Source organism: Micromys minutus, assembly GCF_963924665.1.
Source record: "Micromys minutus genome assembly, chromosome: 2".
Classification (NCBI taxonomy): Eukaryota; Metazoa; Chordata; class Mammalia; order Rodentia; family Muridae; genus Micromys; species Micromys minutus.
In genome coordinates, this window is record NC_137971.1 from 54,785,175 (window position 1) to 54,855,026 (window position 69,852).

General features: G+C 50.2%; 4 protein-coding genes across 5 annotated transcripts; 2 read left to right on the plus strand and 2 right to left on the minus strand.

Moving 5' to 3' along the window:
* Window positions 1–10,376: 10,376 nt before the first annotated feature.
* Window positions 10,377–20,350, plus strand: CCND1 (cyclin D1). Its single transcript, XM_080911182.1, has 5 exons — window positions 10,377–10,614; window positions 11,998–12,213; window positions 12,653–12,812; window positions 15,983–16,131; window positions 17,586–20,350. The coding sequence occupies exons 1-5, from the start codon at window positions 10,417–10,419 to the stop codon at window positions 17,748–17,750; spliced, it is 888 nt and encodes a 295-aa protein (XP_080767308.1). The 5' UTR covers window positions 10,377–10,416; the 3' UTR covers window positions 17,751–20,350.
* A 7,153-nt stretch (window positions 20,351–27,503) lies between these two features.
* LOC308417984 (proteasome subunit beta type-2-like) lies at window positions 27,504–28,239 on the plus strand. The gene has a single exon (XM_080913324.1). It carries the CDS (start codon window positions 27,578–27,580, stop codon window positions 28,181–28,183), a length of 606 nt encoding a protein of 201 aa, XP_080769450.1. The 5' UTR covers window positions 27,504–27,577; the 3' UTR covers window positions 28,184–28,239.
* A 228-nt stretch (window positions 28,240–28,467) lies between these two features.
* On the minus strand, window positions 28,468–35,683 carry LTO1 (LTO1 maturation factor of ABCE1). Of its 2 annotated transcripts, none has more exons than XM_080911849.1 (5): window positions 35,553–35,683; window positions 34,332–34,437; window positions 33,211–33,281; window positions 31,508–31,622; window positions 28,468–31,238 (listed from the first exon to the last, which is right to left on the minus strand). In XM_080911849.1, the coding sequence occupies exons 1-5, from the start codon at window positions 35,642–35,644 to the stop codon at window positions 31,170–31,172; spliced, it is 453 nt and encodes a 150-aa protein (XP_080767975.1). In that variant the 5' UTR covers window positions 35,645–35,683; the 3' UTR covers window positions 28,468–31,169. The 2 variants fall into 2 exon arrangements, with proteins under 2 accessions (XP_080767975.1, XP_080767974.1); XM_080911848.1 differs by having other exon boundaries at window positions 31,508–31,625.
* A 16,575-nt stretch (window positions 35,684–52,258) lies between these two features.
* On the minus strand, window positions 52,259–55,589 carry FGF19 (fibroblast growth factor 19; the record flags this gene model as incomplete). Its single annotated transcript, XM_080911558.1, has 3 exons — window positions 52,259–52,558; window positions 55,046–55,149; window positions 55,337–55,589. 3 exons carry the CDS (start codon window positions 55,587–55,589, stop codon window positions 52,259–52,261), a joined length of 657 nt encoding a protein of 218 aa, XP_080767684.1.
* Window positions 55,590–69,852: the final 14,263 nt, after the last annotated feature.

Below are 69,852 nucleotides of genomic sequence, written 5' to 3' on the forward strand. Positions count from 1 at the left end.
CACCAAACACCCCACCTAGGATAACTTTACTCTTCAAATTCAAGACACCTTTGCTCCTATGCCCGACTCACTTTTCATGTCTTGCAAAGTCCCCTAAGTTGGCAAGACCTCAGAATAGGACATCAAAATTTTGGTGCTGTAGAGCTCAGACAACAGCAAATAATGGGGCCAGGCAAAAATAAAACCTAAGAGCCAGCAAGATGGCTCAGCAGGCAAATGTACTCGCTGCCAAGGCTGAAGACCTGAGTTTAATCCCTGGGATGCACATGGCGGGAGAGAAATGACTTCCATGAGTTTTCCTCTGGCCTCCATGCATAAGCCATGGCATGTATGAGACCACACACAAACGGAAAATATATAAATAAATATGCAATTTTAAAATGAGATTCTGGGCTGGAAAGATGGCTCAGTTATGAGTGCTTGCTGCTCTTAGAGAGGACCCAAGTTCTGTTCCCAGCTGACATACAAGAAAGCTCACACCTATTTGTTATCTCCAGCTCCTAGGGGATCCTGTGCCCTCTTCTAGCCTCTATGGGCAGCTACCCTCACATGCACATACCCACAAACACACACACAAACCCACAAACACATGCACATACCCACAAACACACACACACACAAACACACACACACATATGCATGAAAATAAATTCTCCTCTTAAAAAAAGAGAGACTCAAGGAGAGTGTGCATTTGCAACTCCAAGCTAAATAAATAAGCCCATGGATGTTCTTATAAAATGCCAAGTTTGACCAAGAAGGGCTACCCGAAGTCTTGGAAAGAGAGTTCACTGATTGCTTTGATGGTAGCTGGCAGAGATAAGGTTTACAAGGTTATTGCATTAACTGTGCCTGCTCCCTTTGTAGAAGAAAGCCACAAAATTGCCCCCCAATGAGAAGCCTTCTCCTGAACAACCCACAAACTCTCATTGGCCTTGATCAGAGCTCAGTGCCCTCTTTACAGAGCTGCATGGCTCTGCCAGCCCTGCAGAGTCCCTGTGGCCTGCCTCTAATTTTCCTTTAAATGCACCTCTGAGGAGGTCTGTGGACAGCAGGTCAGGGTTCCATGGTAAATAGACTGGGGCAACAAAACAGGCAAAAATAGTGGTGAGCCATTCCAATGCTGCGCAGGCATAAGATTTGTCCTGGTAGAGACCTTGAACCCTTTCCCTTTATAGTTAAAACACACACACACACACACAGGCATGCACACAGGCATGCAAGGGGGGGAGGAAGGGAGGGAGGGAGAGAGAACACAGCTAGCCCTCCTTTCCAAAGGGTACCCTCCCTATTGAGTCTGTCCTCCTCCCTTGGAGCTGGAATGGGGGTGACTAGGAGAGCACACAGCCCCTCTAAACAGCTGCTGCTCCTGCAGGCAGAGAGTGGTAGGGCAGTTTTCAACTTGAGTTGCTTGAAAAAGAGCTGCCAGGAGCCAGCCCCAAAGACCACAGTGCAATGCTGGGAGGAACTGAAGGGTGGAAAGTAAGCACAGGACAGGAGTTTAATGCAGGGGAGTAGCTGGCATGGGTAAAGATGGTTTAGGCCACATAAGAGTAGTGTTGTTGTGTCTTTGGGGGATCTTTGGGAGCCACAGCAGAATGTGGCATCGTGTTGCCAGGTACAAGAGACACCGGAGATAGATGGCAGCTACATGTCCCAGGGATGCTGATATCCTGAATGCTGTATGCCAGGAAGCAGGAGAGGACATCTTCAAAGAGTAGCATATCCTCTCAGCATTACCGTCCCCTTGAGGGAAGACCTGGCTCCTTAAGGTGGCAGTTAGCATCATGGCTGGGGTTTGATCCCAGGTGACATCTGTGTGCTGAAGAGTGGGCCTCAAATCTGCTCAGAAAGGCTCATGTGGAGCTAAACCCTCCCTTTCTGTTATCTGTTGCCTGACAAATTGTCCCAAAGTGTTAGGCTTTAAAACAGCCCCCAAGATCCTGTGCTCCAGCCCAGTCAGTGGAGATCAATACAGGAAGCCACAACAGTCAAAAGGCTGAGATCCTCTGACTGTGGGGTTCCTGGCCTCGGCACATCTACAACATAACACCCACACTAAAGGAAGAGGGGGCAGAAAGCCTAGTAACCAGAGGACACAATTCAGAGGACCAGGAAGTCTACTTCAAGCCAGTCTACCTATGCCAGGGAAGCTACACCCGTGAAATCCCAGAAATGTGGCTGCTTAAATAAGACCTGAACAATGACAACACTAGTTACCATGCCAACACAGATGGGGGAAACCTCATAGGAATGAACAGCCATAGGCAATTAACAACTGCTGAACGAGAGAGAATTAGTATTCCCCAGGGATGAACCTCTGATTAACTATCCAATAACAAGTGGTTAGAAATATAAATATACAAGCAACACTAAATAGACTCAACAGACATAATATCTTTTGCTGTGAAGCAACACCATGACCAAATACAAGGTTGGGAGGAAAGGGATCATCTGGTTTACATGTCCACATCCTGTCCATCACTGAAGGAAGGCAGGACAGGAACTCAAATGGGGCAAGAACCTGGAGGCAGGAACTGACACAGGGACCATGGAGGGGTGCTACTTACTGGCTTACTCCCCCACCTCTTGCTAAGTCGGCTTTCTTATAGAACCCAGGATGTCAGTCCAGGGGTGGCCCCACCCACAACGGGCTGGACCCTCCCACATAAGTCACTAATTAGGAAAATTCCCTGCAGAGATCCCTACAGTCCAATCTTATTGAAGAACTTTTTTGATTGAGGTTCCCTCCTCTCTAGTGACTCTAGCTTGTGTCAAGTTGACATTAAACTAGCCAGAAGTAAACACACACACACACACACACACACACACACACACACACACACACTTTTTAATTCATGAGTCTTCTAACTTAGCACCAACACCTGTTGGACCTTATTTATTCCTTGTTGCTGTCATGACTGACCCCAGCCCCTGCCTTTCAAACATGGGACAGTTCTGGGGTCTCTTTTGCAAATTTGGGCCTTGGCTTGATGCCAAGAACAACATGGCTTGCTAAGGCATTGAATCTGGTGCCCTGGTTTTACTGGAACTGTAGGCAACAAAAAAGCCTGGCGGGGGGGGGGGGCACAGAAAACAGGATCCTGACAGGTGGGATTGCCTGCATCCCAGCCAAACACCCGTAAGACTGACCCCCACCCCAGACACAGTCACATCAGGTCCCACCTGCCCCAGTCCCATAACCCTGCTGCTCTGCTGAGTCCTACACTAGACTGTTTCTGACTCTTCCTGCTGCCAGCTCCCAGCTCATAAACCATGAATCCAGGCTTAGGCTGTTAGCTCCACTGGTAGAGTGCTCTCCTAGCACACATATGGCCTTAGATTCTGTCCCCAGTACCAAGTGAGTGAGGCATGGTGGCTCACCCTGTGAGTCTAGCATCCAGAAAGTGGAGACAATAGAATAAGGACTTCCAGCATCAAGTAAGCAAGACCCTGTCTAAAAGAGAACGGGGAAGAGGAGGAAGAACTCTAGTGAAAGATGGAGGAAGCTACAGTGACTTTGAAGATGTGTTAGCTTTTCCTTGCTGTAAGGAAATACCTGAGGTAATTAGCTTATAAAGAACAGAGGTTATGTGAATTCAGTTTGGGAATTTTAGTCCAGAACAGGACTCCATTCTACTCTGAGTCTCTAGTGCTGATGATGAGAGCAAAATGCTGAGCAAACAGAACTAAACTGCCCTGAACACACAAGAAAACAAGAGGAAGTGTAGTCCCATCATCCTCTTTGAGGTCACCTTCTGTGTGACCTAAGGACTGCCAGCCTGGGCTACTGTGACTCTCTCAGAAAACAAAACTGAAGTAAATACATCAACTCTACTCTGCCCTTTAAGAGTTAAAGGGGGACTGGAGAGATGGCTCAGCAGTTAAGAGCATTGGTTATTCTTCCAGAAGAACCCAGGTTTAATGCCCAGCACCATAAGGCAGCTCACAACTGCCCATGGCTTCAGTTCTATAATTCCAGCAGATTTGGCATCTTCACACAGACGTGCAGGCAAGATACCAATGCACATAAAAAAATAACTAAATCATAAAACAAACAACAAAGAGTTAAAAGGACAGGAGAACAAGAGCAAGGGAAGCTTCATATGGCTAGTCTTCTTCTCCCCTCCCCAGTGTAAAAGTTTCTTCTGTGGTTTACATCTCATACACACTTGCTCAAAAGTCAGCAAAGGGAAGAGGCTTGATTCATCATGACGTCATTTTAAAATTTCTCTTTCTAAATATAAACCAAGATATTTAACTGATTCCACATACCACAGGCAGTACACTACAGCCTTCGAATTCAATGAATGAATGCACAGAAAAGCCCCAGCCACCCGCCAGCACAGCACCCTGATAAGTGTTCTGTGCACATTACCGTAATTATCCTGGGCATGGCCTGGCAGAAGAACCCATCACACCCCACAGCACAGATGGGGGCAGATTTGCCCACGGTCTGGCCAATGCCAGAGAGCACAGCACTGTGTGCTGCCTCCTGTAATTACAGGAACGTTTTCCAGCTTCCTGAGGAGAAGTGGCTTGCTTGAAAGTGACTTTTCTTTTTCCTTTCACAGATAGCGCAGGATGGCCTCAAACTTACCATCCTCCTGAGTCTGGACCGTAGCCTAGGATGACAGGTATGTGCTACCTTGTGTAGTTCTGGTAGTACATAGATTCTCTCTCGCTCTCTCTCTCTCTCTCTCTCTCTCTCTCTCTCTCTCTCTGTGTGTGTGTGTGTGTGTGTGTGTGTGTGTGTATGAGAGAGAGAGAGGATCTCACTACATAGCCCTGATTGGCTAAACTTGAACTTGGATCCTCCCGCTTCTGCCTTACAAGTGTTGGTATTTAAAGCAATGAGTTGGCCTATGAGCTTCTGTGGACTCTCCAATCTCCACTTTCCATCATCCCCTGCGAGTGCTGGAGTTACAGATGCCTGTGTCCAGCTCTATGTGGACTGTCAACCTGTTAACCCACACCCCGCTGCACTCCAGTTTCCTGCCCGGACAATCCCTGCAATGACAGTGTGCACCTGGTAAACTGGAAGGTGTGGGCCTTTTCCTCCATCTCACAGGAGAGGGTATGATTTCCTTAGCTAGGCAGGGCTGGAACTCATCTGATCTAGAGGTACATTGGGGATACACAGGAGCCATGGAGCCCCTAAGGTCCACCAGCAGCTTCTGCCCTGTCCCTGATGGCAAAGGGGCCATCTGTCAAAGCAGGGGGTGAAAGATGGCCCAGAAGAGGTCTCCTCGAATCTCTGCCGCCTACAGAACTCTGTCATGTTAAAAACAGATTCCAGGTAGGCCAGTTCTGGCTTCATTTCTTCTGCTGGAGAAAATGTCATGTTGTAAGCAGCTTAGGGGAGAAAGGGCTCCTTCGGGCTCGGACTTCCAAGTCCACGGTCCATTGTTACAGGAAAGGCAATGGCAGGAACTTGAAGCACCTGCAAAGAGCAGTGAGATATGAATGTAGGGGTGGGGGCTGGAGATGGCTCAGCAGTTATGAGCATTGACTACTCTTCCAGAGGGTCCGGGTTAAAACTGTCTGTAACTCCAGTTCCAGGGGATCTGACACCCTCCCACAGACATATTTCAAATAGACAAACATGTACGCAAAGACCAATGGACATGAAATAAAAATAAATAAATTATAATAAATAAATAGGTGCTCAGTTAGTTACCTTTTCTACTCTTACTCAGTACAGGACCCAAGCCTAGGGAATGTGCCACCCACTCCCACACTGGGTCTTCACACATCAGTTAAGACAGCCAAGATAACCACCCACAGCCATACCCATAGGGCTTCTTGAGACTCTCAAGCCAGGTGATTAGAAGTTTGTGTCAAGTTGACAATTGAAACTAACCATTACGGTGTTTAACTATTCCTGGATGGAATGTGGCAGAGACAGGCATCAGAACCGTCATCCCTCTGTGGATTCAATTTTTACCTCTAAATTGTATTTATTTGCTTGCTTGTTTGTTTATTTGTGCTTGTATCTATGTGTGTGTGAGTGCGGCTACCTTCAGAGTCCAGAAGAATGTGTAGGATCCCCTGGAGCTGGAGTTACAAGTTGTTGGGGTCGACCGGTGTGGGTTCTGGAAATCAAATCAGGTCCTCTGGGAAATCACCAAGCACTCTGACCTGTTAAACTACCTATCTAAATCCACCCTTACTCGAGTCTTTTAAATAGTTATATCGGGTTTATGGACACTTCCCTGTATACCAAGCTCCCTCCAGATGGGCTTCCTAACAACAGGCCCCTGGCCTGATCCACACTGATTTGAAATAATGATGAAATTCAACTTTCAGGAGCAAAGTAGTTCCCCTCTGGTTTCTACGCTGACAGTACCCAGTCCAGTTCCTTAGATGGTCAATCAGTTTACCTTACTACACATACCTGAGTGCTCCTTATAAACTTGGAAGGGCAGTTCCTACCCAGCGAGGCGGCGCGGACTCGGCGCCTCTACTGAGGTGCACATCCACAACTCACCTTTGGGAGCGTCCTCAGGCTCTCGCGAACCATGTCTGCGCGTCGCCTCCAAGCTTTACGGTAAGCCCGGCGCGCAGGTCGACCACGTGGCAGCGAAACACCGGCCGGCGGGAATGCGCGGAATGCGCCGTGCGGCCTCGCGCGCTCCCCTCGCCGTGACCCCGGAGTTCCGGGCGCGCATTTGTGGGACCGCAGAGGCTAGCAGGGGTCCGGCCGTGCGTCCAAGACACCAAGCACCACAGAGTAGGATCCCCACTGAGGGCCCAGCACGTGAGCCTGGACGACCTATTCCAGAACTTGGGGCTAAGTTTGCCCTTCCCGTTTGGGCCCCGCCACAGCCGGTGTCCCGAGATCTGGAACCCGTATAGTCCTCATTCGAAAGCCCCCACTGGTTTGGATTAAAAATGGAGACGCCTGGTTTTGCAGGAAGCTGGTCAGAGGGGCTCTGCTCCCTGACCGTCCCCCGGGATGCTGAGGGACTAATGCTAGAGGCTGGATGCCCCCCAGTTTCAGCAGCTGTGCCCTGGGATCGCATGAGGGTTCGCTCACCGCGACTGAGCCACGTGGTCCTGCCTGGTCACGGGTGGCTCACCCTGGCCCGAGTGCCGGGTTCCCACCATTAGTCTGGGAAGAGCCGAGGGCCAAAGCCAAAAAGTACACACATCCCAAAAGGACTCTAGGGTTCGGACTGCTCAGGGCACCTGTGATGCATTCAGAGAGCTGGAGACCGAGAAGACACCCTTTCCCATCTCTACGTCTCGGGGTCCCTGGAGCCAGATCTCATTCCACGGAGCGCTCCTATTCGCTCTGGGTGTTGGGAATGGGGGACTGAAACTTATTTGGAAACGCACGCTTGGGAAGATGGGATGCCGCTGTCCCAGTGTGCACAGGGGATGAACTGAGCATATACACACCAAACACACCTTAGCTTAAGGGTTCCTGGAATCGGTTCAGGGTAACCTAGGCGAAGCAGCCGCGTAACACGTGGGCTGCCATGCGCGCACCAAAACGCCTTCTGGGTGCGGAGAAGGAAGCTGTAGTGCCTCCGGAACTTTAGGGCCCGTATTCGGAAGCGTTTTCTCGGGCGACTTGAAGGCTAAATTAACAATGGCTAACTGGAACTGAAAGAGCCAAGTCCTTTCAAGCTGCCGCCAGGTATGCAGCTGCAGATGACCCCACGCAGGTGCGCCCGTTCCTCTCTGGGAGGGGCTACGGCCAGGGGTCCAGGATTGCTGCCCGGACTTGCACCCCCTAACCCGAGCACGGCGCTTAGCAGTAAGGGTTCCTCAATGAACGCGCTCCCTCCCGCCTCTCAATGAAGTTCCCACAGCCAGGGATAGTGGCAAACGCAAGACTAAAAGTCCGCTCTCTTGTTCTCTCTGGAACCTTGGCTCTAGTCAGGTGGGGGTAGGGATAGGGTTCGAGGAGGCAGGAAATCGGAAAGGGGATTAAAGTTACTTTGAGATTTTCTTTCCACATAACGTGGTTCCCTCTGGATTAGGCAAGTGGCCTTTTGTCTCCAAAAGGTCACTGACAAATAAGCACAGAACACTCTAAGTGAGCCCAGAGCTGGCAGTTCCTGCCACGAGTATTTTTTTAAAAGCCAATGTAAAGTTAAAATTGCAAAAGGACGTGTTTGCGTTTTCAGTTAGTATTTCGCTGGAAAATAAAAATCTAGGCGCTTTCTCTGAGATTTGTAAAGCAGTTGTCCAGGAAAGAACTCTGAACTGCAGCCCACCTCCAGGGCTCGGGATTTGGACTATCGGGGTTCCCCGGATGGGGGATGGGAGCTCCCCGCCAAGTCCCAAATTCCTGCGCCTCCCCCACGGGTTCCTGGACGTCTCTGCACGCCCGCCAACCGGACTTGCACTTTTGCTCCTGTCCCTGAACGCAGAGCTCAACGAAGTTCCTCGTGGAGATCTGCCCGGTCCGCCTAGTAACAGCGCTGAGTCCGGATTGGCTCATGCTAATTTCAGTTTCCTGGTCTTTCCCGCGGTGGTGGTGGTGGGGGGGGTGGCTGCGGGTCGCGAGCTCGTGCTGCAGGGTGGGCGAGCCCCTTTATGCCCCACTGCCCTTGGTGGCGCACCCTGGCTAGGCTAGCCTGCTCAGCTCGCAGGCACTCAGCCGCGGGTGATAGCGCGCAGCCCCATAAATCATGCTTACTGCCGCCCGGTAGGGATTTTATGAATGAAAAGGCAGCCGGGCCGCCCTCGTGCTTAGGCTAAGGCTCCCAGGCTTGGCGGGGCCTGTGGCCAGAGTAAGCGTGGGCGCTCTGCCCGGGCCACCCACCACCTTCGGAGCTACAGTGGAATCGCTGTCCCGAAGGATCCGGACTTTAGGGACCCCAATGTCAGGGGAGGGGGAGCCGAAGGAATGAGCTCGGAAGGTGAGGGGTTTGCGTCTTGCCTGCCGCCTAGACGCCCTGCACTCTTTTACCAGTTTCTTCTGGGACACCAAAGTATTCCGGGAGAAATAATGTGAACTGTTTTCTAACTTGGGGTCGGATATTGTGAAAACTTTTCCAAAACTAGGGAATTAAATAATGAACCAAGGTGGTGGAGCCTCTTCATTCTAAAGATATTTTATTTGACTATAAATTATGAATAAGTTTAGGGATCCATTCGGGTAATACGAACATCTATAGATTCTCTTTAAATACACCTTATCGGCTCACACATTTATCTTGATTCTCACCATACCCCCCACCACCGTCCCCAATTTAGGAAGGCTGCCCCAGCTGCAAAGCTAAAGGTAGAGGAACGCCACACACACACACACACAACGAAGCCAAACGGAGAGCTTCCGGTGGTCTGGTTCCTGGAAGGTCGACTAATACTTGAAGCGATTTACTTTTCTTAATTAAAAAACATAAATTAGGAAAAAGCTTATCGTGTCTCAACCTTCAAAGGTTTATTTTTCTTGGGCAAACCGCCTGCAGTGGAGGAGGGGGATACCGGAGGACCCTGGCCAGGATAAACCGGTCACTGTAAGACGGCAAATCTCAGATTCACACCCCCCCGCGCGCCCCCAGCGAGGAGGAATACATGAAGGAAATAATGGCCACCATTTTGAGCTCTTGCTGGGATTTTTCGGGATTTTATTTTAATTTTGAGCGAGCACATGCTAGGCTGGGGACCCTTTAAAGCTCAGAGATACCTCTCTGGCCCTTCGCAACCACCCCAGTGCGCCAGGACGGACGAGAGCTTAGGGCTCGTCTGGCATCTTCGCGTGTTATACAGTTCCTGAATTTTACACGTGTTGATGAAATTGAAAGAAGTCGGGGACACCGGAATTTCTAAGCAATGGGTCCGCCCGTGGGTGCCCTCGTGGCGTCCTCGGAAACGTGCCTCTTCTCCCGGCTTAAGTATAGGGTGTCTTTGCACCCCCAGGATCCCCTTCCATACATTTTTCCTTGGCTTGCGTGTGGCCCGGCCTCCCTCCTAGTTGTCCTGTCCAGAGCCGCCACCACCCCACCTCCACAGGTCTTGGAGGACCCACTAGGGGAAAGAAGCCCCCCTCCCCCTGGCCCTTGTCCGGCTCTTTCCCAGTTTGAAGAGAAGCAGTCCGAGCGATTTGCATATCTACGAAGGCCGAGGGGGGAGGGGGCAGGCTTTGGGCTTGTTCCCCCCCCCCTTCCCCGCCGCTCAGCGCTCCCGAGCCCCCTCCCCCTGCGCCCGCCTCGGCCCTCCCCTCCTCCTTTTTCTCTGCCGGGCTTTGATCTCTGCTTAACAACAGTAACGTCACACGGACTACAGGGGAGTTTTGTTGAAGTTGCAAAGTCCTGCAGCCTCCAGAGGGCTGTCGGCGCAGAGGCAGAGAGCTGCAGACTCTGCGCGCTCCGGAGACCGGCAGGAGAACGCGAGACAGCGCGCGTCAGCAGCAGCCACCGGAGCCCAACCGGACCACAGCCCTCCCCAGGCGGCCGCGCCATGGAACACCAGCTCCTGTGCTGCGAAGTGGAGACCATCCGCCGCGCGTATCCTGACACCAATCTCCTCAACGACCGGGTGCTGCGAGCCATGCTCAAGACGGAGGAGACCTGCGCGCCCTCCGTATCTTACTTCAAGTGCGTGCAGAGGGAGATTGTGCCATCCATGCGGAAAATCGTGGCCACCTGGATGCTGGAGGTGAGAGGCTACAGGCTGCTAGCTTGGGACCCCCTTGGCAACTTGTTGCTATCACCGATATATTTCTCCCTTCTCTTCCCTTCCGTCACGAAGTTTTCCCGGTTTGTTGCTAGGACTCGGGATTCACAAAATAAATAGATAATTCGGGTCTTTTTGAACGAGGAAGGTTTGGGACCTGGGGCGGTGGGAATTCCTTTTCCTGGTGAGGGGCAGTCGGGGAGGGGTGCCTTCGAGGGAGGACGGTGTTAGCGACGCCACAGAGGGTGCAGGCTGAGCTTCTGTGGCCCCCGCTTGTGCCCCATTCCTGCAGCGCCTCGGCGGGGGCCGCCCCTGCGCGTAGCGCCAGCTTAGGGGGGAGGGGGCATAGATTTGATTTTTAAATTAATATCCATGGACACGTATGCAAGGGCCGCTCGTGCCAATATTATGCGCCATCTTTGCTCCTTTATTGCAAAGCAAAAGTGTTTATTAATAGTTGGGGGCGGGGCGGGGAGCGGCAGTGGGGGCGCTGGGACAGACACGAGGGGCCTCGTGGCGGCCGAGAGTCACTAAATAGAACACTGTGAAGGATATTTGGGGTGGGGGATTCTTTGTTCAAACAACCGACCCCTGGGTACCCCGCACACGCTGCCTGGCCCAGAGAAAACGCTAGGCTACAAGGTCGCGTGGCCCCCTAGTCACAGAGATTGACTGTTGTCCGTGCAGATGCTTTTGGGGAAACCTGTCTAGGTCAAGCGTGGGGGACCAAAGCACATTTTCAGATGTTCAGCAGGAGGCTCAGGGGTCCCAAAACATTTTAAAATAATTTTTAAAGCGAGGCATAATGCCCTTGCAGAAGCAAACAGCACCCGCACCCAGCAAAAGGGGGGCCCCCGGAGTTTGAGTTGCTGGGGCTTACCCCCCAATGTCCACCGAGTTCCTGACCCTCGGCTTGGATCAAGGGTCGCTCTATGGTTATTTTCATGCCGTTTTTAGGCACCTAGTTATTTTTTAAATATTTTTAAATATTTTTTGAAAAGATGACGTCTGGGAAATGCAGCGGGGCGGCCTGGGACGCCACCTTTGTGTCTCGCGTGCGCTCGAGCGGCGCCCAGCCCCCGGCGCCCCGCCAGCCCCGCGGTGGGATTCCCTGGCTTGTGGCCTCCTAATTTCAACAGGGGACGGGGGTCTCCGTGGCCACCACTGCATCGACCCGCCGCTCCAGCTGCTCAAGGACTTTCCCTTTCAGTTTCAGGGTGGGTGGGCACTAGGAACCCGCAGGGCAGGAGCGCATCCCGGGGAGTTAGCCACCAGAATCCCTGTCTGCAGTCTAGGAAAAGGGTGCGGGGTCACATTGAGCAACCCCTCCTCCCCAGTTGATGGTCAGGCCCCGGGTCCCCGCAGGTCTGCGAGGAGCAGAAGTGCGAAGAGGAGGTCTTCCCGCTGGCCATGAACTACCTGGACCGCTTCCTGTCTCTGGAGCCTCTGAAGAAGAGCCGCCTGCAGCTTCTGGGGGCCACCTGCATGTTCGTGGCCTCTAAGATGAAGGAGACCATTCCCCTGACTGCCGAGAAGTTGTGCATCTACACTGACAACTCTATCCGGCCCGAGGAGCTGCTGGTAACCGCGTAACCCCACCACCCACAATCCCTCATTAGCTTTTCGAGCCCTGGGTGGTGGGAGCTGCAAGTGGCAGGGTATCCAGCCATCCGTGGACAGATCTCCTGCCTCACGGATGGCACCCACACTGCACAGACACCGAAGTGGCAGTGAGCAGAGAATCCCAACCCCATTTTACCTCTCTGTGCCCGCCCCCTTGCCAGACTCCCCACCGCGTCTGCGGTTAAACCACTCTGAAATATGGGTGGTGTGCGCCCCCTAGCGACGCACGGGCCGCAGCGCTGGCGGTGGGAGGTCTTTTTGTCTGCAGCTTGTCTGTCCCCTTAGTCTTTCTACGGGCACATTTTGTTGTTTACCTATATGGGGTCCCAGGCTCTCCCCACTCTTAAGACCTTCTCGAATCAGCCTACCTTCCTTTTGACCGTGTTCCTCTCTGCAGCAAATGGAACTGCTTCTGGTGAACAAGCTCAAATGGAACCTGGCTGCCATGACTCCCCACGATTTCATCGAACACTTCCTCTCCAAAATGCCAGAGGCAGATGAGAACAAGCAGATCATCCGCAAGCATGCACAGACCTTTGTGGCCCTCTGTGCCACAGGTAGGGCCCCACCCTCATTCTTCCCAGGAAGATCCGACTCCCTGCAGTCCCCAGGCCTCTTTCCTTGCTCTCTGTTCTGAGCCCAGGGTGCAGGTAGTTTGTTGGGAATAAATAGGCGATATTGGGTGGCACCTTCTCTTGGCTGGTGCCTTAGAGACCTAACAGAATGGCCCAGCCTCCCTATGCCAGCCTTTCCACAGCCAGGTCATGTTATGGCCGTTGCATGCTTTCTGAGGAGGTTTTGCCTCTGCTCCTAGGCTTCCTGCCCTGCCTGTATTCTCAAGGAGACCCAGCTATAGAACCCCCTCCTAGCTTCTCCCAGGCTGAGCCACCTACTATGGGGTGCCTACAAGGATGGGGTAAATGGTCCAGCCTCAGTCCCATGTGCTACATCTGGTACAGCCCCAGAGCAGGGTGGCTAGTTCAGGAACTTAGAGACCCCACCAGGGGTGCTGCAGGCCAGTTCTTTTTGGCTGAGTCCTGGGGGGGGTGGCTGAAAACAAAGAAACAAGAACCTCCCTATGACTCCTCCAAGGGACTCTCCCTGGCCCCAGACCCCAGGTAACAGACAGGCTGACTTAAGTCAGGGTGAACAGCCGTGCAGGAACACACACACACACACCCTGCTACTTCTGGGTGGTCCTGGCACTACATCTGACAGCTGCTTCCCCACCTCTGAGAACCCTGCCTTGGAGGCTCAGCAGTGCTGAGGGTGCCCGGCATTCTCTCACCTGCTGAGGACCCCCTTCCCTGGTGGCCCTGATCAGACCTTAGTTACTACAGCTGTGTGGAGCTCAGGCCTGTGATGTCAGAGGAGCCTGTAGTGTCTTCCCCCCTGCTAGCTTAGTGACATTTCTCATATCTGACAGCCCCCATGGTTGGTGTTTCTTTTCAGCTGCTGGTGTGAGGATTTGGGGGTTCTAGCTTGCCAACTACCTGCTGAGGGTGTCAGCCCCTACCCGGAGGTGTACCAAGCAAGGGGGTGGCAGATGCAAGCACCAAGGCCCTCGGTAGTCTGGAAGGATCTAAGGGGTGGGATGGCCCTGCTGGCAGGCTGGGAGGCAGCTGGCTGGGGTTCCTCTGAGGAGAGCAGAGCCCTTGGAAGCTCCAGGCAGCCTTTTATGGAGCTGAAAGTGGCTTTGGAGAGGCTGCAGAGTTTCCCAGAGATAACATGAGGATGAAGTGGCACAGCCTCCCCCGGGATGGTTCTGGCAGCAGCGTGCCCTTCGAGAGACCCCTAGATGCCAGCAGAGAAATCCTAATCACTATATCTGGGTGCGGCTGGACTCGGCTCTTCTGCATGGTCTTTGAGATGGAGTTCAGTAAGAGCCCCTAAAATACAGGTGGAGTTAAAAAAAACAGCTTGGTGAGCTTCAGTGTGCCAGTGTTCTGTGGCCTGGAGGCTTTGTCTCTCTGTAGGAGCAACCGGCTCCTTTGTCACAAGGGAACCACTTTTGGGAAGAGGCCAATGTAACATGGATGAAAAGATGCTGACATCCAGGCCAGGAGACCCGTGGCTGGGGCTCCCCCTATAGGAGGTGGGAGGGCATAACTTCTCCCTTCCAGACACCCCCAGGCCTGGATTCCTGACTGTGTTAGCAGTGTGCTACCTAGGGTTGGGGTTGTTAACTCAGGTGGCCAGAGCCCGCCCTTGTGTGGATGGATGCAGACAGTGGGAAACTGAGCCAGGTGACACCTATGCTGCAACAGCCAGTGTGAAGGTGCAGATGTTAGGAATCCTTACAGGATATAGCATGGGAAGGAGAAAGAGGCTCGGGAAGGGGCCAGGGACTCTGGGACACATGCCAGCTGGTGGTTGGAGTCTTGCTCCCTTGTAAAAGGGGTGTTTGTGGTTTGAACTTGACTGCATATCAAAGTCTTAATTCACTGGACTCAGTAGCATGAACTAAGTCCTTGGTGCCACCTGGAGGTGTTGCTCCTCTGCTGGGTCCCTTTAACAGAGCCAAAGTCATATTCTATCAGGGGAGTCTCCATAGGGCTGCCTAGCAACAGAAGCTCTCTCCCTTCCTGATTCCCATTCAGGTCCTTCCAGCCTCCATGATCCCAGGCTTTGGGTAACAGACGGGTTGATGGGGGCTGACATCTGTTCATTCTTGTGTCTTCCTCTGGCCTGGAAGCCCTGACCAGCTGTCCCTGTCACAATTTCTCTGTTGGATGTGACAGGGAAGTAGTTTTCGGAGAGGCGTTCCATCAGTGTAGCATACAGCTGCAGGGTGCTGGGTGGGCCTGAGGGGGCGGGGCTGGTGACCCCAGATGAAGTCCTAAAATGACACCCCACTGCAGTACTGTGGGAGAAGGCGGCTCGACATTTAAGTGGGGCCCAACTGCAATGTTGGCACTGCTTCCCAGTGAGACATGTGCCTATGAGACTCCCCAAGACTGTAGGGACCCTGGCCTAGAGTTCTGGGATAGCTATTTCCCCTGAGGCTACTCCCACCAGGTTTACCTGGGCTGGGGCCATATGTCCTCTTCCCCAACCTGGGACCAGTGAGCCAGGAAAGAGTAATGTAAAGGATGTGGGGCAGCATTTCACACCTAGAAAAATGGCTTTGTGGAAGGTTCCGAGTCAGCCCCTGGAGGGGAACGCCCTTCTGTGGAGTCAAGCCTGGCCTCTGAGGAACCTGGTCCTGTCATCTCTGCAGCTTTCTCCTGTCTCTGAGATGTGACCAACTGTCTCTAGGCCTTGGAGCGCTGCCAGGCTGGCTGTGGAACAGACAGAAGTCTTCCCTGCCTCCCACCTCAACCACTCAAATACTGGGATGCAGGTGCCAGAGCACCACAGCTTCCTAAGTTCTGTCCTCCTAAAGGACCAAGGGCAGCATTTCTGACTCCCTGATGTTTGCTGGAAGTGCTAGGGTTCGAACCCAGGGCCTTGTGCCCATGCCAGGCAGGGTCAGCCACTCAGCTCTTTTTAAAGTTTGAGGCAAGGCCTTTGGCCTGGACACCTTGGTTCTCCGTGGTGCTGGGGTCTAGGGCTGCAGCACTGTGCATGTCCTCTAGGCGTATCCATGGGAGCTAGAGAGCTGATGCAGGCACTGGAAGACCGGGAGGACCGGCCCGGGGGCTGTGCTGAGAACTGTGGGTGGGAGCTGAATCACAGGCCTGTCACTGCCCCTGCTCACAGCCACCTCTGTCCTTCTCTGCTGCAGATGTGAAGTTCATTTCCAACCCACCCTCCATGGTGGCTGCTGGGAGCGTGGTGGCAGCAATGCAAGGCCTGAACCTGGGCAGCCCCAACAACTTCCTCTCCTGCTACCGCACAACGCACTTTCTTTCCAGAGTTATCAAGTGTGACCCGGTGAGTGAGGGCCAGGGAACACTGGGGGCAGTGCCAAGGCAATGTGTGACCATGCTGGAGCTCTGAGGGGTGTCAAACATGGGCCCCCCACTGGCCTCTTCCCAAGTTTAAGGTCTGGGAGGCTTCCAGGAGTCATGGGTCCCAAAGGCATAGAGGGCTGTGGTGTGGTGACAGTGCTCCTGTGATGGATGTGGGGTAGTGACATGAGAAGCCGAGGCCTGTCCCTGCTACCAAAGGAACGTATCTCCCTCAGTGCAGACTTGGGGGATTTAATCCACAAAGGACTCTGGTGTAGACCTACACGTTCTGGAACGTTCTTTGAGTGAAGGGTTTGCATCAGGCATACTGTGTCACGTGTAAGTAACTGCACCTTTTTGCTGAGGAGTATGGCTGATCATGCTTGGAGCTCTGGCCATCAAAGTGTCCTCGAGGACATTGCAAGCAGGCAGAGACAGGACAGGCAAAAGTCCAGTTCTGGCTTGAACTTCAGTTGGGGGTTCAATGTAGGTCAGAGCCACTGGCATGTGGAAGGCTTCTAGGTGTGACAGCTGTTCTGCCCTGCCTGGCATTAGCCACAGAGGAACCCTGCCCCCCCCCCCGTTCCTATACCTCTCAATTGTAGAGCATGTAGCCCCCCTTCCCCAAGTGTCTGGAGCTCCTGAAAACTGAGACTAGGGAGTGTGGGCAGGTGGGAGCCCTCAGGATTCAGAGAGGGAAGGGTGTCTATGGGTCCATACCAGGCTACCTGGGCCTCACTTTCCCCACCTGTGAAATGCCCCCACCACCTTCTAGCCATGGTATTTATCAAAGGGGGAATAATACACAAGTTCTGATGTGGGGGCTTTCCAGGTATTTCCCAGGAGTCCTACTGGCTTCAAGAATGTAGGTAGTGCCCTAGCTTCACCCTGTCTGTCTAGGCAAGACTTCAGTTCATAAGTCTCATTCCTGGGGAAATGCTTTCCCGACTCTACCAGTGCTGGAGCTGGCCTCCCTCAGAGGCCACCCAGGGCAAAAAGCTATGAGGGAGAGATAGATGCTCCTTGTGGGGAGTACAAGGTACAACAAAGGGGGAATCTAGAGAGTACCTTCCTCGGCCATGTAGAACCTGTCATGGGTGCTCATGGAAGGTTGGGTTTTCTTCCTGGATCCACCTAAAGAGATTGCATCCAAAGGTAGGGTTCCCAGGACCTGTAGGGTTGTGGGAGGCCTGGGGAGGAATTTCTGCTGGGTGGACCTGGAGTGAGTGACAAGCAGGTGAATGTCCCACAGATAGTAGCCAGTTGTCCAGTGGCACTGAAGGAGAAGTTTCCAGGCTGGGAACCAGAAGGATTTGGGGGTGGCTTGGGGACTTTCCTCAAGCCTTGCCCTTAGCAAAGCCTGCCTCGCAGGTCAAGGCCCTGGCCACCGGCCTCTGGCTAAACAAGGACCCCCTCCATCTCCGCCCGCCTCTCCAGGACTGCCTCCGTGCCTGCCAGGAACAGATTGAAGCCCTTCTGGAATCAAGCCTGCGCCAGGCCCAGCAGAACATCGACCCCAAGGCCACGGAAGAGGAGGGGGAAGCAGAGGAAGAAACTGGTCTGGCCTGCACACCCACCGATGTTCGAGATGTGGACATCTGAGGGCCACCGGGCAGGCGGGAGCTACCAAGTAGTGGCCCCGCAAAGAGGAAGGAGCCAGCCCGGGTGCTCCTGACAACGTCCCCCTTGGGGACGTGTTGTTACCAGAAGGGGAAGTTTTGTTCTCTTTGTTGGTTGTTTTTCCTTAATCTTTCTCCTTTCTATCTGATTTAAGCAAAAGAGAAAAAAAAAAAAATACCTGAAAGCTGTCTTAAAGAGAGAGAGAGAGATTTGCATCGCCCTGTGTGTAGGGAAGCAGGGGGTGCTACAAAAATAGAATTCTGTACCCCAGTAATCAACTAGTTTTCTATTAATGTGCTTGTCTGTTCTAAGAATAGGATTAACACACAGGAAGTTCTTGAGAAGGATTTTTGATTCTTTTATGTGTTTTTAAAAAAGAAAAGGCTTAAGAAACATTGCTTTAAAAAAGAAGGAAAAAAATACAGCAAACCATTGTTAAGGTAGAAGAGTTTGTAGGTAGAGAAATGTACTCCGCTTTGCTGGAAAGGCACAGCTTTGGCAAGGTCCTCAGCCTCACTCCCCTGCTTGCTCAGTGCCTACAGCCCTGTTACCTGATACCTGTGCTTTATCCCAGGAGTGGGCAGACCTCTTAACCTTATTGATGGTCAATGCGACCTCTAGTGGTCTCATGGCGTGTGGCACCCTCTAGGGCTCATCTTATGTGCCCTCTACCCCCAACACAACATGCAGGTTCACTGAGCGCCAGCCACACAGTGGTAGGGATGAGGTAGTGACATAATATATTCTATTTTTGTAACCTTCCTACTTTGTAGTTCCTGTTCAGAAAGATGCTGGTTTTTGCCTGGCGGTCCTGCAGCCCGCTCACATCAGGTTAAACCCACAGCTTTTCTTTTGTGTGTTTTGTTCTGTTTTCCTTCTCCGTGTTCCAAAACCATTCCATTTCAAAGCACTTTTGGTCAGCTAGCTGGAGGCAGTGTTGCTGGGGTGTGTGTGTGTGTGTTGGAGGGAGGTGTTCTAGTGGAATGGTTGGGGGACGTCCACACACTCATTCAGACGGCTGCACAACAGGTGTGTAGGGCCGGTAGAGGTGCTTGGGAAGTTTTGTTGGGTCAAGAAGAGAAAGCTCTGTTCTCGCATCACCAGGATCTGTCCTGCAAAGTTGAAGGGATCCTTTGGTGCCAGCTGGCTTCTGGAAGTAGGGATTGTAATGGCATTACCTGGACAAGGGGACTCGGGATGACTCTTAAGGCTTTTAAACACTAAAATGTCTAATTTATACTTAAGGCAACAGAAAAGTATTTATTGGCAAGGCTGCCGTGACCATTGTGACTCAAAGCAATGTGGTCTCCCTTGGTTCAGATGCACACCTTCTGCCCTGCTGGAGAAGGGTTAGGGCCATGTCTGAGAGATTGGTCTTTTATTGGGCAAGGGGCATATACTCAAAACACAAAGATGGAGATTTGGTCTTCTTGAGTTTCCCAACCCAATTGGCCCCATTGGAGAGCCATCCAAACTGAGGAAAATTATGGGACTCCAAAAGAGTCTGATTCTGGCACATTCTTGCCGCCACCCCCAAGTTAGCAACAGTAGGTAATTTGCACACCTCTGGCTCTGTGCCTTTCTATTTAGGACGTGTTGGTGGGAGATGGAGAGCAGAAGGCTGGAGAGAGGATATGAGGAAAGAAGTGTGGAGGGGTTGGGACCACACGGGACAGGCTGCGGCTCCTTTCACAGCTGCTTCTGATGACTCCCAGGATCCCAGGCGGTCGGAACCAGATTTGCATTGCTTTGTATCTTTCACATTGTTTTCGCTGCTATTGGAGGGTCAGTTTTGTTTTGTTTTGTTTTGTTTTTTACAATGTCATAGACTGCCATGTTCAAGTTTTAATTTCCTCATAGAAGAGTGTATTTACAGATGCCCTTTTTGTACTTTTTTGTTTTAATTGTAATCAATTTTGGCTTAATGTGATTACCGCTATATTCCAAAAAACCAGGTTCCTGTTCACAATACCTCATGTATCACCTAGCCATGCATGGGCCTGGCGGGCGGGTGGGCGGTCTGCCTCCAGGGACCCTGGGACCCTGATGGGGGATCATCCTGTCATGCTGGGCCTTCCTTTGATCTGGGACATAGCATCACAGCAGTCAGGGCAACTGTATTGTTCTGTTAGTTATCAATATTGTTACTTGTAGCGCCTGTTGTGCATGCCCCCTTGCTGCTGGGCCCGGACGGATTTGTTCTGAGTCTCCGGTGCATCATTTAATCTGTTAGGTTCTAGTGTTCTGTCGTGTTTTGTGTTAATTACAGCATTGTGCTAATGTAAAGCCAGCTGCAATGCTGTAGGCCCCAGGTTCCCTAGCAAGCTGCCAAACCAAAATGGTCACCACCAGCTTAGCTGAGGCGTCCCAACCAGGCAGGACCCTTGAGGGCCGCTGTGTCCATGGTGATGAGGTGAGGTTTGGACCAAAAGGCCAAAGGCTGGTGGTGGGTCCACACAGTCTGCCCTGTGACATGAAAGGCTTTGAGGGGCTCTGGCTGGTGGCCAGGTTGGCTTTGTGTATTTCTGGTTGACACACCATGGCACTTCCCAGCACAGACATGTGACCGGCATGGTCCAGGAAAAAAAAAAAGACAAAAAAATCTAGAAATAAAATTGGTAAAATCCTAGCTTGTTGTTTGTGTTTTCTGGGCCCTGAGGACTGAGTGGTGGGGATGCCATCCTCATGCCATAGCCATGTTGGATCCAGCCTGTCCTCTGCACCCAGGGTGTTTGGTGGCATCTCTGACCCTGGCATCAACCCGGGACTCCCAAAGGGAAGGGTGTTTGTAGGTGGCAGCCAAGAGCGGAGTGGGGAGCCTCTGGCGTCAGGGAGGCCAGCGGTGGCCACTGATCAGAAGCGGCTCTGGGCCTGTCGCTGCCAGCTCACCTCCTGCTTATTTGCAGATGGGAGATCAACAGAACCCTCGTTCACTGCCCCCTGTCTGGCACAAATAGGTGTTTGCTCTGGGTGAATCGCCATTCTTAGGTGCTGCCAAGTGCCCAGAGAGCCAATGCTTAAAGTGTTCGGGCCAAGACCCAAGGTGGCCTTTCACACAGTTCCTGGAGACCTGAGTGGCCTGGCTAGACTCTGATGTCCTCTGGGTGGCAGTTGCTCATGACTAGGATTGTTTGCAAACCCTGTGGGGACAGGTGGTTTGACCCGGGTCGGCTTTAGGCACCTACGAGGCAGCTTTGGGTGCCAGGAGGGCCCCTGCCCTTCTGGAAGGTGGAGAGTGTAGGTGACACCTAGCCTGAATGGCGCCACCTAATGATGAAAGCAGAAAGGGGTGTAGTGAGGCAGGCCCACAGTGACCCCTGCCAGTTGACCTGCTCAAGGAAGGTTTAAGAGAGCACCAGAGCCAGAGGAGGCTTTGAAATCACAGTCCTCACCTGGGCAAAGCTGTCTGATGGCAGGGTCCAGAAAGGGATTCTGCCAGTCCAGCACCATATATAAGCATCAGAGCCTGCTATGGAGGTGGGAATCCAGGAACTGGGAGACCCCTTCTGCCCACAGTCACATGATATCCAGGAGAATGGGCATGGGGCCTTCAGCATTCCAGGAAAAGGCCAAAGGGCATTGAGATGGACGAGTGCTTTCCCCTTGGTTCTTAGAAGCACTGGGGAGCGAGCTTATCACGTTCAGATAGGCTGATGGGAAGGACACAACAAAATGTGCTGGGGTGAAGCAGACGGGCAGCAAGTGCAGCCTAGTGGTCCTAGGAATGTAGACACAGATAGCAAGGGGCTAAGTATCCACCCAGATGAAGGCTGCAGATGCTTTCCACCACTGCCTACCAGGGTGGTCACGGAAGGACACCAAAGCCGAATGGGCAAGCATCGCCATCAACTGCACAGGGCTCACAGCACGGTGCTGTCTCTTGATGGTGCAATTGGCTTGTCTGTTCATCCAGTGGTCTGTGATGCACAGCTCTGGCTGTTATCCAAGCTCTTTCCTTGTTTCAGCAGTGAAGACCCCAGATACCACTGGCCACTCCAGCACGAACCCTCATGTTTAACTGATAACACTGAAGGGCAGATCCCCTGCTGGGGTGAGCAGACACTCCTGCTCATAGGCTGATGGTACAACAGTTTTTTGAGGGCCCTCAGAAATAAAGAGTCAGAGAGCCAACACTCCCAACTGTCTCCTCTCAGAAACTCAATGGCTGGCTCGCTCTCTCTCTCTCTGCCTCTGCCAGCTCCATGGTCCCCTGCCCTGTGTCCTGGCCAGGCTTCCTTATGCAGAGAACCCCCGTCTTCCAGCCATCCCACCTCTTTCAGCTGAGCCAAGGTCTTGACCCTACCTGGCCTCTCTGAGCCTTAGCTCCCTGAACCCGGAGGATTGCCTCTGGCTCCCCATTCTGGGTTATCCCACTGCCTGGACCTACTCCAGCCTTTGTTTCTGCTTTTACTACAGGACTCACGGTGAATATGGCCCCTGTGGAGCTTCTGCATGACACTGCACAGGTGACTGCGTAGCCTCCCCCCTCCTGACTTCACACCCTAGGACTAAGTGGGAAGAAGTTAACCTGTTGCCCATGTGTCTGTTCAACTGCTGCACCTTATCCTGGAAAGCAGGCTACCTTCACCAACCCTAAAGATTCTCAGGGGTGGACACAAGGCAGAAGAATAGGACCTTGTGTCCTCCCTACAGCGCCCCAGAACCCTTGCCACAACATCCCAGGAGACAGTCGATGCCTGTTGAGCTGGAGGACTGGACCTAGCCCTGTGTTTGGTGACAAGTTATGCAGGCCACATAAGGCCAGTGCTGGGAGCTAGCACTGCCAGGTGTGCTTGCCAGCAAACCTATACCTAAGCTGATGTGGCAGCCTGTGTGTATCTGGGGTGGGGTACACAGGTGGGTAACATAAGGTGGACATGCTTGTATACAAGGGCCCTGTATGGGCACAGAACAATGCTGGTGGGAGTCAGTACCCCTAGCTCTGAGCTGAGCTGACCTCTCTTGCTCAGCAGTGTCATCCCAGGAATGTCTTTGATCAAAAACAGTTGTGCAAGAGGGCAAAGCAAGCACAGGACCTCTAATCCGTCCCAGTCCCCAGGCCTGCAGGGCCCCACAGCCCAGCCCCACACCACAGGGCCAGCAGATAATAGCCTGGGGTTGGTGGGCAGGCAGCTCAGGGCTGCAGGCCTTGAGGCCCACATCAGGGGCCATTGTTACTCAGGGCACATAAGGAGGGTAGAGAGAAAATGCAGAATGCTCTACTGGAGGGGCTTCACTGGGCCTGGAGTGTGGCATTTAGCCTTTGAATTGTCCCCAAGAAACAACTGAGGCAGCCTATCAACTGGGAGCCACTTTAAAACTGTGAGGCTCCACTCTTGGGGCCACCTGTGTGTGACCAGCTCAAGGCCCAGGACATCCTTACTATGCGTCTTCTGTCCTGAGTGGCTAGGCCAAGTTTCTAACACCTGAGCCTTTTCAGACACCTGCCTTAGTGCCTTTCCCTCTCGATGGGATAAATACTAGAGAGATGTAAACTTAAGAAGAAAAGGAGTGTCTGGCTCACAGGTGAAGGGCCATCATTGGGGGTGGGGGGACCGACATGAGCTTCAGGTGGCTGCTCACACTGCATCCATGTGGGAAGCAGAGAGAGACAAACACAAGTGCTCACTTTCTCCTTTGTATATAGTCCAGGACCACAGGCTATGGAATGATGCCGCGCAAACTTAGACAGGATATTCCCATCTCAATTAACCTAGTCGAGGTAACTCTTTAGGCAGCTGAAGGAAAGCTCCATAGCACTGGCTGCCCTTTCTGAAGACTCGGGTTTGGTTCCCAGCACCCACCTAGCAGCTCACAACCATCTGTCACGCCAGTCCAAGGGATCCCACACCTTCTTCAAACTTTTAGAGGTATATGCAGGGTACAGAGATGGACATGAGGTAAAACATGCATACATATAAAATTTTGAAGTTTAAAAAGAAGAAATCTTGGCTGAATATTCCAGTTTTTTAGAGTTGGTCAAACATTTTCATTTTACAATGGCCGGTGATGACAGTGGCCCTTCGCATAAATACATAGTATAAAGGGCAGAAGTGTGCACAGGGCCAGTTCGGAAATTGTTGGGAACTCTGTCCTAATCCTAAAATGAGCTTCACTAAACAACTTTTAATGAAAATAGTCAATTTTAAAAATCAGACATTCTAGGGTGGAGAGATGGCTCAGCATTTAAGAGCACTGACTGCTCTTCCAAGGGTCCTGAGTTCAATTCCAGTGACCACATGGTGGCTCACAACCATCTGTAATGGGATCTGATGTCCTCTTCTGGTCTGTCTGAAGACAGCTACAGTGTACTCATAAATAGAACAAATAAATCTTTTTTAAAATCAGACATTCTACTATAACACACACCGTAGCTGTACCACATGGTCCATTTGAGCCTGAGAGCACGCGCACTGAAGCCTTGGCCTGCTGTGAGGAGGCTCATGCCTCTGTGTGAGCAGAGAGCTGTGTACAAGACGGACAGTGTACTTCCAGCACTGGTCTGGTTGGGGGTGTTTCAGGTGCTGTGTGTTGGCACAGATGGAATGACCTCATGCAGTACAGCATGCAGAACTGAGACTGCAGTGAAGTCTGGGGATGCAATATGGGTTTCTAGAAAGACCCCTAGATTTGGTTATGTACTTGTTATACCTTATTTTTAGACAGGATCTCACTGTGTAGCTTTGGGTGGCCTGGCCTCAAATTCAAGGGGACGCATCTGCCTCTGTCTCCTGGGTGCTGGAATTAAACGTGTGTGTGCCACCAGGCCCAGTACATCTGATTTATTTTTTTTCAACTCACGGTGTGTTTAGAAATCTTTTCCTGGTCCCACTTTTTGTGATCCCTACATTGGGTTTTTGTGATACCCCCCCCCCCCAGAATTGGGATCCATAGTTTAAGAAGCTGGGCACTAGATTATCACTGCCTTATACAAAGCCTGGAGGGAAGACCTTGAGAAACGGCTTATGTGTGAGCCAGGCTGTCTTTCAGGGCACACTGTGTGCAGACGACCACACAAACCTGAAGAGACTGCTGGACCATCAGCTCTTCCCAGGAGCAGGCAAGGCTGGTCAGCCCACACAGAGACCGATGCAGAGAAAGCGTGGATATTTTTCTAGCAGAACCCTCCTAGTCATTCCTGTGCAGAGCCATGAAACCTAAGACAGCCTCATGGTCTCTAAAGTGACAGTCCTGTCACCTCCAGCAGAGACCGTGGAGACTAGGGAAAATAACATTAGTCTCTCAGGGAACAACCCACAGTGTCAGACTAGGTCTGTATTGTGTGTCCAGCTCCTTTACCCTGTAAATCAGGGACTGACAACTCTTGACAGGGAGAGGGAACTGGTGTCAGTATCCTGGGACAGCCCGACAAATGATTAAGGATGCAGTTTAAACAGCAGGAGCTGACTCTGTTTAGGGAGCTAAAGGGTAAAGCTGTATATGGCTGGGCCACTCCATTTCTGGGGGTTCCGGGCAAGCCTTAATGTTACTCACCTGGACCTCTGTCTGTTTTCAGGCTGTCTTAGGTTTGTATGCTGCAACTTCTCATGATTTTCTCCTCAGGGTCCACTACCACCCCCTTTCTAAAGATGCCAGCTGCTTCTAGCCTTTCAAGCTGATAACAAGTGTGAAAGTCCCAGCCATGCTTGAGCAGGCCTTCCCTGCAAACGCCCAGCTGACCTGGGTGGCTAAGACCCTTCCAGAGCAAACTTGGCAGCAGGCTTCTTAGCTTGAGAGCAGGTTCCAAAACTCTTTTTCAAGGATATGCACCCACTGGCAACAGTAAGGGCCCTGCTGAGAGAAAGGGACCAGCATCTCAAGTCTTCAGTCCTGAAGACCCTTAGTCTTCAGTAGAGGATAAACGGTCCCCATCCATGGAACATGGGGACAGGCACTCCAGCCCTGCAACGGAGGAGTGGGCAGGGCCTTTTGGAAAGCACCTGTAGGAAGCTGACCACAGAAAGGCAAGGAGTGACTTCCCTTCCTAGAATACTAACCAAGACCACCCTAACTTCTGGGAGATGTGAGCAAACCCCTATTCACCCCAGATGGTGTCCCAGTGACAGACCAAAGTATAATTCTGCCAAGGTCCAATTTGGTGAACCAATGAGTTTCTAGGTGGTGAGTTATAGGAATGTGGGGGACCCCAAACAGCTACGGATGATGATCTCATGGGAATTACAAAAAGGGGCCCCACTTCTAGTAAACCTTCTACTTCCTGTATACTCTAGAATCCCCTAAGATCTCCAATGCTGGGGACAGCCAGGTAAAGTAATGGCTGAAATCCCAGTGTCCTTCCTGCCTTCTCCTAAGGGGTGTCTCCCACCCCCTTTTACCATGACAATACACCTGGTTATCATGCCTAGTTGCCACAGTGAACTACCCCACATCTGTACAGAACTGTAAGATGGTGGTAGCGTGAACTACAACACAGAGCCACAGGCCGCTGACCTTGGGAGGCAGGTTCCTGGTTGCCAGGGCTCTGGGGTCCCACACCTCATTTTCAATGTTGGTGCTGTGCCTTCAGTTTCCTGAGATACACAGCAAATTCCTGGCTCTGCTCATAAAGCTGGGAACCACTAAGTCAGTGGGGTAATCTTTCTAGTCAGAACACTTTGGTCATCTCCAGGTGGAACCCCAAAGCGAACATGGGAGCCTCCCTTCCAGGAAGTCTCCCTGCCACCTCCTCAGGCACCTGAGAGTCCCCTACCTCTGGGCTCCCAGAAGGAGGCACCCACTATCAAAGAGGCCACACAGGGTCGGGAGCAGCAGCCCTTTAGCACACTGCTCCTTCTCTGTAAATCTGTGTTTTCCTGGATCTGCTAGATTCAAGACATGCCATAGGCTCAAATGAGCAAGAAACCTAGCTGGAACAGCTGGCACAAACCACTCTCACCCCATTGTAACTTTGTCCAGCCTGCAGTGGCCCCTTACTGTGACCACCTGCAGTCACACCACCAGCCCACATTGCTGACTGCAGTCTTGTAAGATTAGACTTAATGGCATGGGGGAAATCAGGACTTAGCAGACAGAACTTCCGGCCCCTTCTTCCAGTCTTACTGTGAGGCAGAGAAAGAAAAGGTTTGGAGTAAATACAAAATGAGAAGGAAATGAGCCAGACCTTCTGGGTGTTTGGTCTCACCCTTATTGACACTAACATCCTATAAAACCAAACGTTACCACCAGCAGGTCGGGGGAGATGGATGGGGTGCTCTTGCAGAGGACCTAGCTTCGGTCCTGACCACCACATGGCACCTCACAACCACATGGAATCCCAGTTATAAGGGATCTGACGCCCTCTTCTGACCCCTCGGCCCCATAAGGTGGAAGCAAAAACTCATATACATCAAATATAATTTTATATATGCACAATAATTTATAAATGTACACACACACACATTTGAGACAGGGTTTCTCTATTTAACAGGCCCGACTATCCTGGAACTCTCTTTGTAGACTAGGTAGGTCTTGAACTCAAGAGATCCACTTGCCTCTACCTCCCGAGTGTTGGGATTAAAGGTGTGCACCACCATCCGGCAATAATCTTTATAGTTTAAAGAATCCTCACTGACACTAGCTTTACATAGAACTGTATTTATCTTCAGACTACAATTGTTCCCTCAGTGACAGACAGGCTGCTTGCTAGGGGTCACAGTCTCTGCAAGCCTGAAGCCCTCCGTGTGCTTAGTCACTTTTCTGTGACAAAAAAAACAAAACAAAACAAAACAGGGGTGTGCTGTCTCACTGGTGAGGCCGTGTGCCCGGGAAGTCCCTGTCTTGGCCCCTGCAGCCTCCCGCTTCCCGGCACCATGGAGTACCTCATTGGCATCCAGGGCCCAGACTATGTCCTGGTCGCTTCTGACAGGGTGGCTGCCAGCAATATTGTCCAGATGAAGGACGATCATGACAAGATGTTTAAGATGAGTGAAAAAATCTTACTCCTATGTGTCGGAGAGGCTGGAGACACTGTACAGTTTGCAGAATATATCCAGAAAAATGTGCAGCTTTATAAAATGCGGAATGGATATGAATTGTCCCCCACAGCAGCAGCTAATTTCACACGACGAAACTTGGCTGACTGTCTTCGGAGTCGGACCCCGTACCATGTGAACCTCCTCCTGGCTGGCTATGACGAGCATGAAGGGCCAGCACTTTATTACATGAACTACCTGGCAGCCTTGGCCAAGGCTCCTTTTGCCGCTCATGGCTATGGTGCCTTCCTGACTCTCAGCATCCTTGACCGATACTACACACCCACCATCTCATGTGAGAGGGCAGTGGAGCTTCTGAGGAAGTGTCTGGAGGAGCTCCAGAAGTGCTTCATCTTGAATCTGCCTACCTTCAGTGTTCAGGTCATTGACAAAGATGGCATCCACAATCTGGAGAACATTACCTTCTCTAAGAGGGGCTCCTAACATCATGTCCTTCCCTCCCACTTAACAGGGAACTTTTTTTGATGGGCTTCTTTTATTTTTTTTCTACTCTTTTGATGTTCACTCTTGATAGATGGTTAATTCAAAATAAAGCTGAATATAGGTAAATTGAAAAAAAAAAACAAAACACACACACACAAAAAAAAAACAAACAAAAAATCCAAACATCCCCAAAACACAAAAGCAACAACACAAAAGGCAATTTAAGGGATGAAGGGGGTTTATTCTGTCGAGTTTATAAGGTTACAATCGTTATGATGGGAGGCATGGCAACAGGAGCCTGAGGCAGATGGTCACATCGCATTCACGGCCGGGAAGCAGAGAACGCTGGTGCTTAGCTCACGTTCTCCTTTTTCTTCAGTCCAGGGTCCCACTCCATGGACACAGCATGTCCAAGGTGGGTCTTGCTTCCTCAGGTAAGCCTCCCTGCAAAGACCTTCACAGCCACACCCAGAGGTGTGTCTACTAAGTGATTCTGAATCTGTCAAGCAGGCAGCAAGCTGAGCACAGACTTGGGGAGAACCAGTCCAGAAACCTGTCTCAGACCTCCAGCCTCCAGCACGTGACAAAGTGACGCTCATAAGGGATGACACCAAAGCTAAGGTCATAGGAAGGTAACTCTGCCCGACAGAACAGGGTGGGATGAGTGACAGAAAACACTGGCAGTGGGGACACATATAGCTCACAGGTCCCACTGGTGCCTGAGTCTGTCACCCGCAGCGGCAGGTTCACCACAGCTCCCTGCAGTTGCCTATGGCATTCCGAGCAATACCTTCATGGGACAGTGTCAAAAACACCAGCATTCTTCTCATTGTTTCCCCTTTCACCGCAGACACAACCATCTTAGTAAGTGGGAGGAGGGGGCGCACACACGGCAGAATGGTTCTGCCTAGTCTGTCTAAACTGTGATCCACAAGGCCTTTTGGGGTGACCAAAGCATCCTGGAGACTAGATGAGGACCTCAAGAAAGGGTCAAGTGGGCAGAGGTCAAGGCCTGTACAGGAACATGGAAGGTTATCAGGCAGACGGCTGTGGTTCTGCTGATGGGCGGGAGATCTGACACCTGATGCACACAAGATGAGGGATAGGAGGTAGATGAAGGGAAAAGAGAGGGAAAGGGGCACAGACAAGAGAGGAACTAGCAACTGATACCTGTAGTGAACATGACAGGCACAGCAGGCCCACATCTCTGAACCTAGATCTCGACACCCCAGCATCTTGGCACTGAAGGACTATAGCAGCTGTCAGTACAAATGATCCCAGACAGACTACTACTTTAAAATACACTATTTATTCTTTTTTGCAAATAGAACGGGAAAGTAGACTATGATGATAACAGAGCCACAACCTCTGAGCTCAGTACCCAGAGCAGCACAATGAAGATCTACTGATCCTGGATCCTGGGAGTAGCCGAGAGAGTGGTGCTGAGGATCTGAGGCAGCCGCCAGGCTCAGGAGATGCATGGTGCCCCAGGCCTCAAGCCCCAGCCCCCTCCCTGGCTTGGCTGGGCTGATGGAAGGAGTCAACAGCTGCAGCTGTACAAAGGTCCCTCTACTCTACCAAGATGTTATGAAATGATATTAACAGTGTCTGAGGGCCACAGGTCTAAGATCCCAGCACTTGGAAGACTTAAGCAGGAGGATCACCCTTTGTGGCCAGCTTGGACTAGGTAGTGACTGTCCAGAAAAGAAAATTAAAATCAGAGAGAACCTAAAACTCCAAGTGGCATCCACAGTAACCCCGTCACAATATGGAAGTGAAGTAGGAACAGTGGGGGTACAATGGGGCTACCCAAAAGAGAGCATGTCAACACATGTATGCCCACACTTGTGATGTGTGTACAAGTTAGGCCCAGTTCTTTCAGCCACACTGCCAAAAATAAGACTCACACTCAAAATATATTTACAAATACCTTGGACAGATAGCTAGGCTCTACTCTGACTAGATCATAACTAAAGATAACCCATTGATTTTAGCCTGCATTCTGCCACGTGGCTGGATACCTGTGCTCAGGTACCATGTGTCCGTTTCCTTACATCTTCCCTGGAGGATCTCCTGTCTGGCTGTATCCCAGAATCCTTTCTCTCCCAGAAGTTCTGCCTCTGTTTCCTCCCTAAGCCATAGGCCATAGGCTTTTTAATTGACAGGTGATGCTTCCAAAGAATACACAGATATTATCTCTACAGAAATGCCTGGAAGCACTGAGCACACTCCTGGCAGCTCACCTGTACCTGCCTATAAATACCATGCCAGACATACAAGCTGCTGCTAAAGGGAGTACAGTGTCACCCAGGCAAGTCCTACACATTCACAGTGGCGACCCATCTAGTCCTGCTTTGGTTCTCAGTAGTTCCCCCAGAACCACTTTTTGCTTGCTTGTTTTTGAATGAACTCTGTAGACCAGGCTGACCTCAAACTCAGAGCTCCGTCTGCTTGCAGGAATCTGGGTCCTCCAGTGGTGTTGGCAATGATAGCACATGCTGCAGGCAGAGGCACCAGGTGGTACTGCAGGGCATGGATCTGCAGTGGGAGCCAGCTCTGCTGCCAGCCCTTAGACTGGATGGGTCTATTTCATCACCTCTAAGCCAGAACGGTGTGCACATCTGAAGCTGCCAGAAGGATGGAGGGAAACAAGGAGGCCCAAGTTGACCAGCAGAGGCTCAGCAGACAGCAAGCCCCTGTCATAGCTTCCCATGAACCAATTTCACATCAGTCTACCTCTATGAGTCCCACCCTCAGAGTAAACCTACCCAGTACCACTCACTCTGGCCAGTGGCAGGCAGTCTCTTGAGTGTGTGAGTGTGCTACCCCCGTGCAGAAGGCAGGGTGGTCAGACCTCTGCAAGCCATGAAGAAGAGCCTCAGGGAAGAGGCCAAACTGGTCCTCTCACAAAACAATGGGTGCCTCTCAGGTTTGCCTTTAATCACTGGGACACTTAATGTGCAGACATCTGCTCTTCCGTGGGTCCTCAAAATGCAAGTCCAGAGCCTCCTGCGGTCACCTTGAAGTCTGGCTGCACGTTGAGCAGTGAGCACAGCTGGAAGTACCCAAGAGACCGTGTCTTACACCTCTCGAGCTTCTGCATAGCTTTCCCTAGCCCAGCATAAGCCCAAAGGCAATGGTGCCAAAGCATCCCCAGCCCATTTTCAGTCATTCTACTAGGGGCAGGGAAACAAGTTCCTCTGGGTCTATACCTGGGCATACACTGCCCAAGGCAACCATTACATGAAGCCTAGGGCTTACCCCAACCCAGCCTTCAAAGCATACTCAGGCACACCCCATAGACAGAGGCTGAAGAACACACACCTGTCTGAATTTCCCTCTGATTCTGTCCAGGTCTTCATGGAGCTTCTCGTAAGTGGGATCATCATAGGGAAAGTCCTGCAGCAGTGTGATCAGAGCCTCCACCACCTTCATCTTCCTGCTGAGATGCATGGGGGCAAGGCTGTCACCCAGGAGACTCCAGGCCCCACTTCACTGCATCTACAGAACAGTGGCAGGTCAAGCATGCCTTCCTGCTTTAGGCAGTGCTAGCCACCACCTGCTGCAGAGCAACCCTCACCAGGTGGCTCTTCCTCCACCCTGGGAACTGCCAGCTGGAGCAAATGAGAACTCTACAGAAAGGATGACAGCCAGGCCCAGCTGTGACTGCCACCCAGTGGTGGCATGTACAGCCAACATAACTCCTCAGAGATCAGGCTGCCCAGTCACTCTGAAGGTACCCAAGTTAAGTCCCCTTACCCGTTACCTGCTCACACTAAAGAAACCAGTAGAGAGCCAGGCATATGGTACATGCCTTTAATCCCAGTGCTTGACAGGCAGGGACAGGAGGACTTTTGAATCTGAGGCCAGTTTGGTCCACATAATGAGTTCCAGGATAGCCAGTATTGATGTGATGGACATGCAGGGAGAAAACCCCAGAGCCCACAACTGATCACAAACACTTTGCTTTTATTTTTGAATATGGCACGGGTCCTAGACACTATAAGAGTGTCAAATAAAATAAAAGAGTGAGTCCCATGGGCAGGGAACTGCTAGCCTCGAAGCCTGGTTTGCTAGTGCCCTCCATCTGCCCCTCCTGTGCCAGACCAGGCCAGCAGGTGTAGGAAAACCTACACATTACCAGCCTAACCCTAAGGCTATGCATACAAGAACAATACACCTTTTACTTCAGGGTCCCTCCCAAGCCTCAGGCACATGGGACAGCTCACAGGGCCCAGGCAGGCAGAGCACAGTAAGGCAAGGCACCAAAGCCAACACAGCTCAACAAGCAGTAACACTCCCTAGGGGCTGTGTGTGCCAAAGAGGAATGATTCAGGTTGAATTCTGATGTCTGTAAGCTCGAAACACAGGAGACTGAGGCAGAAAAATGGCTGTGAGTCCATCTCAAAAAGAAAAAAAAAAAAAAGAAAAAAAAAAACTATATTCTGGTTGGACAGAGCCAGCATTTCTTTGTTTTTCTTTCTTTCTTCCTTCCTTTCTTTCTCTTTCTTTCTTTTGTCCTTCCTTCCCTCCTTTCTCTCTCTCTCTCTCTCTCTCTCTCTCTCTCTCTCTCTCTCTCTCTCTCTCTCTCTCTTCTTTTGTCCTGCTATTCTAGAACTGGCCATGTAGACCAGGCTATCCTTAGAACTATGATTAAAGACATCAACCATACCTCGCAGAGCCAGCATTTCTGAGGCTTCATTCTACTGACACTATTGCAGTCTGTAACAAGAAGCCTAGGTGAGAAACAGACAGCAAGGTAGGATCATTGTGACATTAGCTAAGGTGTGACATCATCCAGTGCTCTTCGAGTACCTATGAGGTGCCTGGAACATTTTACTTATTTTCCTCTGGACAGCAGTCCAGTTGGCCGTCACTACTTTCTGTATGTCACTATAATGCAAGATAGCTGCGCACACATTAGGACGTTCAGAGCTCCTCCTCGCCACTGCACGAATACTGTGCTGATGAGAGGTTGAGAGGGAAAGGGGGTGGGAGGGAAGGGAGATAGGGAGCCACGGCCTCACCTGTCTTTCTCATCAGTGCCACTGTGCAGGAGACACTTCCATGCAAGAGCAAAACCCCGGTAGCATCCAATCTGTGAGTTGAAAAGCAGCCCAGAGTGAAGGTGGTAAGCACTCAGTCACACTACACCAATTACCAAGATCTCAAAGCACAGGGCTCAGCAGAGGGTTTCCACACTGCTTCCTCAGCCATTCCAGAAGCTGTTGAGTTTAGGGCAATGGAAACTGTATACTGAAAGCCCCAGTGGGGCAGTGGGACCCCAAGATGACATCAGGGATGCCCACCTTCTATATACATGCTGTAGCTGGTTCCTGGTCCTCGTCCAGGTTTGTGTAGGTCCTCGTCCAGCAGAGTGTTTAGCTTCTCAGTCTAGTCTCTGAGATTGGTAGAAAAAGCAATGCCACTCTGCCTTGCTCTCAATGGCTACTTGTTCCAGTGTTATATGGACACCCGAGCACAGGATACCAATTAGATGGTGTGCTACCTTAGGAATAGATCCCCTGGTCCAGCCTTCAGATAAGACTGGAGCCCTTCTGACACATTGCTCCTTATCTGTTGACCCTAGGTCAAGTGTGGCATAACCGAAGATCCTTGTTTCGCAGGAACCTGCTTTGTGGCTCGGGTATCTGATACTATCATGACCCCCTCTGACAGTCAGGGTCAGTGCTTTAAAAGAGAGAGCTAAGCAGGGACAAAAGCAAGGAGAGAAAAACTGTGGGGCCTATGGGCTGTCACTGTGAACATGGCACCCATCTGGGTGAGGACTGCACTGGCTGAAGACAGGAGACAGCACTGTACCACTCCCATAACAAACTCTGGTGATTCTGTGCTAAAAATGTTCTGTCTGGGCTATGAAGCCACACCGAAGGCCTTGTGGTAGGGAAGAGGTGAGATAGTCTGGCACCAACAGCAAAGAAAGCAGCTGCTGAGGAAAAGGTTCAATACCTTTGTTCTTTTCCTCTAGGCACTGTTTCAAAGTCATAGACTTAACGCATGCTGGTGCATGCTCTGCTGTTGAACCATGTCCACAGCCTGTTGTAAGAGACTGGATCTCACTATCTAGCTAAGGCTGGCCTAGAATTCCCTGAATGTTGGGATCACAGGAATGTGCCCTCCCACTTACCTCAGATCCAATTTTGGCTCCATGTAACACACCATACTGCTTTCCTTCAATGATTCCCAAGCTACTGCCTTCTTCATAGCCTTCCTGATACCCCTCCCCATGGAATCTGTGACAAAGAAACACTTCATCAGTCAAGATACTTTCCTGGATATTCTTCCCACCTCTATTACCCAGATCCCACTGGACCCAGCAGACTAAATAGAAGAAAAAGCTTAAAACTCAAGTCACAAAATACAGGTTACAGGTCTAGCTCTTCTTCTCCCTGGCCCATTGCTGTGGCCATTACTACCATTTTTGAGATAGGATCTCACTATGTAACCAAAGCTGACCCCTAAATCAAACGGCTCTGCCACCAGTTCTTGAATGCTAAAATTACAGATGTGTGCCACCATCTCCAAGAGAAACTGTGATGCATATGGGCTTCATTCTATGGCAAACACTCTACTAACTGAGCTACCCAGGTTATCATCTGTAACTGTGGGTAAGATACATACATGAATGACTTACCAAACCCGGCAGAGCACCAGGAACCACAAGGTAAATGTAAAGATACAAACTCAAGCAAACTTGGAATACTCTAGGAATCTACTTTTGAAAATGTAGGTGAGAGGTAGGTGCAGCTGAGCCTACATGCCATCATAACTCAAACTGTCTGTTTCTAAAACAGCCCAAGGACCCAGGACTCCTCAAACCTCTGGAGAAAAAAAGAAAATGTCCCCAAGATCAGTAGAGTATGCCACTACTGGGATGCTCTGAGGAGAAGGATATTATTGTCTTTAAGAGTTCAACCCTCAAACTGGCAATAACTTGCTGCCCGCACTGTTGAAGGAATTCTCTGGAAGTCCTATGTGAGTCAGTGAAAAGCTCCTCATTTAGGGGTGGGAGTGGAGCGCTGAAGAGCACCTGTGCTCTGCATCTGCCAGTACCGACTCCCTAAACCGAGCTGAGCAGTCACCCGGGGAGGTACCCAACCCACATTGAGCAGCCGGCCTGGAGAGGCCAAGATGACCTGGGCCACCGTCCCGCCCAGGCATTCTCTAGAGACTTTTCATGATCCAAAGGGGCCTGCCCGACATATCCATCAGCAGATCCATGAATACCGCCGTATGTGCGGCAATTAAAGGACAAGAAAAGTGGCAGCTCGCAGATGGCGAAGGCGGGTATCCCCGAGGACTGCCCAGCAGCTGCAGGGGCGGGGCGAAGCCGGATCTCTCTGCCTACCTCTCATCCGCCATCACGACGGCGTCAAATATGTCCTGCTCCACGGCCATGGTAGTATCTCGGCTCTCCCCGGGCCCTCGCACTCCAGTCATTCTATGTAGTAATCGCTAGCTGGCGAGACAAACGCCCGGATTGTCAGATTGAAGAAGCCACTTCCGTGTAGGCGGCGCGGAGCAGGGCGGGTAAGGACGGCAAGCTAAAGAATCCAAAAAAAAAAAAAAAAAAAAAAAAAAAAAAAGCCCACTGCACTGCGCATGGGTAAACACTATGTGGGCGGGGCTAGCCCGAGGGAAGCCTTGCTCCTCCTCCCTAGAACCACTCTCTCAGTGGTGGGTGGGGCGTGTCCGGTCGCTTGGGGCACTCCTCTGGGTCGCGCTCAGGGCCCAGACGAACCCTGCTTTTATTTTCAAAATCCAAACAGATGGGACCGAATTCACAAACGTGGGTCTTAAAGAAATAAGAAAAGTTACCAAAGATCTGGCACAGGGGCGTTCCCAGAAAATGGAGGAAGGGCCCTAGGGGCAGGCTTCAAGGAGGAGGGAGGAGCATCCGGCATCCTCTACTGTCACCGGGCTGTCAATCACCGCATCTGTACGCTGCACTGGAGACTCCCTACGGACTGGAAATGATTTGATACTGCGATATTCTAAAGGACAGATAATAAATATTGCCCCTAGCAATGAAAATACCCTGGGAGGTCTTTGAAAACGAAAAAGGTTGTGTGTGCCAGTTACCTTATTTTTTTTTGGTCTTTTTGTTATTTTGTCTTTTTTTTTTTTTTTTTTTTTTTTTTTCAGAGCTGAGGACCGAACCCAGGGCCTCGCGCTTGCTAGGCAAGCGCTCTACCACTGAGCTAAATCCCCAACCCCGAATGCTAGCTCTTGCTGCCAGTATTTAAAGCAAAACTGAAGTATTGCATACACAGTCAAGCATCAGATGGTACCGAAGGACTGGCCGGCAGGAGGAGCCACTTTGTCCAAGCGCTCCAATCCCGTAGGCACCCAACTCTCCAGAAAAGCAGAAATTGAAGTTAGTTGTCTCATCATTTCCATCAGTTTTTCCATCATTTCCATACCTTCCAAAGTATCGTTTTAAAGAGTATTCCAGAGTAGAGTAAGTTCCTTAGACAGCAGTTGCTAACAAGTTAACCTGCTTCTGTATAAAAGGGACCAGAGATACATCATTAAAATTGATTGGAGGGCTGAATAAGTGTACACACACACACACACACACACACACACAAACAACATAACCACAACTCCATAACTCCAGGGATTCTAACTCCAGCTCTGAATTTCATCTGTACAAATGAATCCTTAACTATAACTGTAACTATGTTGAAAAGTGAGAACTGCTGTGTCCGGTGGAAGGAAGTTTGAGTCTTATGATAAGCAGGGTCTTGTGTTGACCCGAGAAGAGATAAGCCTGGGGAGCAGGCTAGAAAGGACAAAGGTGAAGTCTCCGAGGAGAAAAACTGCATGTGATAAAAATAAAATCACAAATTCAGGGGATGTTAGAGCATTCAGCACTCCCCAGGATGGGAAAGCATTGGTTTGTCAAGAAAATAAACTCCTGGGGGTCCCTCACACGCTACGAACACTGCCCATCAGAATAGTTCACACCAAGTAAAGAGTTAACCATAAAAAAGAAAAAGGAGGCCAGGTGTGGTGGTAAAAGCCTTCCTTTTATTCCAGCATTTGGGAAGCAGAAGCAAGTAGATCTCTGAGAATTCAAGGTCAGCCAGGTCTACAGATTGAGTTCCAGGATAGCCAGGGCTACACAGAGAAACTCTGTCTTCAAAAACCAAAAAAGAAGAAGGCTCCCACTTGTCAGCCCATGTGAGAAGCCAGGAAGCTGAGGCCAACCTGGGCTACAAAGTGCATTCCAGACTGGTCTGGGCAAAAGAGTGAGATCATATCTCAAAACATAAAATAAAATTGTTTAGAAATAGATAAATGAATGAATAAATTCATCCTAACTGGGAAAAAAGAGCAAGCTAATGGGTCTTTTGTATGTCACCTAAATGAGCAACAGGTGTCTGGCCTTTAAATTGGGTAGAGTCCCATGAGGAACAGAAGGAAGACTGGGAAAGAGCAGCCAGAAGCAGCATCTGCCTTCTGAGATATTTAAAATGCCCCTGACCCTCTGTTTTGGAGGCATTAAAGGAAACTTTCATTGTTCACCAATGTATCAATTTGACCAACTTTTGGTCAGACAGTTAAAGGGATTAAAAAAGGTCATCTGAAAGTCTTTCCCCTTTGACCTAGTTGTTTAATTCTAATTTTTGTCTGAAGGGAAAAAAAGCAGTCAGAGAGCAGTGGAGATTTTACATCCTATAATGAGCACTGTGGTGAGACTTGTAAAACCTGGCTGGATTTGGTGACAGCCATGGACAGCAATGCTGTCAGGCACCGGGAGACTCATAAGTTCATACAAGAAAGATGACAAATGCTAACCGTGGCCAGCTTTCAGAAATCCCTATGTTTTCAGACTTCTTTCTGTGTGTTCTTGTCCATGTTTATACCGTAAACATCAGTTTCTTCTGGATGTTAAAATCCCCCAAATACATGTATATTTTAAAGGTGAAATGAAGTCCACTCTGTGCTATTTCCTTCTTTTACATTTTTACTATTTTTTCATGACCAAATAAAGTCACAAAATACTTGTAATACAGAGAATGGAAAAAGCAAGCAAGCAGAATAATATATTTCTCCAGGCCTCTGATCACCACTTTCTTTTTGTTAATATTGTTATGTTTCCTCCCTGGTTTACCCCCATAAATTTGTATCCCCCCAATGTACTCAGCTTTATGCTTTTAACATGCTCCCAAGGACAATTCACTTATTCTTGTGTGTTTAAGATAGAATCCTGAGGATAAAAGTTATTAGCTGAAATAAAATAAAATGTAGCTTTTGGCATAAGAAAATCATTATGGTAAAGAAGGAACAAGGGGGACCACTTACAGATAAAGCCTGTGTCTACAATGTAATTTGGGGGGGGTGGGTTCAAGACTGGGTTTCCGTGTAGCCCTAGCTGTCCTAGAATACCGTCTGTAGAACTCACAGAGATCTGCCTGCCTCTGCCTGCTGAATGCTGGGATCAAAGGTGTGTGTCAACACCACTGCTGGATGGAAGAATGTAGCTCTGTGTGTGTGTGTGTGTGTGTGTGTGTGTATGTGTGTGTGTATGTATGTGTATATATATGTGTGTGTGTGTGTGTGTGTGTGTGCCCACACACACGAGCTCATACACAGGCAAAGTCTGGAGGTAACATATATATCACACAAATCTAAACTATTGATTCTGACCCTTGGTTCAGAACAAGGCTTTGGTGAAACTCACCCTGCCCAGCTTGGTTTCCATTCTAATCATGTTTTGAATCCAGCTTATCTCAACATCAGGAGAAAAGCTTTATACCCTTTATACAGACTTGAATCTTCAATGACATGTTTGCAGATTGCTTTATAAGGTCCAGACTTTAAAAATGGGACCTTAAAAGCAGGAGGGGGGGCCTGGGGGCGTGGCTCAGTGGCAGAGCACTTGCCTAGCATTCACAAGGCCCTGGGTTCAATACCCAGCCCACTCAGAGGAGCTTCCAAAAAGGCAGAATTAGTACCGTTTAAAGGTATGAATATTATTGAACTCTAGATTCTTACATAAGTTTCAAACTTGATGTTTATTTTAGCAACTGACCATATTAAAACTTGGTGGGAAAAATCTGAAATGCTCTTGCCGATGTCAGGTTTTGGAGGAACTCATGTGACAGCCACTTCTGTAACACCAGAAAACCACAGCCCAAATGATAATACTGAACAGGATGACAAGTGCCAGGAGAATGTCTGGAGAGGGCCAACGCCTCCTAAGAGAACTATGTGCGTTCTATTTAGGCAGAGGTTTCAAAACACTTCCACTGGACTGCAGGTATGGCTCAGTGGCAGGGCACTTACCCAGCATGCATAAGGCTCCCGGTTCAATCCCCAGTATTGCTAGCATGAGATTATTAATATTACATTTTTTTGACCAAATGTATAAAGGGATCCAGAGATCCGCCACACTAAAACTACATACTTTTAAAGTGTTCATCCTCAGGTTTTCTGAGATTCAGAGAAGAGTGAAGACAATCCAAGTGAAAAACAAATTCCTCCGAGTCCAATATTGAAATGTGTTCACTACGGTAACTGATATTTATTGTTGTTTTGTTTGTTTGCTTGTTTGTTTTGTTTGAGCCTGGGCTCGCTTCAAACTCAGGGCAATTTTCCTGCCTCGCTTCTGGTGTTCTGAGGTTACAGGTATAAGTAATCACACCTGGTTTCGCAGTTGATTTCTTTTTTTAATGTTATATCTGCAACAAAAATAGTAGGCAAGTAGTAAACCACACCTGACCATGAGAACCACCCTATGGTGATTAGCCTGGAACCATCCATTTTGTTAGAAGGAAGGCTATCGAGCTAAAACAAAGATGGGTCATTTGCACTGGTTTTAGTACAAGAGGAGACCCAGAAGTATAAACAGACTTTCAGACTGGTTACAGGACTCCTGGGATCACATGGTAACACTGGGTGATAGAATAGTTTTTCTTATGCGTGTCCTGGGTCTTGTCACTCGACAATGTGCTCTTTACCTTTATGCGCCTCTGGTAAGCCTTCCGTACTCAGTGGAGGGGGAAAAACCCTTAAATTCTTAACAGGAAGTCATTTAATAGCCGTTCACTTTAAAGGGCTGCTTCACAGACACAACTGGGAAGAAGCGACTGGGAACGGAACCAAGGGTCCTGAGCCATTTAGACTTTGTCCATAAGCCCCTCTTCCTGAAACTTCCCAAAGTAAGTCCAGAAAGCAGTCAAGAAGTACCACTTTCTACCCGCCTGCTGGTGAAACCCTAACAAGCCACAGCACTCTGATAGGTGTAAAAGGGTGTATTGCTGAATACCTTCCCGGCTGAAGAAGAGTCCTGGTTAGCAGGGGCATCTCTGCCTGGCACAGCCCCAAGGCTGTGAATAGCCTGGGCAGAGTGTCGTTGACTAGGATTGAAGGTGTTAACTGTGCTCTGCCAAACTGGGGCAGGGCTCTGGACTCTGAACACTGGAAAAGAAGCGAAGCCTTCCCCAAGAGTAGACCTCTGTGAGCCTAGACTGTCCCTGGGGAGGCCCTGCTCTGCTTACATAGAAGCAGAGGAACTTTCAGAGCCTGGACTGCTATGCACCCACGAAGCATCATGACTTGGTCCTGTGACAGAATACCTAACAGAAAGAAGGTAGGAAGGGTTAGTTTGGCTCCTGCTTTTGGAGGGTTCAGTCTATCTGGCGGGTAAGGCCTGAGGGTTGGAAAAGCTAAGTCACCGGAAGCAGGAGCTTGCAGTGGTTTCTCTCATCTTGGGGATCAGGAAACAGAAAGCCAGACCCAGAACTCATATCCTTCAAGGCTTGCTTCTAGGATCTCTAAGGTCACACTTTGTAAGACAGCCCTACTGTTAGGAAAGGGGGGGGGGGTTAATAGCCCATGGAGGTGTGGTGAGGCCTGGAGGCAAGGGAGATGCCTCTGAGGGGGCCCATGCTGGGAATCCCTTCCCCCTGAGGGACCAGCCACAAGACGGTACAGTACAGAATAGAGTTTATTCAAGTCATGGGGGAGTTAAGAGGGTAGTAGAGGCAGAAAGAGAGAGAGAGAGAGAGAGAGAGAGAGAGAGAGAGAGAGAGAGGTAGAGAAGTAGAGGCTGGCCAAGAGCACAAGGAGGGAGAGGAGGGAAGGGAAGGAAGAGAGGAGGGGCAAAAGGAGAGAACAAGAGAGCAAGAGCAGGAGACCAAGAGCAAGAGAGAGAGGAGGGGGGCACACCTTTTATCATGACAGGTAACTGGGGCGGAGCATAACTGGCTAAAGGGTGGGGGTATACCTGGCTATTGCCAGGTAACTGAGAGCTGGGAAATACCTGGCTGTTGCCAGGTAACTGAGGGGTGGGGTTTACAGAATCTCAACTTCTACCAAATGAATAGATTGTGGGGTACACTTCACCGTCAAGCAGTGATGACGGTTCTGAAGTAAGTAATACACCAAGTGTGATGTCAGTGTGGACCCTGAGGTTCAACTTCCCCATCAGGGACAAGGGTGCCACCGTGAGGCAAGCAGCAGAACAGAGCAGAAGACCTGAGAGTGGGGGGACAGAGAGAGAGAGAGAGAGAGAGAGAGAGAGAGAGAGAGAGAGAGAGAAGGAGGGAGGGAGGGAGAGAGGGAGAGAGGGGGAGGGGGAGAGGGAGGGGGAGGGAGAGAGAGAGAGAGAGAGAGAGAGAAGGAGGGAGGGAGGGAGAGAGGGAGAGAGAGAGAGAGAAGGAGGGAGGGAGGGAGAGAGGGAGAGAGAGAGAGAAGGAGGGAGGGAGGGAGAGAGGGGGAGGGGGAGAGGGAGGGGGAGGGAGGGAGGGAGGGAGGGGGGGAGAGAGAGAGAGGGAGAGAGAGAGAGAGAGAGAGAGAGAGAGAGAGAGAGAGAGAGAGAGAGAGAGAGAGAGAGAGAGAGAGAGCATCTGCTCACAGCCTACTGGCCAGGGCTGATCACGTGCCCCAACCCCAAACAGCAAGGAAGCTTGGGAAATGGAGTTTGGGATAGTGGATCTAGTGGGCGTCCTGCTCAGTGTGTTCTTGTTGTAGCTCTTCCTTAAACCTTAGCAGTTTGAAGCTTCTCAAGTTTAAGAAGGCTTGAGCCTCCTGTTCTGGCAAAGCCTGTGATCTCAGCATTTGGCAGGTACAAGCTCGAGGGCCAGGAGCTAGCCACCATCCTTGGATACCTGCTGGTTAAGGATAGCCTGGACTATGTGAGACCCTGTCTTAGAAGAACAAAAAAACAAAGGGAGGAAGGAAGAACGTGAGAAACTGCTTAGCTGTTGTGATGAGAGAGGTGGTCCTGGCCCAATTAAACAAAAAACCACAGGGATCTGTTTACCAGATTTCTCCAAAGTTGCCACTTTGACAGAGTGCAGAAAACGTGACTGGACATTAGCAGACCCAGCACCACGGAGCTGACCCTCTAGACTGAGAACCGTGCTTCCCAACCTTCCTAATGCATACAGTCCCTATGTTGTGGTGACCCAAACTATTAACATTTCTATTACTACTTCATAACTAATTTTGCTACTGTTATGAATCTTAAGGTAAATATCTATGCTTTCTGATTATACTGGCTGGATTTGTGTCAACCTGACACAAGCTGGAGTTATCACAGAGAAAGGAACCTCAGTTGAGGAAATTCCTCCATGAGATCCAGCTGTAAGGCATTTTCTCAACTAGTGATCAAGGGGGGAGGGTCCAGCCCATTGTGGATGGTGCCATCCCTGGGCTGGTAGAGCTGGGTTCTATAAGAAAGCAGGCTGAGCAAGCCAAGGGAAGCAAGCCAGTAAGTGACATCCCTCCATGGCCTCTGCATCAGCTCCTGCTTCCTGACCTGCTTGAGTTCCAGTCCTGACTTCCTCTGGTGATGAACAGCAATATAGAAGTGTAAGCTGAATAAACCCTTTCCTCCCCAACTTGCTTCTTGGTCATGGTGTTTGTGCAGGGATAGAAACCCTGACTAAGACAAATTGGTACCAGCATTTTGGGGTATTCCTGTGACAACCTGACCATGTTTTTGGGAGAACTGTGGAAGGACTTTGGAACTTTGAACTAGAAGAGCCATTGGCATATTAAGTGCTCCATGGGATGTTCTGAAGGAGCGTGGAAGATAATGTTGAGAACAGTGCAGAAGATGGAGGCCTGGCTTGTGAAATTTCAGAGGGAAGATTAAAGACTCTTTGATCAGGGCTGTTGCTGTTTTGGTTGTGAAGATTCTGTGGTTTTGGTTAGCTGGGGCTGAAGAATCAGCTGTGGTTAACAAGATACCAGAACAACTAAAGCAAAATCTTTGCATTGCTGGGACTATTGGTGCTGGTCGGTTGGAGCTGGAGATTGGTGGTGATTAAGAAGAGACCAGCATCACTGAGGTGAAATCTTCTGGGAACTGTTTTCTGAGAGCACAAAGAGGCTGTGTTCCAGAGATAGCCAAGGTTGTACCTCGTGCTGTGACTGGACTTGGTAATGTGTAAGAGTCACCCATGTGGTACTGGTTTTGAAGGAACAAAGGGGTCATGAAGAGCAGCTGAGGTTCAGCACTGTGAGAGACCATGGAAGGCCTTTGGTGAAGGTGCAGCCTCAGTGGCAATTAGTGCCCCAGGACTGACAGCAGTGTTTTGGAGATGCTAGAACCATGAGATGACCACCAAGAACGGCAGCGGCAGTGGAGAACAGGCAGCTGGAGCCTAGAAGACAAAGTGTGTGCTACAAAGGGCAGAGCTGGAGAAATGACTCGAGCCCTTGGAGGAGTCCAGAAGATTGTGAGTGGATTCCCAGACAGTGGATGGTTAGAGATTGATTTTGCTTTGACTGTGACTGTGCCCTGATATCTTTCCCTCTTGAAGGAAGAAGGGGAGCCCACAGTTTAGAGACTTTGAATTGTAAAATGACTTTAAATTTTTTAAAGAGACTGAATATTTTAAAGGTATTGCAATTTTAAAATGTAAGAATTGGTAAAGACTGTGGGACTCTTAAGGTTATCTAGATCTTGGGGATGAACAAGAAAGTAAGAGTTGAAGCTTAATATTGATTTGTTTGTGTGTCAAATTGACAAGGGGTCAATTATACTGGCTGGTTTTGTGTCACCTTGACACAAGCTGGAGTTATCACAGAGAAAGGAGCCTCAGTTGAGGAAATGCCTCCATGAGATCCAGCTGTAAGGCATTTTCTCAACTAGTGATCAAGGGGGGAGGGTCCAGCCCATTGTGGATGGTGCCATCCCTGGGCTGGTAGAGCTGGGTTCTATAAGAAAGCAGGCTGAGCAAGCCAAGGGAAGCAAGCCAGTAAGTGACATCCCTCCATGGCCTCTGCATCAGCTCCTGCTTCCTGACCTGCTTGAGTTCCAGTCCTGACTTCCTTTGGTGATGAACAGCAATATGGAAGTGTAAGCTGAATAAACCCTTTCCTCCCCAACTTGGTCGTAATGTTTGTGCAGGAACAGAAACCCTGACTGAGACACTGATGGTTCTGTGAAAGGGTAGTTCAACCTTCCGAAGAGGTCTCAACCCACACATTGAGATTCCCAAGTACCCTTCCTGGTACTTCTCCTTTCCGCCTCTAGGGGGAAGGCTAGTCCAGGCACTCACCTTTGAGCTTTTTTTATATGCTGAGTGGGCGCCTGGTGTGCAAGAAATGACATCAACACCTTTATTTATCTCTGGTTTATCTCCGTTTGTACGAATGAGTACCCTAAATAGTTTTCTTTGGGTTTTTGTTTTTTGTTTTCTTTGACGGGTCCTATTTCGTTAGTCTGTTTGGGTTCTTTTTTCTTGTTTGTCTGTTTTAAGTATTTCTTAAGTTTATTTATGGGGGTGGGGTAGGTCATCCCATGGCATGTATGTGGAGGTCAAAGGACAGCTTGCAGGAGTGTGTTCATACACTCCGCCATGTGAGGACCCTGAATCCAACTCAGGTCACCCGGGTTGGTGGCTAGTGTTTTAACTTCGCTGTGCTGTCTCCTCCAAAACTTTTTTTTTTTTTTTTTTTGCTTGCCTTTTGAGACGGGGTTTCATGTAGCCTAGGCTAGCCTCAAACTCATGATGTATCCAAGGCTGGCCTTGAACTCTTAATGGCCCCAAGTCAATCTCCTGTGTGTAGTGGTGACAGGTGAGCCACCGGTACAGCAAACTCTTGATGCGTAGCACTTTGGGGTTGTGGAAGGGACTGAACACTCTTTAGCTGCCTGTAGGCTCCGGTCACATAGTAGGGCCTTCCGAGAACATCTGGTTTCCTGGGCATTGTCTGCAGCTCTGGGTGAGTAGAAGCGGTCGCCACACGCAAATTAAACTGCGCTAAGGGCCCAGCGTGTCGTGCACCCATTGGATGCGCATCTGGTCACCACACACCTTGCAGGTTCTGAGCCCACGCTCGTTCGGCACCAGACACTTCTGGACCCACAGGCAGATCCTACACTTCAGCCTCGTGCGGCGAGTTCCGTGCAATAACACCAGGCGGCGCACTTGCGCTTCGGACGCTCTGCGACACCGCGGATAGCGAGCCGTACCCGCAAAAAATCTTACCTCATTGCCTTCTTTCTGTCCCTAGCCACGACTATAAGGATCAGTCTGAGTCGGGCTTTAGTCGGGCTTTACTCTTAGACTAGGGAGGGACTTGGCCGGTTTCAAAACACACCCTGAGATTCGTGCCGCCACAGCTGGACACTCAGCCAACAGACACGTTGGGGTCTCCTCAGCTCAGGCCATGTCAGCATCCCCAGGAAAATGTCCAGACCCATGCTGGTTACTGCAGGCTGCGCTGCCCACCTCCTCACCCGGCCTCCAGCTGTGACACCGGACCACAGAAGGCACACAAATCCCTTGGGCATGCTAGGCCCCCACCTTCCTGAACCAGGTAAATGAGGGGTTAGATGCTTATTAATGTCTGCAAGGACTGCCAGAGCAAACTCTCATGAAGGGTGAGGTCGAGGTGGGCAGGCCTGGCCCCTGAAGCCTGTGCCCTCACAGACCTACCCAGAAAACCCTGGGTCATCTTAGTTGCCTCTCTAAATTTTTTGTTTTTGTTTTCTGAATCAGAGTTTCACTTTGTAGTCCTAGCTATCCTGGAACTGAGTAGACCAGACCAGACAGGCCTTGAAGTCAAGACATCCTCCTGCCTCTGCAACTGCATCCCTGGTACTGGAAGTAAAGGTGTGTGCCACCACACCAAAAAAAAAAAAAAAAAAAAAAGAAAGAAAGAAAAAGATTTTTTTTTTGGACAGTCTCTCTATAGATTAGAACAGGCTAACTTATCTTTGTCTACCTCTGCCTCCTGAGCGTTGACATTGAAGGAATTTTTATATTTAGGTATGTGTGTGTACATGGGTGTGTGAGTGTGTATGTGTGTACGTGGATATGGAGACTTGAGGCTGGTGTTGAGAACCTCCAACAGTCTTCCACTTAATTCTGTGAGGCAGTGCCTCACTTAAATCCAGAGCTCACCTAAATGCACGTCCTCCCCAGCAGGCTTGCTCTGGGGGGCTTGTCTCCACCTCAGAGACTGGAGTTACAGGCGGGCACCACAATTACTCAGGTCAGTCTTCATGACTCGGACAAGTGCTTTAACCCCTAAAAATGGTACCAGCCACCTCCCCAGTTCCCTCCTTTTTTTTTTTTTTTTTTTTTTTTTTCAGGCCACATGAATTCTATTTCCTTCTACTCCTTTAAGCTCTCTTCCTCTCTAGGCATGCCTCCTGTCTATGACACACCAACATATACACACATATAAATACATAAACATTTTTTTCTTATTTAAAAAGTGTAGTTATGTGTATGGATGTTTTGCCCAAATGTTTGTATGTGCAGCACACACATGCCATGTCTGAGGAGGCCAGAAGAGGTTATAAGATGCCCTAAATTAGAGTTACAATTATGAGTCACCACATGGACACTGGGAACCAACCTGGGGTCCTCTTCAGGAGCAATCTCTCCTCCTTCCACATACACAGATTTAAATCTGGATTTCGTGTATGAGAGAGAACACACAATGTTTGCCTTTGAGTCCGGTTTTGTTTTTAAAGTGTATTTATTTTGTGTATGTACACATATATGGGAATCAGAGGACAACTTTCAGGAACCAGTTCTCTTTCTACCCGGAGGGGTCCAAGGATCCTCAGTTGCCTGGCTTGGTGGCAAGCCCCTTAACTCAATGAGCCCTCTTGCTGGCCAGACTCTGTCTTATTCCACTTAACAGGATGATTTCCAGTTTACTCCTTTCCCTGCAGCACCCGCTCCTCAGGCCCTTTAAGAGGGCGTTGGGGAAACAAAGAAGACAGTTATAGAAAGAGTTCTACTTCTCTTACCCCAGAAGCAGCTACTTCCCCTTTTGTTTCTGTTTTCTCTCTCTTTTTTCTTCTTTTCTTCTTTTTTTACAAGCTGCTCTATGGAACCCAGAGTCTTTCGCTTGCTCAGCCTGTAGTCCATCTCTGACCCCCATCCCTGACTGCTCTGCACCTAATGCCTTCTTTTGGCAATGGTCTATGCACTGGGTGCATACACGCCACATGTGTTTGTACTCATCCTTTCACGTGGACATGTTCTGATCGGATCTTCTCACTCAGCACACCCTGGGACTGTAACCGCAAGGCTGGGCAGTCGTCATGAGAGACTAGCCTTGAGCCTCTGTGACTCCCCAGCCATTCACACTTCCTGAATACACTACAAGTCTCCGGGGTTCTGCTCCACACTGTGCCATACAAGAAACCAGGGGTGGGCAGCAGGACAACCAGCATAAAGAGGACAAGCCTGGGGCAGGGGCTGTAACTCACGGCTCAGTGCTGAGCACGTATAGGCTTGTGGCCCTCAGAGTTTCATCTCCAGCGCAGGCAATAGCGTCAAAACCCTACTGAGTGCCAGATGTGGCAGCGCATGTCGATAATCTCAGCATTCAGGAGGCGGAGACAAGAGGATCGCTTGTGAGTTCAAGGCCAGCACGGTCTACACAGGTGAGTTCCAGGACAGCCAGAGCTGCACAGTGAGACCCTGTCTCCAGACAAAAGCAACCCACATCTCTGTGTCTGGGTTTCTTTTTTAGTTATTTGTAGGCAGACTAGTACATGTGGAGACGGAGTCTTCACTCCTCAGGCCTTTGAGATGAGAGTATTTTCTACTCTTGCTCACAGCCTGAAATACTTACCTGTGTATTGCTGACAGATATAGATTTTGCTCTGTTAGGTGGACATGGTAGCCCAGTGGCAAAGCTCTTGCCTATTGTATGTAAGGGGCTGGTGTGGGGGTTGATTCTACAACACCACCACAAAATTATTTGTTAGATTTCTTTTTTATTAATTACATGTATGTGTCTGTGCCGGCACATGGGTGCATGCAGATGTGTGCAGGTGTTCAAGGGGGTCAGAGGTCTTGGATCCCCTAGAATTGGAGTTTCAGGCTATGACCTGCTGTGTGGGTGGTGGGAATGGAACCTGGGTCCTCTGCAAGAGCAACCAGTGCTCTTAACTGATGAGCCATCCTTGTAGACCTTAGGTCTTTGTTTTTTTCTTTTTAGACATAAAACATCACCTTCTCACCAAACTAACAACAACACACAGTGTCCAGCATAAGCCCATAGGACTTGTTCTCTACAAAACACATTTCCTGACGCTGGACACTTCTAGCTATTGTTCCTGTGTCCCATGAAGCAGAAGGTCAAAGAGTTGGAGGCCATCTTGAGGAAGACTCTGTCAGAAAAAGAAAAGCAAAAAATCCAACTCCGGTCCCATCACTAGCACCAACTTCAAAAGTTTAACTCCTGGAACTGAAGACAAGAATCAGTGGTTAAGAGCACTTGCTGCTCTTGCAGGGGACCCAAGTTCAATTCCCAGTGCCTGCCGGATGGCTTTCAACCATCCAAAACTCTAGGAAATCTGATGCCTTCTTCTGGCTTCTATGGACATAGCGTGCATGTGGTCTGCTGCAGGTAAAACACCCATATGCATAAAATAAAAGTAAACAAGTTGGGCTTTTGTTTTGTTTGAAAAAAAAAAAAGTCTAAGTCAGGACATGATGTCTCAGATGATCCCAGTTTGGGAGAACAAGGCAGTACAAAATCACAAGCCAAGGAGAGTGAGGATGTCCAGCAGGAATCCTTGACCAGCATTGAGGAAATCCCTAAAAACAAATAGAGATGAGGAAAACCTCTGGGAAGAAATGGCCATAAACCAGCACATCTTTAATCCCGCACTCAGGAGGCAGAGGCAGGCAGATCTCTGTGATTTTGATGCCAGCCTGGTCTACAGAGCAAGTTCTAGGACAGGCTACACACAGAAATCCTGTCTCAAAAAGAGAACACAAAACAAAGCACCAAGACATGGCACATAATGCGATTCCTTACACAGTGGCAGAGCCCTGCCCCCAGCCATGTCCCTATCAACATGGCCCTCACTGTGGGGGAGGGGAGTCCAGGAGTGAAAATAACTATACCCTCAGTTTTTCTTATCTGTTTACAGTGCAGATGCCTTCCACAGTTTCTCACCTCTACCAGGTAACCAAGCAGGAGCACCCCTCCTCCACTGTTCTGCCTCACCTGCTCCTGGCAGCAGCAACAGACCCTGCAGGTGCGACTCCTCATCCCCAACTCAGCTTTGGTCCCGCTGACTACAAGTTCCGGTGTCCACCTAAAGCCCCTCTTCTTGGGTTCTCACTAATTTGATATATTAACCAGCAGACTGTTTTTTTGTTGAGACAGGTTCTCATTACATGTCTCTGGCTGTTTTAGAACTATGTAGACCAGGCTGGTCTCAAACCCAGAGATCTGCCAGAACCTGCCTCCCAAGGGCTGGGACTTGACCAGGGCTCAAGACTATAAAGGACACAGAAGGGGAGATGTAGGGAGTCAGGGTGAAGAGAAGGCTCTGTCACCTGAGCTGTAAATTCAGAAGCTTCCAGACGCTTTTCTGAGCCAGGAGTTGATGGTGACTTCATGGAATAGGTATGATTGGTCACATCACCAGCTTTGGTGTTTTCAGACCAGGCCAAAGCCAGTTCTCGAACCTCCCTAAAGTCGGGGTGGGTGGTGCTCACACGAAGTGAGGGATTCCAGCTCAGCAAGACTATTTGCATACTAAAAGACACATCTTCTCTGAGACTCCCAGGACATCAGCAGCTGTCTGGCAGGAAATGGGGACCAGGACAAAATACTTACCTCAGCTGCCATTTCCATCTCGGGTTCCAATTCCCAGGGGCATGCAGCCCTCCCCTCCCCCTTTCCCCTTTCTGGTCCTTGGAAGCTTTTTCCAGATCAGTTCCTAATCCAAAAGAGGTAAAAGGCCAAATGTCTGAGCTCTTTGTTTCCTGTGGGGAAGACACTCACCTCTGCTCCACCCACAGCAACTAAGAGCCAAGGATGGCTAAGACCCTCAGAGTCACCCTGTCCCTCCCCCTGCAACCATTGTCCTTGAAGCCACCAGCTGAGGACACACGGCCTCATCTACAGGTCCCCATTACCCTGCACTGCTTTCTTGTTCCATCACTGTCAGTCACCCTTGCTTTCCCAGCCTGCCTTGCTGCTGGGGGGCAGTGGACTGCTAATCCTGTGGTAAAGGCCTACTTCCTAGAGGAATTTGCCAAAGTTTTAGCCAGCTTTGACTTTCCCAATGAGGCCGACTGACAGGCATCAGGACATATGTGAAGCCAGTTTCCCTCTGCACTTGATGTTGGACATAGAGACTGTCTTTAAGTGACACCCAGGCCTCTAATCCCAGCATTAAGGAGTCAAAGGCAGATGAACCTCTGAGTTCCAGACCAGGTCGATCTACTTAGGATTCCAGGACAACCAGAGTTGTATAATAAAGAAACCTTGTTCTAGAAAGATGCAGAGAAGGTGTGTGTGTGTGTGTGTGTGTGTGTGTGTGTGTGTGTGTGTGTGTATTTTCAATAAGCCCTTCCACACCCTCATTCCCATCAGTAAGTGTGTCCCCAAAATGGCAAAAGCGGATAATGGGAGGGGCTTTCTGACTATATCCTCCTGGCCTCATCTAGAGGTTGGGTATGAAGGGTCCTAACAGCCAGAAGGGGAGCCACCCATGGTCAGCAAAGGCACCAGACCCCCTGCAAGCCTCTAACAGCCATGTCCCCGCCCCACCTCCTCTCTGCACCTTACTCAGAACAGAACAAATACATTTTGATACAAACAACTCCTTTTTAATGTAGAAAACAAGTCATGTACATAAATATGATCCGGGGCATAAATAAAGTAAGAAAATGGAAGACGCACACAATAAATTACTTACAAATATCATGCTGCCAAGTAAGTGCCTGCCAGGGAAAACTCCACAGCTCCCCTGCTGCCACTGTAGAATTTGGGACTTCTAATCTTGTTGCTTGTTTGTGAATGAGGGGCACAGGTTGATACAGGCAGCAGAGACACATTGAGTCACAATGTTTGATGACCAGGGCTAAGAGCCAGGAGCTGGGGACACAAGTGGATGGCTCATAAGCTACCTGCTCTGGGGTTGGAGAGCCCAGGTGAACTCTGGGAAGGGTCTGAGGAGCAGATCCAGGCCCTGGATACCTGGAGTCACAGGACCAAGATAAGCTCCTGAGGCACAAGTGGGAACTTGGCTATGCATTCAGCTGAGGAGTCCACTCCTGAGCCTGGCTGAGGGTCACTTCCATCTGACATTTATAAGTGGGGGAAGGGGAAGCTACGTGGTCCGCTGGAATTCTTAATCCTAAAATCATCCTACAAGTCTCCTAAAGTTTTCTAGGCTGCCCTTTGTTCCAAGTTTGTGACCCCATTAGCCAGGAGACATTTGGGGAACGAGTCAAGATCCCATGAAGTCCATATAGTGAAAATATACATCAGAGCCCACTTTCTATACATGAATTTTGACTTCATGTCTTTTGGCTGCCCTGCTAAAACTGTCCAAGTCACAGATTTGGCTCAAGAGTAAGAATGTTTCACAGGAGTGAGTTCTCCATTAGTGGAGGTATTCAAACAGAACCGTAGTAACCTAGGCACATGTCAGCAGCCTCCAAAGTCAGTGGGGCTCAGTTGTCAACTTAGGTTCATGATCAAGTCTAGCCACTAACACGACAGGGTCCATGTTGAAACTTAAAATATGTACAGCTTCCTAAGGGGATGTTCACGGGATCTTGGGGTTTTCTCCATCCTGTCAGAATCCCATCACTTCTGGAAGCTGGGACTTTTCACTAGGTGGTCTACATCCTCCACCATCCTGAATGGATCCATGCCATCGCTCTCCATGGGCAAAGAGAACATTTTAGACCTCAGCTGGTCCCCGGTTTCGAAGAAAGACCGGTGGAACACGGGGATAAAGTTTGAGGGTTTCTGGTCCTGGAGCTGTTCTCTGGGTTTGGCCTTGATGAAGAGGATAGGGAGGTGGTGCTTCATGGATCTGTACTGGTTGTAGCCCAAACAGTCCATTTCCTCCCTGAAGGTACAGTCTTCCTCCGAGTACCGAATCTTTGGAGAAAGAGACAAGAGGCTGTGAGCAAGCCCCACGGTGTCCCGTCACAGTGACAACCTGTCAACTGTTTCTAAGCGCACTGAAATCCAGGCATGGTTGGGCTCAGCCATTATCCCAAGTCTCGAGAGGTGGGGGGGGGGGGGTCAAGAAATCTGGAATTGAAGGCCAGCCTGAGCTACCTGAGATTGTTAGCTCACCCCAGAAGTATCTGGCAACTTTCTCTCGAGACAGATTCTTACCATATGTAACCCTGACTGGCCTAGAACTCAAAGATCTACCTGCCTCTGTCACCTGAGTCCAGGGATCAAAGGCGTCTATAGCCATGTTAGGCCTGGATTTTCATTTTGAAACAGATAACCTCCGGGACCATGCTGACTTTTTAAGTCCTGATTCTCCTGCCTCCACCTCCCAGGGATGACAAGTGAGCCCCACTGAGCTATGTTTATGCCGTGCTCAACTGAACTCCAGGCTTTGATGCTCTGCAAACCAGCTGAACTCAGTTCCCCAGCCCCATTGTGTTTTTTGAGATAGGGTCTCACTCTGTTACCTTTACCTCTCATCAATCCTTCTGCCTCCACTTCCAGAAGGTTGGTATGTGCCGATATGCCTGGTTTGTACTAATTACCTACCTCATCCTTCGGCTGAGCAATATTCATGCAGAAGCTGGGGTGTGCAAGTCTTCCTGACTTTTAACAAGCGACATTAAATTCTAATAATTATTTATCAGCTTTCCAAAACTTTACTCCCAGTTAGATTACATCTTCTGGGTAGTAACTGCAGCCTCACCCAGGACCAGGGATAAAGCAAGCCTTCCTTTCTAGACCTGCAGCCTAGGATGCCTTTCTAATGCTGAGGTAGTCGCTTCTCCTACCATTGTGAGAAGAGAAGCCCCCTCAAGGGCAGCTGGCCGGGATCTGCCTGATAATCCTCAGCTCCTCCCCCATGTCCCCCCCACCAAGCCCACACCCTGTGGGTGGCCGGAAACCTAGTGCTGTAGGAATCTGTTCCTGATCCTGATCCCCAGTACCAAAATATTCCTAGTCCCCAGTTGCAGTCTCCCAGACTGGTGTCACATCCCCTTAGAAAGCCTACATGGCTCAATAAACTCAGGCAGTGTCTGCCTAAGCATGCAGGGTCATTGACCTGCAGGTGGAAGACTGTTGGCAGATAAGGCGCTGATAACAGGCTAATTCCAAGAACCCATTGCTCCTGCCCTGGCTGATGGCACTGGGACAGAGCCACCAGGCAACAGGAGCCATGTTCCTTGAAAAAAAAAAAAGTGAACTGTAGATAAACACAGGATGTATTTCTCTTGGAGAATTCAAATGGACAGCTGGTCACCCCCTTTTTTTATATAAAAACAATGGATTGTGGGACTTCTGTTTTCAAAAAGGAGAGTTTGTGATGAACTATGCCCACCAGATGCAGGGTGACACTGGAATTGGGGTGGGGGCCAAGTACACTATTTACATTAGTGCAGAATGGGGGTCGGCTGTCCTGCCCAGCACCTTCATCACAAACAATGACTTCAGGAAGACACTGGCAGATTTGCTCAAGCCTGGGGTGTCAGCTTTCAGCCAGGCAGCGGACCCCCTCTTGGTAAACAGGCTCCTCTGCAGCCCCCTTTCTTTCTTTGCGGTCTTTTCCAATGTAGATAAATCGACTTCAGAGCCACAAACAATTTTGACACTCTTAAACAAAACAACGGAAAGGTTGAGTCCTTAGCCGTCCTTCCCCATCCTTCCCCACAGGGGGACCGTCTACCCTAGTCCCAGCTTCTCCCAGAAGCCCAGGGATAGATGGGAGGCCTTGGCCAGGGGACCTCACACAGCCTCTACTTGTACGGCCAGAGGTAGGGCTGAAGGTTTCTTTGAACCCCTAGCCCTTGTGCCTACAGAGTACTAGCCTACATACTTTGAGACTCCGGATTTCAGGGATTACCTGAATGGGGCCAGCGTGCCTCACCCCCAATTTCCCCAGGTCCCAAGCAGGTGAGCATCTTGGGGACTTTCTAAACTACTTTTAACTTTTACATCAGGCCGTGTACCTAGGACATAAAGATCCTTCCTTTTTTTTTTTTTTTTTTTTTTTTTTTTTTTTTTTTTTTTTTTTAACTTGAGGAAGAGGGAGGAAATCGAGGACCACACACACAAACCCTGGAGTGAAAACAGAGTTAGGTTTTCCTGTTCAATATCAAAGGGACCGAAAGCTGAATGGGACTCAGCAGCCAGCCCAGCCTAGAGGATTAGACAGCTCCGCAGGCCTCCGCATTTCCTCGGGGCCGCCTGGGGCCATCACTTTATGCAGGGCGGGCAAGAATAACATTAGCCTCACTACCATAGGTACCTAGTCCTCGAAGTTCCTTTTGTGCCTGAGCAGGAGGTGAAAATAAAAAAAATAAAATAAAACAAATAAAAAAAAAAAAAAACAAATATGGACCCAGCGCGGCCCCCGAGCATCCCGCCGCGTGGTGTAACACTCACCAGCCCGTATATCTTGCCGTCGGCGCTCATGCAGAGGTACCGCACGCTGCTGACGTCCTTGATGGCAATCGTCTTCAGAGCGACCGCGCGGAACTCCAACAAATCTGCGAACAAGAGGAGGAAGAAGTTGTCGGGACCCAGCAACACGTGGGTACGGCAGGGCCACACTGCCTCGCCCTTCCCCAGCTCCAGTCTGGAAGTCAGGGGTGGGCGGATGTTAAAGCCACGGTGACACACCCACGTGCTCCTGGATCCTAAGGGACCCGAGGGGACGCGCTGGCGGATACTCACTTCGTTCGTTCTGGTCCTCCTCGCAGTCCACAGAGCCGTCGCTCCGGATACGCAGGAAGCAGTTGGAGACGTAAGGACCAGCGGAGTACAGGTACTGCAGGCGGGTAATCTTCCCCCAGCCGTAGAGAAAGAGTGGATCTTCATCCGATGCAGACTGGGATTGCTGGACCAGGGGACGCCCAGCCACGGCCAGCCACAGAGTGGCCAGGACCAGGGCTCGGGTCACCGCACGCCCGTTCCACTTTCTCGCCATGGCACCTCGGGGTGGTGAAGGCGCGGAGACTCCGATGCGGCAGGGACGCGAGTTGCCGGCGCGGAGCAAGCAAAGCCCACAAAGCAACCGGGCGCTTGCGGCGCGGGGGGCGCAGCGCTGCTGCTCCGACGGCGGAGTGACTCCGGGCACGCGGCCTTATATACGTTTTGTCCGCGTACCGGCAGGTGACCGCTGCATCAGAGCATTTCTCCTCCTAATTGCACCAAGTCTCCGCCCCCCCGCACACACCCATTCAGCCCTAGCCCAGTGACCCCGCCCAGGCAGGTCAGATCTAGCAGAGGAGGAGCCCCCCACTTTGTTACCGCGGCCTGGGGAGCAAGTGTTCAATGCACAGTATTTTGATGGTTATTGAATAGGCTATTTTAATGTTACGATTAATTACTGAGGTCTTCAGGCCCTGGGCTTTCAGAGGGATGCGCTTGGGGCGGTCATTCCAGACTACAAGGCACACAGAGTTCTGACTCCATAGCCCTCTGTTTTGAGTCTTGGTTCTCTCCTTTAGCGTGCTCACTCAGATCTGACCCTCCCACTTTCTCCCGGCCCCAGACCTAGGCTTCCAATTCATGGATATTTGTCCTCCGCAGTGGAGAACTCGTGGGAGCATGTCGCACGCACTAGGTGGCGCTTCAGCCCCAGTTTCAGCCTCCACTGTGCTGCCAGCCGCTCTCTGCGCGTCCTATGCCTGCCTTGCGCTTGGACTCCACTAGGCAAGAATCACTGGGGCAGTGACTTTTGAGAAGGGTGAACTGACCAGAGTGCAGAGGCAGGGCAGGTCGCGGGGTCCCCACTTGGGTCGGTGATCAGGCCCTTGAGTCTGCGCGCAGGGGGGTAGCTGCGTACCGGTAAGGAGGGGGCCAGCTAGGAGCTACGGTGGACGTTGCTGGCTGCGGGTCAGGTGGGAGGAGAATAGGGGCCCCTCCTTGAGCCGCTCTTGCAAAGAAAGGAGGCGGCCTGTAGAGAATTCCCGGGCCTGGAAGAAAGGGTCCTCGCAGGGGGTCTTTGGCTCAGCGCTTAGCCTCATTATGCCTCCAATCCCCCAACTTCTGCGTGTGGGGCCCCCGGGAAACTGGTTTGGGGAAAGAGGTACTGGCCTAGCTCCGTGGTGATGGGAGGTCTGTCTGCAGGGGCGGGACAGCAGAGAAATGGCAGGTTTGATGAATCTCAATGAGAAACACGCCACATTCAGACGCCATCAGTGACTAGCATTAACGACGGAGCTCTGGGAGAATGTCACCAGGAAAGCCTTTACAAAAAGACATCACCGAAGGCTCTCAGGACCGGGGACTCCCATGCTGTGAGGCTTGTTTTAGAGAGCGAGATCTCCTGTAAAATCTAATTACTTCTCCCTTGTGATTCTCAATCGACAGCGCGGGCTATTAATCTTAATTGCCTTCTCCTGATGCTTTTGTTTTAATATCCGTGTTAAATGTGGGGTGCCGGGGAGGTTGGCAGAGGTTTCACTGGGGAGTCCCCCCAAATTGGGCTGGAGGGTGGCACGCGGGGTGGCATCACCTCATCCCCATTCTGCTCCCGTCTCAGGGACTCCCAGAAGAGTTAGAGACGTTTATAATGGAGTGCTTAGAGAAATAAGAGCATTCTTCTCCAGGGCGGGTTTTAATTCCACCTGTGAACAAGATAGAAAATGGGACTCTGGAAAGTGACAGAGCACACCCAAGGACGCACATCGTGAGAGGTGGAGATGGAACCGCGTGCTTGACAAAGGCAGGGTGGCCTGTCTCAGGGCTGGGGGGGGGGTGACAGCAGATCCACAGCAGGCCACTTCCTGAGCAAATGATGGACTGTGGACCAGTTCCATCAGCCTGCTACTGGGCTTGACTTGTGTCGTTTGGAAGAATGGACAGAGAAGTCCTCTGTTCATGTATAAAACAAGAGCCTGAGTTGTTCACACAGAGCAAGAGTCTGATATATGCTGCTCTTCATAGTTACAGCAATGTGGGAGCGAATCCTGAAGGGAACCGAGGCTTACATAGACAGAGCATGTGAGGGGGCATGCACGGAAGACTTTGATCACCATTCCATTGTAGGTTTTGGGGGTATCCTCGGGAGAAAGTAGAAGAAAAGGGGAAAAAAAGAGGTGGGAAATAAAAGAAAAGGGGGGGAAGGAGTGAGATTTTTTTGCAAGCAGGGGGCGCTGTTGCTACTTTATAGACTGCTGATAGAGCGTTGAGGTAGTGCCTGCTGCTTTCTGTAGCCTCTGGATGCAGATCTGATCCCCTGGAATCCACAGAGCCCTGTGTGGTGCTGAAACTGTTTCAAAGCTGACATCTCACTGACTGAGTGGTGTGGGGAGCGGTGAGCAGGACTCCCGTGACCTCTGCTGTTTTCTCAGGGCCCACACTGGCCAGGTGGCCAGAAGGGCTTGGCTTAGGTTTTTTAAAAAACAAACAAACAAACAAACAAATGAAAAACCTCACAAAACGTTTTATTCTTTGAAAGTTCCATACAGTTGGGGGAGGGGGTGTTTGTATGTGTGTCTGTCTGTGTGGGAGAATGTGCTGATAAATGGAGAAGCTCAGAGAGGCCAGAGGTATAATATACCTCTGGAGCTGGGTGGGTGCTGGGAGATGAATTAAGGCCCTCTGGTAGAGCAGTAAACTTAACTGGGGAGAGAGAGATGGCTCAGCACTGGCTGCTCTTCCAGAAGTCCTGAGTTCAATTCCCAGCAACCACATGGTGGCTCACAACCATCTGTAATGGGATCTGATACCCTCTTCTGGTGTGTTCGAAGACAGTGTTACTTGTATACATAAAATAAATAAATAAATCTTTAAAAACAAAAATCTCTTAAACTGTTGAGCTATCCCTTCAACTTTCAGCTCCCCTCAGAGTCCTCCACAAAATCTCCTGCCCAGCTTCATGTCCTGTTTTTGGGTTTTGGTTTTGGGTTTGCTTCTTCTTCTTGTTTTAAGACAGAGTCTCTATCTATCCCTGACAGTTCTGCTGTTTAGGAAATCACTGTGTTCTCAAGGCAATCCTCCTGCCTCAGCTTATCATATGCTGGAATGATGGACCTGAGCCATCAATGTCAAACTTAGGAAAAGAGTTAGAAGGCCAGTCCACAGCCAAGGGAAAGGCTGACCACTAAAATGGGAAGGAGGGTGGATGTAGAATGTTCCTTATTATAAGTGTGGGTATAACACTTATTAACACTCTTAGAATTGTGCTCTGAGAGAGCTGGCAAGACTACTTAGCATATACAGGTGCTTGGCTTGCGTGAAGACTGAGTTCACTCCCCAAGGAGTGGAAGGAGAGAGCTGACTCCCAAGGTTCTCTCTTCTGTCGGCGGGATATGTATTACGGAATGGGCATATACATGCACATAAGTAACTGTGCCCTTCAAATCAGGGTGGAGGGTGGAATTTGTGGTGTAATTTCTAAATTTTATAGAGCAGGCTGCATCTGAATTTTAAAGATGCATTAATTTAGAACCTGCTATATATGTGTATTTCTTTCTTTCTTTCTTTCTTTCTTTCTTTCTTTCTTTCTTTCTTTCTTTCTTTCTTTTTTCATTGTTGAGACACACTACACAGAAAGTGCCCGGCAAACTGCTTTTCAGGTGCAGCCTGAGAGTTTCTATGCTCATCTCATCGTGGAAGTAGATGTCACCTAGTGTCCTTGGGACTCTTTTCAGCTTGGAAAACGGAAACTGTAAGAGGGTATATTTTATTTTAAATCATACCTACAAAAATCTGTTGGGAGGGTGACATCCCCTGGATATCGTTAACCCTGTTTCACCATCTAGAAAATGCAAAGACATTGCTGCAGACCTTGTCTGAGTATGTAGTGTCTTACCCCTGACTGGAGGAGGCTGGGCCCGCAGAGAATGAAGGCAAGTCCACCATAGGCAATTCCGGGCTGCTAGAAACTCACAGCTAGTTATCCCTGAGTTCACCACTAAGGGCTCCCATTCCCACAGCGTTGTGTTCTTCCGACAGGCTTGTTTCATGTTGGGTTTCCAGAGGACCTGAGTTCAAATTCCAGCAACCACATGGTAGCTCACAACCATCTGTAATGAGATCTGATTCTCTCTTCTGGTGTGTCTGAAGACAGCTACAATGTACCCATATATAATAAATACATAAATCTTTTTTAAAAAGTGGGGGGCAGGCCAGGGTGTGAGAGTCTGGTGCGGGGTACCATCTCATAGCCATGAGACAGGTCGGGAGGAGAAATGAGGGTCCACTAGTGGATGGAGAGGAAAGGGGCTTTTCTTCCTCTGTTCCTTCTCCTGTGCCCCTTTAGGGTGCATTTCTCTGGGCCCTGCTGGCTGTCAGTCATGGGGACTCTGGAGGCCAATGCTAGCCAGAGCTGGGAGGTTGCCCTCCTGAGGCTCAGTGTCTAGGATGCCACTGAGCTGGGGCCTGTGAGGCCCTAATTTATGTGGCCCAGTCTTCTGCTGTCTGCCAGTGGAGCTGGTGCTGCTGATGTTGCTAGGAGCCCAGCAAGGTGGGTGAAGTCACTAGGGTAGAAATGCATCCCAGTGGGCAGAGCAATCTCTCCATTTTCAGTGCCCGATTCCCACGACTTCTGTTTGTTTTAAGCGATTCTTCTGGAAGTTTCTTCACAAGACACTTAAAGCCACAGTATCCGTTCCTCTTGAACTGGGGCCTGGTGGCTCTATGTGTGTTTATATGACATCCCTAGGGATTCGGTACTAAAGCTGGACTCATGTTCTTGCCCTATCTGATGCTATGAGTAACTGTGACCACAGACACAATTTGTACCATCTGAAGACCCACAAGCCACTGCTCACTTGCCAAGGCTCTCTCTGAAGACCCTCCTGAAAGGTGTCAGCATGGAGGTTTTCCTATTCCAGGCCCCCCACCCCCCAGCAATGATCAGCATCTGTGAGAATAGCCACTGTTATCTGGCAGCCCTTCCCAAGTGACTGCTGATGCTTGTGCCAAGCATGACGGGACGATTTCCCCCACACTGGCCAGTTTGCAAGCAGCAGGGCTGGAATCTGAGCATGGGGCCACTGGCTTCTGCATGTACCCCTTCAAGAGTGGCAAACATGACCATTGACCCAAATGATTTTCAGAGATATTGACTTCTCAGAGCACCCAAGGCAGGAAGCCAGGGACCCATACATGAGCAAGAGTCAGGTATGGTGGTACACACCTGTCACTCCAGAGGAAGGGGCAGGAGGATCAGGAGTTCAACGTCTTTCTCAGCTATATAGAAAGCTCAAAGCTGGGTAGGACTGATGCAAGCCTTTAATCCCAGCATTTTGGAGACGGAGGCAGACAGATCTCTGTGAAGTAAAGGGCCAGCCTGGTCTACAGAGTGAGTTTCAGGACAGGCAGGGCTACACAAAGAAACACTGTCTTGAAAAAACAAAACAAAGAAACAAACAACCTAACAACAATAGATAATAATAATAATAACAAGTGGGGTGGGGACTAGATAGATGGCTTGGCAGTTAAGAGCACTGGCTGCTCTTCCAGAGGACCTGGGTTTGATTCCCAGCACCCACATGATGGCTTGCAACCAGCTGTAACTCTAGTTCCTGAGGGTCCAATAGGCACTGTTCATGGTGCACACACATGCATGCAGTCAAAACATCATATATAGCATAAAACAAGTACAAATCTAAAAAACAAGTATTTAAGATAAAATAAAGAATAAATCCAGGCAGGCTTACTTGTTCAGGTTCTGGGGCCTGTTCCTCAGCTCTCTGGCTCCTAATGGTTCAAGTCCCCCTCAGCCCAGGGGAGCCTCACTTGGCCTTGGCCTTTATCTCCAAGTATTTTCTGTCTCTTTGTTTCTTTCCAAGCTCTCCCTGTCATTCTCTTGACTGTATGTCTTTGAACTTAGCCTCACCCTCCACAAGGATGCTACATTGTGTGTGTGTGTGTGTGTGTGTGTGTGTGTGTGTGTGTTCCTTTCTCTTCTTCCTGCTTTTCCTGCTCGTCCTCCTCCTTCTCTTCCTCCTTTCTTCTTTGACAAGACCTCACTGAATACTTCTGGCTCAAGCTCACAAGCTCCATCTGCCTCTGTTTCCCGGGTGCTGGGATTAAAGGTGCATGCCACCTCACCCAGCCTATCTTAAAGTTTTTAGCTTCATTCTCTACAGAAAGCTCCTTTAAATGTGGACATTCACTTATGGGGCTGGAAGATGCATCTTGGGAACCACCATTCAGCTCTGCATAAGCTGACCAGTCAATGTTTCTCTCCACCTGTCAGGTGTTTCCCCCATTGCCCTGAAGAAGTGGTGGGCAGTGGGTCTCCAGAGTATGGACTTCATTAAGGAATTCCCTATGTGTAGTATGAAGATCCTATAGTCAGGAGCAACTTAGAGGGAGCTGGCAGAGCCTAGGAGGCTGAACTCAGAGGATCCTCCTGGAGAGAGTCCCATGGGGCTCCCTGAAGTCTAATCCCTTGTTGGCCTGGTATAGTCTATGTCCAACACATCTCAATCCTCATCTGTGATGGGACCCTGGACTTCCTATAGCAGGAAAGGGCTACAGGTGTGTGTGTGTGTGTGTGTGTGTGTATGAGAGAGAGAGAGAGAGAGAGAGAGAGAGAGAGAGAGAGAGAGAGAGAGAGAGAGAAACAGAGTGTCCCCAACCCTCCTGGAGAAATTCACCAGAGGCAATCAGATCTCACATAAGCAGCAAAAGTTCTCATCCTTCGTTTGGCCCCTGTCCTCCGAAAAGCATTGGCCCCTCCCCAAATACACCTGGAAAGCTTCTTGCACCTGAGCACAAAGGAGGTCCCCTCATGATTGTCACAGCTAGAGCTGAAGAGCAAGGCTTCCTCTTACCTCCTAGCTGGCCTGGCAGGTGACAGTGGAGACCCCAGCAGCACAGCTGTTCTTTCCCAGCGGCTACTGATGTACCCACCATTCCTGCTCCAACCTCCTGTGCTAAGGGTCTATCTCCAGGTCCCCAGTTCCCACCAGGTCCAAGACGGGCCCAACAGAAGCCTGTGAGCCTTCCCCATCTGGAAAGAGATGCGCCCAGAACTGCAGGCCCCGGGGATTGGGTACGGTGGGTAAGCTGAGGGCTGTGCACAAGGGTTTCAGGTTGTGGGTGCTCACACCCAAAGACAGAAATGTCTATAAAGTCTTCAAATCATTTTTTCAAAACGTGCAACCATACTCATCGGAACCCAGTTCATAGCAGACGGCAAACCTCTCTGTAGAGGGCTTTGCTGCAGGATGAGCATCTGAGCTCTAAGTGGCTGAAGGTCTACAGCTGTAGTTGGGGGAAGAGGGAGGCGGGTTCGTTCTTGTCTTGCCTCCCATCTTTTCTCTCTCATTCCCCATAGTGAGCAGACTGCTCTCCTCGTCACAGCTCAGAAGCTGTGAAACCTACAAATGATATTTTCAAAGTGACCCAGGGCCACAGACAAAGGAGTCCGTGACGTGGTTGAGTGACTCCATCAGTCAGCACTGAGTAGCCACATTTGGGGACGTCAGTGAAGCTCCAGTGGTCAAAGGCACACGGACAGCTTCGTCTCACACGTCCCTGAATGTCACCTTCCTCCTAAACAAAGCCCTAGGTCTCTGCACAATGGCCTTCTAGTCAGCCTTCTCCGGCCGGAACCTTCCCGGTATTTTCCTTCGAGGGTCAGAGGCGCTGCCCTGGGGTGGAACCTGAGCCTCAGCTCCACCGCCTCAGCAGCCCGGGCGGTGACCTCACGGAGCCACTTTCGGGCTACTTTGTGCCTGCTGAGGAGCTTTTCAACTTTTCGCAGCTCCAGCCTGTCCTCTCCAAAGGGCTCGGGAGATTCTCAGGGACCCGGCAAACCTGGCGAGTCCCCAGTGCTTTGATTCACAGAACAGATGTCTGCCAGGTGACACTTGCAGGGCCGAGGGAGGCGGAATTGCATAAGAATAGGGGTGTCAGCTCCCAGAGCTGGCCTAGCGAGGCTCCCAGTTCGGGCTGTTAATGGGTAGGGAACAAATTGGAGCTACCACCTGTGGCCCAGCTACTGGGAATCTGACAGGGGATCTGCAGGACACACACAGCAGGTCAGCTGGCCAGGTCTTCCTCGGACCCAGAAGCTGCCTCAGTTTCCCCAGACTGCTCTCTACTCTGTACAACATTTCTAGGGATGATGTACATGTCCTTACCTCCCCACCTACCCCTCTTTTGACTCAGGGTCACACTGTGTAGCCCTGGCTGGCCCGAAACTCAGTGACTAGACCAAGTTGGCCTCAAACTCTCAGAGATCCACCTGCCTCTGATTCCTCAGAGCTGGAACCAAAGGTGTACACCATGACCATGTCGGCCCGACTGCTGACACTCCTTGGTTGCGTGCTCTAGCCAGCAAGGAGAGGGCCCAGGAGAGATTAAGCACTACCTTTCCCTACTACAGTGCAGGCAGTGGCTTTGTTTTAGTATTTGAGGGTTTGGCTATCCTGGAATTCTCTCTGTAGACCAGGCTGGCCTTGAACGCACAGAAATTCTCCTGCTTGTCTCCCAAATGCTGAAATGAAAGGCGTGTGTCTCCACTGCCTGACTGGCTTCTTTTATTTTAATTAAAAAAAAATCATACATTTTAAATTATGTTTCTGTGGAGGGGGTGTGAGCACGTTGGTGCAGTATCCACAGAGGCCAGAAGAGGGTGTCAGAGCCCCTGAAGCTGGAGTTGCAGGCACTTTGGGGCCTCAGAGCATGGGTACTGAGAACAGAAATAGGGTCCTCTGTAAGCAGCAAGTACTTTTAAACGCCGAGCTTTCTCCATTCCTCTGGCTTATTTCACCCGGGGGGTTACTAGGAAGGCTAGACTGCAGGGCTCTCCGTCCCTGCTATAAGACCAGGCATGTAGGAAAGCACAACTCCACAGTTGATTGACAGATGGTGGGTGGGGAATCGTGGTGGTTATGCCTGGATAACTGGAGGCTCCTCAGAGGGTTGAGTGTGCTGAGATCAGAGTGCCCAGCTTGCAAACCCCCCACCGCTGAGGTGCAGCATGACCTTTAGTTTGTGTGTTTGTTTTCTCCTTACAGCTCCCTTTTGTACCTGTCCCCTCACAGGGGAGGCAGTGACCTCCTCCCCACACCATCAAATTCAGAGGCTCCCCAGCACCCAGCCAGGCACTCAGGCGTTGCAGGTGTTCAGTGAATACCCATGGCATGCGGGAAGTTAGGCTATGGTGGACAGAAGAAGAGAAGGAAGGTTGGTCAGCAAAGAATGAGGAGAAAGTGAACTGACCCACCCAGAATTGGAGGCCTACAAGACAACCTGCCTGTTATCCCAGCACCCCTAAAGCAGGATTGCTGCTACCTTGAGGCCGCCCTGGATTACACCCCAAGAAAACAGAATGCAGGCTGGTGTTAGCCAGGTTACAGCAGTGGGGGAGACCACAGGCTGATCATGCGCGTGGTATACTTGCAAAGTGGGGCCAAGCACTGACCCTGTGGCACTGGAACAGGCCCTAGCCATTGGTTCACAAGGGACACCTTCCTCTTGCAACAGCTTTTTGTAGCCCACTGCCACCAGGGCTTGGTGACAGCTGTGTCTCTCTGTGGCTATCCTCCAGGGAGGGCTCACAGAGGAATCCTGTTTAAATCTGTGCATACTTTTTCTTTAATTATTTGTGTGAGAGCAGGTTTCTCTTCATAGCTCTGGTTGTCTTGGAACTCACTCTGAAGACCAGGCTGGCTTTGAACTCAGAAATCTGTTTGCCTTATACATGTAGGTAGAAGTCAGAGAAAGACCCCGGGTAGTGTTCTCAGGAATGTTGCCAACCTCCTCTGAGATGGGGGTCTTTCTCTGAACCCAGCAGAGCCCTAGGCATGCCCCTGACTCTGTATGTACCACCTCACCTGGCCTTTCTGGGTGGGTTCCGTACTTGCCTTACAACCACTGTATCTGCCGAGCCATATCCTGACCCTGATTTTACTTTTCAAAGATCTTCATGCAAGTATGGGGGGTGAGGAAAGTCTGCTTAAAATCAACATTTGGCATTGTGAGGTACAGATGGAGGTCTGTTGGCTTTGATTGCCACCACAGACATTTTCCTCACAACTGAGAAATCCAAAGTTCTGACATTGCTGTGACCCCAACTGGGTTCTGAGAGGAGGCAGAGAGAAATAGGCAACAGCAGTATGGAATATTACACAGCAAAGAATATGGACAGTTCTTATACCCATAGAAGTGAATCTGAGAAATGTGATGAAAGAGGAAAGGGAAAAATATGCAAAGACACACAGACAGACAAACACACAGACATACAGATATTCAAACATATGGGCACACACACATAAAGAAACACAGACACACAGAAATACAAACAGACACACACAGAAACACGGACATGTGGGCTAGAAAGATGGCTCAGTGGTTAAGAGCACTTACTGCTCTTCCAGAGGTCCTGAGTTCAAATCCCACCAACCACATGGTGGCTCACAACCATCTGTAATGAGATCCAATGCCCTCTTCTGGTGTGTCTGAAGATAGCTATAGTGTACTTATATATACTAAAGAAAAAAGAAAAAGAAACACAGACATGCACACACACACCACACACAGACACACATTCACATATAGACACACACACACACACATACACACACAGAGAGAGCATAAAGATGAAAGGCTGCTCTCTGAGAGGTGTGTCTGGGCTGTTAAACTACAAAGCAAGCAGTAGTAAAAGGGGCAGAGGAAGGTTCCCTGGGGCAGGGAGGCCAGGGAGGCCAGGCTGGGGTCAGGAAGGGCACAGGATGAGGGACTCTGGGGTGACCAGGCCCTCCCTGGTGTTGGCTGCTGTTGTCCTGTGGGCATCTGCTTTAGTATAACTCCCAGAGTCCCCCTCTGTGCTGTCACCCTGTGCTCTGTCCTTACTTCTCAATGTCCTGAATGCTGGATGAGTGCGGAGGGGTGGGGCCAGGACTTTCCACTTGGATGTTAATAGATTGGAGACCATCACCAAGCTTTGCAGGGAGGGCTATGGCTTGACAGCTGGCCTCTAATTCCCACCTCCAAACAACTCTGAAGAATGTCATTTATGGTCCTTGGTCACACCTGGAGGTCTAAATCCAGGGAGGGGGGCCTCTTTTGCTCTGAGTAGTGCAGGACAGTATCCATGCTTGCTCTGGCCTTTGGTGCCAAATGGCTGGGCCACTGGGGCTCTGAGGTTGTCCTGGGTGAGAGACTGCTCTGTCCTTCCTGGGTGCTACAAACCAACTCTAAAATACTTGAGGCCACCTGCCACCAGGAACAGAGCCACAATCTCAAGAGGATTCAGAGGCCCAGAAGCTGCCCAGAAGTGATGGCAGTTGTGGACACTGATGGCCAATTCATAGGGGGGTGCTACTTTTCTGAGGTGTGGCATTCCAAAGGTGATGGCCTCTGGGCCCCTGGGTTGGGAACCTGGACTGGGCTTGGGCTTGGTCAGAGGTTGGGAGTGGGTTTAATTTCAGAAGTAGCCATCAGAGGGCCATTCAGGCACCTTTCAGGGGCTGAGTAGCTTCTGTAGTCAGTGATGGGTGTGACCCTGTACACTACCAGAGTGGGTGTTGGCTGACACCTGTTTAGCCACCAGCACTGGGCACCTATAGCAGGTGAGACTGTCACTTTCCTGTCCCACAGGGATTGCAGTCTCATATTTCTTCTGCCACTTACCTACAATATCAGGTCTGCCAGGAGTTTACACAACACAGGGAGCCTATCTGCTGTCAAGAGGAAGAGTCCTGCATTTCCCATGGGGAGGACTGAGGCTGAAGCAAAGCCAGCCCACCAAAGGCTAAGTAGGGCCAGGAATCAAGTGCTTTAGTCTTCTCTGAGCTTGTCCACAAAAAGAACCTGTGAGGATGCTCCAGGAGACACAGTCTGTGACACGCCTCATCCTAGAATGGCTTCTGGTGGCTCTTGCTTATTTATTTTATGTAATGTTTATTTCTTTTCACTGTTGTGAATCTGGCCAAAGGAAGGTACAATAACACTGACATAATTCACAGCCCTCTTTCCATTTTATTTGAGGCAGTTTTACTAAGTAGCCCAGGCTAAACTTGAGCTCATCCCATAGCCTACACAAATGTCCCAGTAGCTGGGATAACATGGCCTGCTGGTTGTAGGTGTTAAAGGAGACTCAGGTTGAAAGTTCATCCCTAGCCAGCTCAGTGGCCATATGACCCCTTCCTCAGTTGCCTAATAGACCACCTGCTATAGTGGTCAACTCATAGAGACTGGTGCCAGATGGATCCGTGCAAAGGAACTTTTATTTAAGTGATGCATGCTCTTATTAAAGATCTATTTATTTTATGTATAGAAGTACACTGTAGCTGTCCTCAGACACACCAGAAGAGGGCATTAGATCCTATTACAGATGATTGTGAGCACTCATGTGGTTGCTGGGAATTGAACTCAGGATCTCTGGAAGAGCAGTCAGTGAGCGCTCTTAACAGGTGAGCCATCTCTCCAGCCCAAAAAAGAATTTCTTGTTCCTGTGGGCAGCCTGGTCTGGTCCTGTGGGTCATGCCCAGAGGACTGGAGACACCATGAATTCTATCTGTGTGACACATCACACTATCTGTCCCTGCTTATCTCTGGTGGGATCACACTGTAAGAGCTCACAGCCCACCAAATCACCAAATCACCTCTGGGGAGAGGGGCTGGAGAGAAGGTTCAGTAGTTTAAGAGCACTGACTGCTCTTCCAGAAGACGGTTCAATTCCCCCATATCTATGTGGTAGCTCGTGGCTGTCTATAACTCCAAGATCTGACACCCTCATACTGACATATGTGAAGGCAAAACACCAATGCACGGAAGAAAAAAAAAAAAAAAAAAAAAACATTAGAGAGAAAGGGGGGGATGGAAGGAGGGAGGGATGGGGGGAAAGATGGAAGGGCGAGACAGGTGTGGGGAATGGAGGAGGAGAGGCAGCACAGGCCTTTCAGCACGGTAGGCACTAGCCCAAAGCCCACAGCATCTGTCCCGCAGGGAAAAAAGCCATTTGCACTGTGCTCATGGCATGTCGAACAGCGGGAATGCTGGACAAAAGCCAGGAGTCCTTGTGCAGGCCACAACCTGCACAGCTGTACAAGGCCTGCCTGCCTGAACAGATGTGTGGGATCTTGTCCACCTGTGTGCCTGTGTACAGATGCAGGCTGTTCGGAGACACACGTGCACATACATGTACACGCACACTCACCCAACCTTGTGCTCTGGTCCAGGATGAGGGCAGATAGAGAATGGAAACCCTAGAAGTTTTCGGGACCAATTAGGCCTGATAAATCTCCCTAGAGCAGTGGTTCTTAACCTTCCTAACGCTGCAACCCTTTAATACAGTTCTTTATGTTGTGGTGATCTCCAACTGAAAACCTATTTCATTGCTTCTTCATAACTGTAATTTTACTACTGTTATAAATCATAAATATCTGATATGCAAGATGGCTGACCCCCCCAAAGGGATTGCAACCCACAGGTTGAGAAATGCTGTCCTAGAGACTGGCCTGGGGCCTAGGAGACCCAACTGCCCACCTAGCTGGGTGTAGCTGTCCCTATGTCCACTGTGGAGGCTATAGCTGACCCTGTTGTCAGAGCAGTGGTAGGCTTGCCCAGGGCCCAGCAGCAGGCAAAGAGAAGTGTTCTGGGCCCAGTGTCTCTGTGTTGCCTCTGGCTGGGATGCACCCTGTAGAAGCACAGGAGGACCTGACATAGAAGTCTGTCAACCAGTGCACACCCTGGCACTGTCCAATGAGCCAATGCCCCAAGTCCCTCCAGCCTCAATCTCCACAGTCAGGTTTACAAGCTGAGGTCAGAGGTCATCCGGACATCTATGCCAGGCCAGAGGGCTGACCTTTTTGTGACCAAGTCAGAGGAGCCCTGGGACCCCAGTGAGGAACTTCAGACCCCTTGGTCACTATCTGAAACACTGCTTGAGGGTTGATCCTAATCACCTCTAATTTAGGGGACAAATGGCCAATTAAGGGACCATTTGAGAGTCAGAGAAGCAGAAGGCTAGTAAGGAGACAGACACAGTCACCCCCGCCATCGCATGGTCAGAGAGTCTGCCCATAAGCTGAGTGGAGGGCATAGCCTTCTCTCCTGACATCAAGGAATGGGGAAGGGGTGCCCTTAAGGGCCACCAAAGTCCCCATGAAAACATCTCCCTAGGGTCTGAAGATCAGTGATAGACGTCCACTCGTGGTCCATACTGGGCACTTGGCAGGAAACAGCTGAGGTCGTGTGTAACCTTAGTCTAGTACGTGCAGGACTGGGGCTGGAAGGGGACAAAGAAGAAGCAAACAGGCAGATACACAGATGCA

What these genes read in the sequence shown, in the direction of transcription:
- LTO1 (XM_080911848.1), bottom strand. Translation starts at nt 35,644, where the DNA reads ATGACTGGAGTGCGAGGGCCCGGGGAGAGCCGAGATACTACCATGGCC. An exon ending in GTCGTGATGGCGGATGAGAG is followed by an intron (nt 34,438 to 35,552) that starts GTAGGCAGAGAG and finishes TCTTTGTCACAG; the next exon opens with ATTCCATGGGGAGGGGTATC. An exon ending in GGCACTGATGAGAAAGACAG is followed by an intron (nt 31,626 to 33,210) that starts GTGAGGCCGTGG and finishes CATGCATCTCAG; the next exon opens with CAGGAAGATGAAGGTGGTGG.
- CCND1 (XM_080911182.1), top strand. Translation starts at nt 10,417, where the DNA reads ATGGAACACCAGCTCCTGTGCTGCGAAGTGGAGACCATCCGCCGCGCG. An exon ending in TGTGGCCCTCTGTGCCACAG is followed by an intron (nt 12,813 to 15,982) that starts GTAGGGCCCCAC and finishes TCTCTGCTGCAG; the next exon opens with ATGTGAAGTTCATTTCCAAC. An exon ending in GAGTTATCAAGTGTGACCCG is followed by an intron (nt 16,132 to 17,585) that starts GTGAGTGAGGGC and finishes CCGCCTCTCCAG; the next exon opens with GACTGCCTCCGTGCCTGCCA.
- LOC308417984 (XM_080913324.1), top strand. Translation starts at nt 27,578, where the DNA reads ATGGAGTACCTCATTGGCATCCAGGGCCCAGACTATGTCCTGGTCGCT.